General features: G+C 44.5%; 1 long non-coding RNA gene across 1 annotated transcript; it reads left to right on the forward strand.

The window, feature by feature from the left end:
- The first annotated feature begins 23108 nt into the window (after positions 1-23108).
- On the forward strand, positions 23109-40253 carry LOC142870503 (uncharacterized). Its single transcript, XR_012918858.1, has 2 exons — positions 23109-23281; positions 39985-40253. It is a non-coding gene; the product is annotated as an uncharacterized LOC142870503 (long non-coding RNA).
- The last annotated feature ends 20695 nt before the right edge of the window (positions 40254-60948 follow it).

Below are 60948 nucleotides of genomic sequence, written 5' to 3' on the forward strand. Positions count from 1 at the left end.
GGAAAGGCTGTGCAAGATGCCGTTCCTGTCAGTAGGTGGCGTTTGCTTGGAGGAACAGGCTATGCTGTTGATTTTGTGTCCTGTTATCAGCTCTTATTCTGGGCGGAGCTGGGTTGGGTAAGCCTGCCCTCAGGCAGTTAGCAGGGGTCAAAGTTCTGTTCTCTGCTTCCAGGAAAATCTGTCAGGGTGGGGCTGGAATACTCCCGCTCAGCCAGAAAGTCTGGGTGTGGGGGTGGGGCTGTCTGAAACCCGCAGTCTGGAGCGGGCCTCGCTTATTTCCACCCTCCCCAACTCCACAGCTACTCCTGGGCCTCTGCCAGCAGGCCAGACCACAAGCCACCAGGCCTCCCCGGACTGTGATGCCGGCTGGGAAGTTCTCTGAACAGGAACTCCACCTAGGCTGGGCGCACGGCCTCCTCCTGGGAGGAAGGTTGCCCTCTAGGATGCTGATCCACCCCTGGAGGCACACACACCTCAGTAGGCTGTTCACGTATAACCCTTCTGTGCCCCGGGCAATGCTAGCCCTCAGTGCAGGGGATCTGGTCTGCAGGTCCGACCTCTGGGTCCCAGAGTTCAAACTGTATCCCCACCAGGGAGAGGAGTTCCGGTCCCAATTCACCCACAGGGAGCCCAAGCTGGGTCTATGTCTCTCAGCCTCTGAGTCGGCACCGTTCTCCTGGGAACACGGTGCCAGCAGCACCTGGGAGAGCTGGCGGGTAGGGAGCTCACAGTCTGAGTTCCCCTGAGTCAGCTGTAGGGTCCCAAAAGGGAAGGTCCCGTTCCCTGGGGATGCCTCTGGCTGGTGGCTGTATTGTCTCTCTGGGCAGCCGTGGGTAGGGTCGGCAGAGGGGAGGAGGAGGCAATATGGCGCCTGCCGCGCGGCTCGAGTCTGTGCACACGGAGGTGCCCGGAGGAAGTTGGGAACCTGGTGCCACGTCTGCTACAGTCTCACTGCTGGCTGGCGGCGGCCGTCTCTGGGCTGGTGTCCGCAGGTCTCTCCACCCCCTGGGGAGCCCACCAGCAGTCCCAAATGCAGGGGAGGGGAAACAGCAAATCCACCTACCCTTGCCGCTGGTCTCTGGGCTGCTCCGGTGGTCTCAGCCTCTAGTTCTCCTCCGCAGCCTCCTCCCGTGGAGTCTCCTGGGGTCTCAGGTACCCCTCCTTCCGGCCCTGGTCTGCTGTATGCTCATCTTCTTGCTTCTTTTTTCTAATTTCTTCTAGAATCTGTCTTTTCTGCAGAGACACTCTGTCTGGCAGTGTTTCTTGTCCGCCATTTTGCTCCTGGAATTCATTCTTTTCTCTATGAAGACCTCGGTTTGGTAGGATTTTGTTGACAATTTGTGCATCTATATTCTTAAGGGATATTGGTCTGTAGTTTTCTCTTTTTGTTGCATCCTTTCCTGCTTTTGGTATCAGGGTGATGTTGGCTTCATAAAATGTGTTGGGGTGGATTCCTTCCTTCTCAATGTTGTGGAATAATTTCTGCAGGATAAGCACCAGTTCTTCTTTGTATGTCTGATAAAATTCGGGTGTGAAACCATCTGGTCTGGAACTTTTCTTTTTCGGAAGGTTTTTTGTTGCTGCTTCAATTTTAGTACTTGGTATTGGCCTGTTCAGGAATTCTATTTCTTCCTGATTGAGCCTAGGGAGGTTGTGTGCTGCTAAGAGTTAATTCATTTCCTCCACATTTTCAAGTTTATATGCATAGAGGTTTTTATAGTATTCATAGATGATATTTTGTATTTCTGTAGTATCAATTGTAATTTTTCCTTTTTTTTTTTTTTTTTTTTTTTTTTTTGACAGAATCTCACTGTGTTGCCTGGGCTAGAGTGCCGTGGCATCAGCCTAGCTCACAGCAACCTCAAATTCCTGGGCTCAAGCAATCCTCCTGCCTCAGCCTCCCAAGCAGTTGGGACTACAGGCATGTGCCACCATGCCCGGCTACTTTTTTGTATATATTTTTAGTTGGCCAATTAATTTCTTTCTATTTTTAGTAGAGATGGAGTCTTGCTCTTGTTCAGGCTGGTTTTGAACTCTTGACCTTTAGCGATCCTTCTGCCTCAGCCTCCCAGAGTGCTAGGATTACAGGCGTGAGCCACCATGCCCGGCTGTAATTTCTCCTTTTTGATTCCTGATTGAGCTTATTAAAGTTCTTTCTTTTCTGCTTCTCATGAATCTAGCTACAGGCATGTCAATTTTGGTTATTTTTTCAAATAACCAACTTTTTGTTTTATTAATCTTCCATATAGTTTTTTTGTTATAAATTTCATTTAGTTCTACTTTAATCTTTGTTATTTCTTTTCTTCTGCTAGGTTTGGGATTGGTTTGCTCTTCCTTTTCCAGTTCTTTGAGACAATTTATTAGATTGTTGATTTGTGATCTTTCTGTCTTTTGGATGTAGGCAGTTATTAATATAAATTTTCCTCTCAGGACTGCTTTAGCTGTGTCCCACAGATTTTGATAACTTTGTCTTCTTTATCATTTAGTTCAGAGTATCTTTTGATTTCCATCTTAATTTCCTCCTTAATCCAAAAATCATTCAGCAGAAGGTTGTTCAGTTTCCATGACTTTGTGTGGAGTTGATTTTTAATTAGAGTTTGGAGTTGATTTTTAATTTTATACCACAATGGTCTGAGAAGATGCATGATATAATTTATATTTTTTTAGATTTGTTGAGACATGTTTTGTGGCCTAGAATAGGGTCAATCTTAGAGAACGTCCCATGAGCTGATAAGAAAAACGTATATTCAGTGGTTTTTGGGTAGAACGTTCTGTAAATGTCAGTCAGGTCCATTTGTTCTAGAGTTCTGTTTAAGTCCATTGTTTCTTTATTTTCTTTTTGGAGGATATGTCCTTTTCTGTCAGAGGGGTGTTGAAATTCCTGGCTACTACGGTACTGCTGTTAATCACTTTGTTTAGATCGAGTAGGATTTGCTTTATGAATCTGGGAGCACCTGAGTTATGTGCATAAATATTTAGAATTTTTATGTCTTCTTGTTCAATTATACCCTTCACCGTTACATAGTGACCATCTTTGTCTTTCATTACTTTTGTTGATTTGAAGCCTAAGTTATCTGAAATCAGAACTGCCATGCCAGCTTTCTTTTGGTTTCCATTTGCATGGAATATTGTTTTCCATCCCTTCACCTTGAGTCTGAATGCATCCTTGTGGGATAGATGTGTTTCCCGAAGACAGCAGATACTTAGCTTGTGTGTGTTTATCCATTTGCCCAGCCTGTGTCTCTTTAGTGGGGAGTTCAAATCATTCACATTCATTGAAGGAATTGACAAGTGGGGAAGATTTCTGTTCATCGCGTTGCATTGAACTTTGTTGCTTTGTTTTCTCTCTTGGGCCATTGTGGTATCTGGCCTTTGGCTATTAGCTTTTGGATGATTTTACACTGGTGGGTGTCTGTCGTGCTGATCCATGTGTCACGCTGTTCTGCAAACTTCCAGGAGGGCAGGTCTTGTCTTGATGAATTCCCTCAGTCTTTGCTTGTCTGAGAAGGTCTTTATTTCTCCTTGTATAAGAAATATAGTTTTGCAGGGTACAAGATTCTAGGCTGAAGGACACGGAAAATGAATAAAAATGGTCCCATGACCTGTGCCTGATAGGATCTGGAGAGTTATACAAATGGGAGGAAGTTTATAATAAAGACAGAAGTGAGGAAGATAAGGAGGCCAGAAGGGTCAGGGTATGTTCAGGTGGCCTGGAACATAGAAGAGTGAGTAAAGGACCTTGAGTGCAGGGAGAAAGAGAATTTGAATTTCAGGACGGCTCTGCAATGTTGGGTCAATCTCAAAAGTAGAGACATTTTCATACTTTTGTCCTACTGGTGAAAATACCTGGTTTTGGTTGGTCACTGCACGCTAACTTTCCTCTGCAGGTCGCTTTCCCTCACTTGTCCAAGGAAAACCGAAATTTTCTGTCTCCTCCTTTTCTCACAGAAAGGCCTTCTATATTAGGCATTAAATATATAAATGAATAATTACTGATAACTATGCAAGACATGGATATTAAAATATAGTCACTTTGAAAGTCTGGATGAAAAGTAAATATAGATTCTTGGAGGATTGTTTGCTGTAATGGACTCTGAAATTGCATTCTTTCTGGTGGGATTTTTTTCTCCTCTGTTTTGTTTGTTTTGTTTTGTTGCTTTTCCTGGCTGAGGCTGAGCACTTTCTAGGATCGGACTGTAGGTGGAGCAGTTTTACTTTGTCCCATGCAGTAGCCATAAAAGCAGAAGCATCCACATTTTATGTCTAGACAGAGGACGTGCATGGAATCATAATATCTTCAGGCTGAGGGATCCCGAAAGGTCATCTACTCCCTCCCTTGTCTTTAGAAAATCTTGCTCCTAAACCAGTCTGCTGGTGATGCATCCTCCCTGCTCTGTTCCTTTTCACTGGGTTTAAAGCTCTGCTGTTTCATTCCTGGCCATTTATTTTAGGCTCAACAACAGCAAAGCCACAAAATAATAAACTCCAAATACAATCCAATATGTGCATGTACACACATCTCTTTCCTGTGGGACAAAATACCACTTTTGGTGCTGCAGGGCATCAGAATAGTTCTCTTACATTCTGATAGTTTCATAAATGTCTCATATAACATTCTTTTTGTCATAGGTTAAGATTTTTTCCCAATATTTGAGGTCCTGACACAGGGGGGAGAAAAATACCAGGGAAATATCTTTATAATAAACAGCAGGATTAGAAATCAGTAGGGCAAGATTTGGAACGATGCAACACCTCTATAGGCCTTGGGAAGACACATCATTATTTGTATCTTACCCAGAAGGCAATATATGAAAAAAATTTTTCCCAGTTATGTGAAACTAGTATGCTCCTGAAAATTTTTCTCTGAAGTTAGTCTGCAATCTAATTCTGTTTTTCCATTAGAAATCACAGTTTGGTTTTTGTTTTCTCTCTCTCCTTTGGTAAAACCTAGCTCTAAGAGATAATGATGCTACATTTAGGGGTATAATAAACATTTTTAGATGTTTAAAGGAAAATGTTTCCATGATCATCTGTTAATCATAATATCTACTTAAAGCAGGTTTCAGAGTATATGTGCAAACTACTCAGCAGGTCTGAAAAAAAAATAGCCAGGCGTTGTTTGAATCAGATGTTGAACACCTTTTCAATTAAATTCACATCCAGTGCCTTACAGCAGGAGAGCAACACAGCTGTCTTTGGGTGTTACAGCCTTTTCCTCCACAATCATATAAAAGGGCCTAATTGTTATAAATGAGCATGTTGGTTTGGAAGCAGCAGTTAATTAGCAAAGGGGAGAATACTCAAGGACCACCTTCCCATAGGGGCAAGAAAATTCTCAAACATGAATGTTCAGATGACATCATTATCATTCAGGTAAATTTGTTCATTCAACAAATAATTTTGATGAGCTAGTGTATATCAGGCATTCAGCTAGGAAGATAGGATAAAGCAGTCAACAGTTACACAGGAATATCAATAAAGTATAGTGAAAACTTTGATAGGAAATGCACAGTGGTCCTGCAAGATCACAAGTCCGGAGGACCTACCACAGCCAGGGGAAAAGTCTCCCAAAGGGATGCAGTCCTTAGCCAGAGGTCTGGAGGTGACAAGCAGGAGGGCCAGTAGAAAAGTGTTCCGAGTAGCAAGAACTGGTTGGAGGAAGGTTAAGACTGAAAGCAACACGGACCACTCAAGACACTGAAGGAGGTTCGGCATAGCTGGAATGTAGAATTCTGGAAGAAGGGTGGAGAGAGGTGGAGGCTGGAGAACAAGGCAAGGCCTGGCCTGGAGGGCTTTGATGGTCCTGCAAAGAGGTTTGGCTTTGTCCTAAGAACAATGAGAGACACCGAATAGGGCCTTCAGTGAGGTGATTGAATGAGATTTGTGTATGAGAACTATCACGCTGACTGCTGTGTGCATGGGTGGCTGGCAGGTAGATATAGATTTGGGAGTCAGCAGCGTATAGATGTGAACAAAAGCCATGAGGGGTATGGCCCAGAGAGTGTGTGTCCAGTGAGAAAAGGGCCAAGGACAGAATCCTAAGGAATATGTAAGAGTCGAGCAGCAGTAAAGGAATCAATAAAGAAACAGACGCAGTCAGAGAAACCAGGCTGAGTAGGGGAATGTGGCTTTGCAGGAACCAAGGTAAGGGACTGCTTCCAAAAAGAGGAAACTGCTAGTGGTGACACATGCCGCCAAGAAGCTGAGCAAACTAAGGCCTGAGGAGCATCTAATGCATTTAACACCGGGAGGCCGTGAGTGAGCTGGGTAAAACCAGCTTCAGAAGAGCGAGTGGTGGCGCAGAGGCCAGACTGCAGAGTGAATGCAATGGCTGCTGGGTGGGGGGGGGGCGGCAGAGACGGCTCCTGCAGAAGCCCAGCTCCAAATGTGGGCAGAGAGAACTGGCACTGCATAACAGAGGATTGGGCCAAAGAAGGGGGTGTTTTATAAAAATGGGAAATTCAGAGGATATTTATTAAAAGTACTGAAGGCTGTGACAAATGAGTGCGAGAGGCTGGAGGACGTCCAGATGGAGGTTCTCGGAGGCCGGGGGTGGCTTGGATTCAGAGCACAAGCCAAGCGCAAGCGTGAGCTTTGAATGGGAGAAGGGATGGGATCCTGCTGTCAGGGGAGGCAAGGAGGAAAGAATGGTGTGGACCCCAGAACATTAGTGGGTTCATGGCAATGGTTTGAGAGCGTTCCTGTCTGCTGACTCTCATTTTCTCTCTGAGCGTAAAAGGTACCGGGGGCACTTTTTCCTACGTAGTCATTGCGAAAGTCTAAAATCCTTGTCAAAGAGGAAGTTTTTAAAAAGTTATTTATGAATTTGAGAGAGGGATAGATAATTCTTAAAATGTTGTATTTTAAAAAACAAATTTAGGCCAGGTGCGGTGGCTCACACCTGTCATCCTAGCACTTTGGGAGGCTGAGGTGGGAGGATCGCTTGTGGCCAGGAGTTTGAGACTGGCCTGAGCAAGAGTGAGATCTGGTTTCTACAGAAAAAAATAGAAAAATTAGCTGGGTGTAGACACGCACCTGTAGTCCTAGCTACTCTGGAGGCTGAGGCAAGAGGCTCAGTTGAGCCCAGGAGTTTGAGGCTTCAGTGAGCTGTGATGATGCCACCGCACTGTAGCCTGGGTGACAGAGGGAGACTCTGTCTCAAAAAAACCCAACCCCCCCAAAAACAAACAAACAAACAAACAAAAAATGTAAGCAAAAGTAATTCATGGCCAAAAGAGGGTATGAAAGTAAGACATTCATTGTGAAAATTGTGCCTACAACCTATAACAATTGGTGGTGCGTGCACCGAAGATATGAATTCAAACAAAAACTGTACATCTTACTCTGATAAACATTTATGACCAAATCTAATGGTTAGGTGAATTAAAACAATTCACCTCACATATCCAGATTTAATGATTTTTATCTGAGCAGTTGAATGAATACATAACCACTAATGGCAGTAGGATTATATTAGAACCAGATAGCCTAATAAAGTTTATAGATCTGGATGATAATTAACACAATAACCTGAACTTAATTAGACACTCATATTAAGTGCTGGCAATAAGCAAATGCTTTCTTTGATATCCACTTTAAGTGCATACTAAATATCACAGCATGCTCCAGTAAGAATATACACACATAGAGTCAATGGCGTTTGACGAAATTAGTCAGAATAAATAAATCATACTCATATTCATACCACCCCAGGGGGATGGGGGAGGGCACAGGGAAGCCTTTTGTTTTCTTATCCTAACATCATCATGCAGAATCCAATGTTCCAAACCATAAAGAGTTAATCCTCTCGCTGAAGCTACCTTTTTTATGGTATTGTTTTTGACAGGAGGAAGCACTTATCTTCTAGAAAAGGACCTATAAAGCATTAGGAGGGCTCCTCCACAGCAGGAACCAATGTTCTCCTTGTTATAACTCAACCTACAATTTTCTCTCTTTCCAATGCAGGTACATAGGCTGAAAAATGGGAATGTACCACCCAGGATTCTACAGAAAACCCTCCAAATAATCACTATAGCGCTCCTTCAGCTCTGAGCTCCTTGGGGACATTCCCTGCAAAATTTCCATAAAATTAATTGTCCTCTACAGCAAAGTTGAATGTTAACTTGAAATTCACAAGTGTATAAGTGTACAGAAGCTCCCCCACTCCATTCTTTTTTTTTTAAATAGTATTCGATTTTGTTTGTTTGTTTATTTTAAACTGCTTTGTTAGGGTATCACTGATATACAAAAAGCTGCACATATGTCCAGTGTGATGAGTTTGGACATAGGCATATACCTGTGAAACCATCAGGTAATGGACATATCCATCACCTCCAAGTTTCCTTCCTTGTATCTCTTTGCCTTGTTTTTCTTTTTTTGTGGTAATTCTAAATAAAGGACAGGACTTCAGATTTGGTACGGCAGTCCTGGAACCCTACTCACATGAGTTCTATTCCAGGGGATGTGCCAGGGACTAGTGACATCAGTTCCCTGTCCCTTTGTCACATTGGAGCAAGTTGTTCACAACAGCAGGGAGGAAACACAGATCTACTCTTTTCCCGGAGGTCACCACCCTGGTTCCTCAGGAATTGTGGGTGCCTTGAATCTCACAGGCCAATATTGGCTGTCCCATGGCCTTTGTTACCTTGGCCAACCCCCTCAGCCTGCCTGGCCCTATTGCAGACCAAGACCCCAAGGCTGCACAGCTGATTACTGGATATTGTTGAAGGGGCCAGGAGGGACCACCGGGGAAGCCACACTCGTGCATGTCCTTCCTCCCTCCCTCATTCTCTTGTGAAAGCCTAGATGCTTCATTCTTCTTGACCTTCATGTATTTAATTATTCAGAAATGTCAGGCTTGTCCTTGTATGGTGCATGTTAGGGATGTTCTGTGTGTGTTTGATGATGTATTCCAAGGAAAGATAAAGATTCCTGGGGAGCCCTCTCTTTTCTTTCCTTCTTTCCTACATGCCCATTCCTGGCTCTGTATGGTGTAGCCTCAGACAGCGCTATTCACCAGGGGGCTGTTTATTGTAACGAGGTTTAAGTACGTGAGTTTGGGCATTCAATAGACAAACTTGGCTTTGATCCTGCCTGTTGCCGCTTGCTAAGTTTGAAGATTTGGGAAAGATATTTAACTACCATGGACCTCATCTTCATCATTAATAAACTGAGAACATAATGCCAACTATTATTGTAGCACTACCATAGTGCCTGGCAGACAGTGGGTTCTCAATCTAGCTGTTAGAGAGAATCTGAGATTTGATCTTCACCTTTTACAGTTTTATAAGGAAGTGGGCCAGGATTTTTTACCCCTGTGCTGTATAAGACATGGCTTTTGTAGATATTAAGGGTCCAAGGTGAAAGGCACTTTTATTTCTCTTTTAAACAGTAAGAAGAACGCTGTCCCTAACTACCCAAATGGAGATGAGCCTTAAATCAAACTGTATTTACTTGAGTTAATACATTTTGACAATCTTGTTCTGAATCTTGAATAACCCGAGGCCAAATGCCACCCGTATTTAGTGAAGTAAGGTGCGTGAATGTCCTACTTAGATGTAGACATAGCTAAGAAAGGTTGAGTGCTCTAGGCATTTGTATTTCCCGCAAGTGTGCCATAAATTAAAAGGAAATATCAAACTTTCACTCCTCTTGTTTCACCAATGCTTAAGCCACTACTAGGTGACAGCCACTGAGCCGGACGCTGAGACTGTCGTGAGAAATGAGACAAGCCTGGGCTCTGCCTTCGTAGAGCTTAGAGTCTAGTAAGGAGAACCCATTGCTGAGAAACAAACAAATCAAGTAAACTGACACGGACCACGAAACAAACTGCGCCCCACAAGCAGAATAGCGGTGGGGAGACCTGCTTTAGACAGTGTGGTCAGTCAAGGCCTCTCTTCTCAAGGGGTAATTTAGAAGATTAGAAGATGACAACCAAGGGCAGGGGGAGAGAGAAATTGCTGCATTAAAAGGAAACTACTGGTGGGAGAGATTGAGGCTGGGAAGCTCTGCGAGCTGAGCGGATGAAGGAGGATCAGAGCAATGAGAACTTGGGAGTGGGCGAGCCTTTCCTGGGAAACAAGATCCTGTTTCTCCTATTTCTGCCTCCCAGGGTATGGCAGGAGCCCATTCAAAAATACGCTCTCAGAAAGCCCCTACATGCATATTTAACAATTTAGAAATTGATGTGTTATGAAAGCAAATTGGGAGTTTCAATAGAGTGTATCCATTTGGGAAGGTCATTTCAGGTTTGGCAACCTGAATTGGTAACCGGAATTGCTCTTTTCTTTTTAAATGGTCCATTGCCATCTTTTAGTAAAGAAAACGGCTACATCTCAGATCCCTTTGTGTTAGGAGCCATCTGGAGGCCCCTTTAATGTGTAGCAGGGTTTCTCTTTTATGATGAATTGTAATACAGTCATAGTCGCTGACATTTTCCCTTGCTCCATTGTCTTTAGTGTTTTGGAAAGCAGTAATTCTAAGTTCTTGACAATTTTTTAAAAAGTGTCCACAGGCTAAATGAAAATGTTTTTGGAGCACTTTGATAACACTGTCAACTTCATTGTTCAGCTCATATCAAGCTTCTTATTGGGCTAGGTCAGTTTGACCTGCTCTGGCTTTTGTTTTTTTTTTCCTGAGAGTTTTTTATTATAATTTTATTACTGTACATTTGGGATCTAAAATTTCCATTTAATTCTTCTGTCCGTCTTCTTGTTCTTTGCTGGGAATTGTTTTTATTATTATTTTTTATTTCAGCATATTATGGGGGTACAAACATTAACGTTACATACATTGTGCTTATCTCCCCTCCCCCCTGGAGTCAGAGCTTCAAGCGTGTCCATCCCCCAGACAGTGTGCATCACACTATGTATTGCTCTGGCTTTTTTTGCAGATTAAAATCACATACCCACTCCTCCCTCCCACCTACACTTCTGGAGAGAGAGAGAGACTCACAAACTGTAGAAACTGAACAACACTGCCTGGAAAGTTCCATGCCCTTTCCCTGGCACCCTGCCCTGTTCTAATCAGTAGTCCCACCGTGGTGGTGAGGGGCAGCCTGCTGCTTCTGACCCCAGAAAGGAGCTGCGGTGCCCAGCACTGACCCAGGAAGAACAGCCTCGGTGCTCAGGGGCAGCGGGCCTGCTCCTGCTGCAGACTGCTCCTTCCGTTTATTCCTCTCCGAGCCCTCCATCCCCACTCACATCGACTTAGACGCACCTCACTGACTTTAGCAACAAATGAATAGATCTTTTGAGAGGAGCGAACTCTTTGTCACCGTCCTTCATGGGTCTTTAAAGCATGCTAATAGTAATGATAATGAAAGCAATAACTTCCTCCATCATTTACTGCTAATGAGTTAATATACATAAGGCACTTCTTAATGCCTGGTATATATTAAATGGGCAATACATATTAAATATTAGCTAGTATTATTATCATTGTTATCATGTAGTAAGCACATACTAAGTCCCATTTAATCACTGCAAGAACCCCACAGGGTAGCAGATTTTTTATACCCATTTGAAAGGGAAGAAATAAAGACTCCAAGAACTCAAGTGTCCAAATTCATACACCTGATACATTTTGGAGCTGAGATTCAACTCCAATCTCCACAGCCTAAGTGTCTATCCCCTAAGTTGACTTTGCTTATCTTCAGGTAGGAATGGTTTGGGGATAGTTGTCGTAAAAGTGTGGGATATCATCAAGCTGAGAGATTCTCTGGGATTTGAAAATTCTGTAATGAAGACTTAGATGACTCATGCATGTGGGTGGGGTAGGGGGAGGAACAGAAGAAACGAAGAAGAGGAGAAACATTTATTGAGTATATACATTAATTATTTATATATATTATATATGTGTATATAAACATGCATATAAAGTCCTTAGGAGTTTTTCTTCTTCTTCTTCTTTTTTTTTTTTTTTATCATTTCTTTTTCTCAGAAATTAATTTGCACAAAGTCACCCAGTTAGCCAGTCGTCAATTCAAAATTCAAACCCGGGTTGGTCTGGCCTCAGAGCCCAGTCTCCTGCCTACGACTTCCAGGTTGTGTATTTATGCTACAATTCCATAACCCTCCTACACTGCAAGTGCTTTAATAATAATTTCATATTTTCTACCAAGATACTCAAATGGTGCCTCAAAGGAGCCCGGGAAGATAGCTTCCATAGAGAACAGTCAGAGAAACAGCAGACGGTTGTGTTTGGGGGCTGGGTTTTCAATGCACAACTGCCCAGAGGTGTGAAGATGGATGTGCTGACCTCTTGAGTTCTTCCCAGTAACAGAGCTCCAGGATTTATTTGCCAATGAAAATGTCAGGCTTTTTCTTCCATAAAATGATGTGTGATGGTCTGAGTACATTCCCTACTTCCACCCCCAACTCCTTTCATCTGATTAAAATGCAAAGATTAAATCAGCAGGAAGAATTTCTCCAGGAATAATGAGGTTTCCCTGAGACAAGGAAACAGGGCCTATGGGGCAAGGGAAAAAGGAAACACAGTCTGGGAAGGTCGAGTTGATCAAGTATAAAGTGACAGGACAAAGGACAGGTGCAGTTGAGCTGTGAAAGCCATCACTTTGCATCAATCAACAGGCATGAAGTGAAACCAGGTCTCTGCTTTTAAAAAATATGTACTCTCATTAAGCAAAATGAATGCCTATGAAATGATTTGGGAACCGTGCATTTTTAACCAGGAGGGAAGAGGCCAGCCGCGAATCAGAATTCATTCCACAAATATGCATTGAGTTCTTACTCTGTGCCAGACACTGCTCTGGGTACGAGGGATACAGAAATGAGCAAAACAGATCGAAATCTCTGCCCTGCTGGGGCAGGCAGAAAACACACTGGCAAGTAAGACACATAGGAGTCTAGTCAGCATCAAGTGCTGTGTGGAAAACAAGCAGGGACATGGGCAGGAAAATTCACTGGCAGGGTAGGAAGCTGTAGCGTTTGACAGGACCATCAGAGAAGCCTCACCATGAAGGAAACACCTGAGTAAAAGGGCTGAGGGCAGAAGAGGGTGAGCCATAACGACACCTGGTGGAAGAGAATTCCAGGCGAGGGAACTCAGTACAAGCTCCCTAGGTGGGCGTGGGCCTGGATCCTTAAGAAAGGGTGAGGATGGCTCACGCCTGTAACTCTAGCACTCTGAGAGGCCAAGGCAGGAGGATCGCTTGAGGCCAGGAGTTCAAGACCAGTCTGAGCAAGAGTGAGACCCCCATTTTGACAAAAAATTTAAAAAATTAGCTGGGAGTGGTGGCATGCGCCTGTAGTCTCACCTACTTGGGAGGTTGAGGCCAGAGGATTGTTTGAGCCCAGGAGCTTGAGGTTGCTGTGAGCTATGATGATGCCACTGCACTCTACCCAGGGTGACAGAGCAAGACCCTGTCTCAAAAAAAACCCAAATCCCATAAAACCAATATATATATATATATATATATATATATATAAACAGAACAAGAAACAGAAAAAGAAAGGGGGAGGGTGCGGCTGTAGCTGAGCACAGGGTGGAGGCAGAGGTGAGAGAGCCCAGACCATACAGACCACTGAAAGGATTTCACAGGATTTTGGCTTCCACAGGGAATGAGACAGGACCCATTGCAGGTTGCTGAGCAGAGGAGAGACGTGATCTGACTTTGACACAGTGCTGCAGGATCAGGGTGCAGGGAACAGGCTGTCCCCTGGGGAGGGCAAAGCAGGGAGGCCACTGTTAGGATCATTTCATAAAACCTCGAGTTCCTGGCCCTTCCACTTTCCCCCAGCCTGCAGGATCCTCCCGCCCGTTTTCTGCTTCTCTAATCAGGCCAGCTCAAGCACCGATCACTGTTTTTTCAGCTGGCATCTCCTCTCTCATCCTGCCTGGTGCTCATGTCACACCTTCACTCTTCCCTAGCCCCAGAAGGGGCCCAGCCTCCTATTTCATCAAGAAAACTGAGGTCACCGGCGTGAACTTGTTCTACTCCCTCCCTTTCCTCCTAGCTCCGTCAAAAAAAAGAACATCAACAACCAAGCAACTCCTGTCTCATTTGTAAACACACTTCCCTCTTCTTCAGGGTCTCAGGGAATAGGGCACCTCTTCTCCTATTCAAGAAACCGCCCCATCTCACTCTCTCTCCCTCTCTCTCACACACACCCTCCTGCCGGCCCCCATACCAGCCTTCGTTCATTATCTCCTTTCCCCTTTGAGACTTGCTCCATCCATAATCTCCTTTCTTTTATAAATGCGCTCTCATGCTTTCTATTAGCTCATTGCCCTCAGCCTATAAATATATCAAGACTCACATACCGAGGAGCAAGTCTCTCTTGACCTCTCCTTTACTTTGCAGCCAAGCATCTTGAAAATAGCACCTGTACTTGTAGTCTTTACTTCCTCACTTGTAAACCCACGGCCACCTGGCCTCTGACCCTGCCACTCAACTCAAACTGCTTTCAAAAGCATCACTTCCGAATTTTCAAAGCCAATGGACACTCCCAGTCACACTGTAACTAGGACTTCAATTTGACACTTTAAAAACATTTTTTTTTGGATACAGAGACTTGCTCTGGCTCCCAGGCTTCAATGCTGTGGTGCAATCACAGCCCACTGCAACCTCCAACTCCTGGGCTCAAGTGATCCTCCTGCCTCGGCCTCTTGAGTAGCTGGGACTACAGGTGCACCCCACCATGCCCAGCTAATCTTTTTCTATTTTTTTTTAGAGACTGGGTCTCACTCTTGCTCAGGCTGATCTCGAACTCCTCCCAAGGTCCTAGGATTACAGGCACAAGCCACCATGCCTGGCCTCATTGACACATCTTTAACCAGTATTTTTCTAAATTCTCTGCTTCCTTGACATCTCTCATGCTTCTTATTCCATATCTCTGATCATTGCCTTTTGTCCAGTTTCACAGGGTCTTTCCCCTCTGCCAACTTCTTAAATGTTTGCATTCCCCCAAGGGTTTCCTTCTGGTCCACTGATTTACTTTCCTACACTGTCCGACACAGTCACAATTTTAATGCTGACCTCCCAATGCTGATGGCTGTCAAACCTAAATTTCCAAGACTGACATTGCTGCTGCGCTTTAGACTCCTACCCAACTGCAGTCTGCCAGACACCTACTCTGGAGATCCACACATGGAAATCAACACAGCCAAACTAAATGCATCATTGCTATGCATATCCCTGTTGGGTCCTTTTCCTTTGTTTCCTCTCTCTGCAACTCGCATTATAATCCACTTAGTTACCAAAGTCAGAAAACTGAGACTCATCCCAGATTATTCTCTCTAACGCACACCACCGCAACTAGTCAATCGTCAAACCTTCTTTATGTGGTCTCCTAACCACAGACTTGATCAAGCTGCCCTCTGTGCTTCCTCCTTGCAATAGCTTGAGCCTCAACCTCCCTGATGCACACTACTGCAGTCACTTTTATCTTGGTCTCCTTGCCTTTCCTCTTATGTCTGCCCCATGCCCCACCCCAATACCTGTGCTCTACACTGTTGCTAAAGAAATAATCTAGAATCCAATTCTGAGTGGGTTACCCCCAAGCTTAAAATCCCATTCAGAGGGATCCCATATGGGTCTTCCTTGACCGGGCTGTTCCAAACCCTGCAGGCCACATCTCCTGCCCTCCCCACCTTATATTCCCTTTGTGTTGGGGTTCTAGGAGGTCCACTACACAGCACCTCTCTTCCCTGTTGGGGTTTTGAAGCAATTGAGTAACAAGACAAGGAGACCTCACGTGAGAGAGCAGTATGCCCCCTTTATTACTGATGAAGTCAACACTGCAGAGCAGAACATGACTTCTCTCTGCAGAAAGGGTGCTTCCTCACTGCGAACCCGGGAATGAGATAAGCATGTGTTCCCTGTCAACAGCTTGCTCCTATCAGGAAGAGAAGAGAGCCGAATCAGGCACCCTCCCAGTACCTTTCTGGCATTTACTAATCAGAATCACCCTGCCCTCCGCACCCCTGGAGGAGAGGTAAAGAAAGGGCCAGCGTGGATAGGGGGGCTCCCGCCATTTGGGAATGAGCCGCAGGAGCGGGAGAGGGCATCCAGTGAGACACCCTTCATGCAATCCCAATCCCTTTCTCATGTTGTTTTGACTCTCTTTTCCCCCATTTCTGCACCTGAGTAACTCCAAGACTCAGTTCGGATTTGACCTCCTTGAGTTCCCAGCATGTAACCCTTCTCTGTGCTCACGTTTCCATCAGAGCATTTACCTTAGTGTAGCTAATGTCTGTTAACTTGCATATTTTCTTTAAGCATCATATCATTCTCTTTTTATTCCCAGAGCCCAGACAGGACTGGCGTAGAGGAGCTACTTCACAAATGCGCAGTGGACTGAGCAGAGATCACCCAGATGAGACTCTTCCTTTGATAAGCGACCTTTAAAAGCCACCTATTCTTGGAGTCAGGCAAATTTGGTTTCTAATTCCAGGTCTACCACTTATTAACTGTGGGACCTTGCTCAAATTACTTTGTCCAGGCCGGGCGCGGTGGCTCACGCCTGTAATCCTAGCACTCTGGGAGGCTGAGGCAGGTGGATTGCTCGAGGTCAGGAGTTCGAAACCAGCCTGAGCAAGAGCGAGACACCGTCTCTACTAGAAAATAGAAAGAAATTAGAAAGAAATAGAAAGAAAGAAATAGAAAGAAATTAATTGGCCAACTAATATATATAGAAAAAATTAGCTGGGTATGGTGGCACTTGCCTGTAGTCCCAGCTACTCGGGAGGCTGAGGCAGAAGTATCGCTTGAGCCCAGGAGTTTGAGGTTGCTGTGAGCTAGGCTGACACCACGGCACTCACTCTAGCCTGGGCAACAAAGCGAGACTCTGTCTTAAAAAATAAAAAATAAAAAAATAAGTAAAAAAAATTATTTTGTCTTTTCTAAATCCCACTTTTCTAATCTGTAACTTGAGGAAAATACGTCCTTCCTTAGGTGATTGTTATGATAATGAAATAAGATATGATAAATAAATAACCTAGCTCACTTGTGCTTGGCACAGCACACACACACACTAAATAAATGGTAGCTATTTTTATTTTATTGCTATTCTTATTAGTAAATTACATTTTATTTGAAATAAAAGTTTAGTTGAAATAATACAGCAATAAACAATAAGATAATTCCTACCCTAAAGGAACTTGGGAGGGAAAGAACTTAAAAGGGAGGATTTTGCATTTCCAAGATTCTACACAGGATTTATATATCTCTGGATGAAACTTTATCTATTAAAAGATGATCTTTATCATCTGAGAGACTCTAGGCTCTGTGTGGGTGGAGCTGTGTATCTATTTATTGATTCATAGCAAGTCTTTATTTTACCCATTATCATTAGATATCTCCCCTGTATAGACTAGGGCCTGCCAGACACTAGAAACTCAAGAAACATATTTAACGAATAAGTAAATATATGAGAAACAGGCCATCAGTCATGACTCCTACAATGAGCAGATGAGATGTGGATCATTACCTGCACAGTTCAGTTCACAGTTTCACCTCATTTCCTATAACTCCTCACCCCCAGCCCTGCCTGTTTGTTCTGCTCCATACGGTCCCCTTGCTGCTGCTCAGTTATGGTGGCATGCCCCCTCCCAGAGCTCAGGGTCTCTGGACTCAGCCGTGCTGGACTCCTGTGCCTGGAACCTTCTTCTTTCAAGTATAGCCATGGATTTCTACCTCACCTCCATCAAGCCTGTGCTCACATGTCACCTTTGAGGTGAGGCCATTCCCACCCACCCACCCTCCACTCCTACACACCCTATGGGGTGTGCGCAGAAGCGATGAGCACAACTTCAAATCCATCTCTAATTTGAAAGGTAAGCAGCTGTTCAGTCGGGGTGTAAGAAGCTTCAATCACCCTCCACCCTATCAACAAATAAAGAGCTGAACAAGCTGAAAGAGCAACATCAGAAAAGCTGCCCCCAAATTGGAGAGACGTGAATACACAGAATCGCAACTTACCAAAGCAGACCCATAAGCAGAAACCTCTGCAGGAACCATTGCTGGGGTAGGAAAACCTAAACGGGAAATGGCAAACCGCTGGAGGCTCAGTGTGGACAAGCCTGAGAGACAAAGACCCAGGAGGACTCAGTCACAGGGGAGTCCCCACACTTTTCAAAAACTAAAGAAGAAACAAAGACTTTCTAAAACAAACAACAATTGAGGGAACTGGTCAGGAGACTTGCCTTGAAAAAAAATGTTAAAAGAAGTTAGTTCTTCAGAGGGAAGGAAAATGATACAGTCAGAAACTCAGATCTACATAAAGAAAGGAAGAGCATCAGAGAATGAATAAATGAAGGCAAAATAAAAACTTTTATTTTTCTTATCCTTAATTGACCTAAGAGATAATTTGTTAAAAAACAAACAACAAGCAAAAATGTATTCAATTATGTATGCTTATGTGTAAGTGAAAGGAATGACAATGAGAGAAAGGAATTAAAAATACTTTGTTATTATAAAGTACCTGTACTACCCATGAAGTGATATAATATTATTTGAAAGTAGACATGGATTAGTTGTAAATGTATGTTACAAAACCTGGGACAACCACTAAAAAAATGTAAAAAAAATAATGTATGTATATATAAATGATACATTAAGGAAAGAAAATGGAATCATAAAATACTCAAAACCACAAAAGGCAGAAAATATGGGAAAACAAAATTAAGAACAAAGAAAAAGAGAAACAGATAGAAAATAGTAACAACTTAAAAATGGTAAATATCATAAATTACATATGTATATTTTAGCTCAATACAAAATTTTAAAAAATAAAATGGTAACAAACATGGTAGATATTAATTTGACTATATCGAAAACCACCTTAGACATCAATGGGACCATTAATGTTATACCAATTAAAAGACAGAGATTTAATACACCAATAAAAAGATAGATATTATCAGAGTGGATCACAAAAATAAGACCTAACTATATATTGTCTAAAAGAAACCCACTCTAACTACAAAGACACACATAGATGAAAAAGCAAAGACATGGAGAAAAATATAGCTCTTTTACACTAATAAAAGAAAGTAGGAGTAACTATGTTAATTCTAGAAGGAGCAGACTTCAGAGCAAGGAAAGTTATCAGGGATAAAGAAAGCATTACATAATGATAAAGTGGTCGGTACTTCAATAACACAATAATCCTTAATGTGTATGTGCCTAACAAAAAAGTATCAAAATGCATGAGGCAAAAACTGGTGGAACTAGAAGGAGAAATATTATAGTTGGAGACTTCAACCTCCCCCTATTAGAAATGGACAGATTCAGCAGGACGAAAATCAGTAAAGACAAAGTGACTAGCACCATCGATCAACTAGATATAATTGACATCCTTCATGTACTTCATCCAACAACAGCAAAATACACATTCTTCTCAAGCTTGCATGGAACATTTACCAAGACAGACCACATTCTGGGCCATAAAACACACCTCAACAAATTTAGGAAATAGAAATCCTACAATGCCTGACTCAGATCACAATAAAATTAAACTAGAAATCAATAAGAAAAAGATAGCTGGAAAATCCCCAGATACTTGAATACCAAACAACACACTTCTAGACTGCATTTGGGTCAAGGATAAAATCTCAAGAGAAATTTTAAAAAATATGTTTAACTAACTGAAAATGAAAATACAATGTATCAAAATGTGTGGGAAGCTGTAAAAGTAGTGTTTAGGGGGAAATTTATAGCATTGACTCCATATGTTAAAAAGAAGAAAGATCTAAAATTAATAATCTAAGCTTCCACCTTAAGAAACTAGAAAAAGAAGACCAAAGTAAATTCAAAGTAAACAGAAGAAAAGCATAATAAAAATTAGGGCAGAAATCAATGAAATAGGAAACAGGAAATCAATATAGAATATCAACAAAACTGAAAGATGATCCTTTGAAAAGATCGATAAAAATCAATAAGGCTCTAGCCAGGTTAACTAAGAACAATAAAGTGAGAAGATACAAATTACTAATATCAGAAATAAAAGAGGAAACACCACTACAACAAGAACTTGGAGCAACAAGAACTCTCATTTTTGCTAATGGGGAGGCAAAATGGTACAGCCACTTTGGAAGATAGTTTGCCAGTTTCTTACAAAACTACACATACTCATACCATATGATCCAGCAATCATGCTCCTTGGTTATTTACCTAAATGAATTGAATACTTACGTCTACACAAAAACCCTGCACATAGATGTTTATAGCAGTTTGATTCATAATTGCCAAAACCTAGAAGCAACAGAGATGTCCTTTTGTAAACGATTGGATAAATAAACTGTGGTATATCCAACAATGAAATGTTTAGTGCTAAAGAGAAATGAGCTATCAAGCCATAAAAAGACATAGAGGAAGCTTCAACGCACATTACTAAGTGAAAGAAGCTCATCTCAAAGGGATGCCTACTGCATGAAAATCATATGACATTTGGGACAAGGCAAAACTGTGGAGACAGTAAGAGATCGGTGGTTGCCAGGGTTAGCGGGAAGGGACAGATGAATAGGCAGAGCACAGAGGATTTGGGGGACAGTGAAGCTATTCTGTACAGTACTACAACGGTGGGTACATGTCATCATACGTTTGTCAAAACCTATAGAATGTATAACAAGAGCGAACCCAAATATAAACTATGAACTTTGGGTAATACTGACCTGTCAATGTAGGCCTAAAGCTGTACTAAAAAATAAAGTTCATTAATTAAAAAAGAAGATGAGCAGCTTGCCTTGGATTTCCTCCCTCTCACCTTCCCACAAGCTGAAAGTCACACATGCTCTCAGACCACACTGGACCACGCAGTGACATCACCCTATTGGACGACAGGATGACACTGCTTGGGAACCTGGCTCCGCAAAGGACTTCACAGGGCACACAGACCCTTGTTCAGCCACCAGCCGAGGCCACTCACGTTGGGAGCACATTGAAGAAAGAAAGGGCCTACGCTTTTTGTTACAGCAGCTTAGCCCTTACCCAGCCCTTGAGTAAATGAAGAATGGGTGAATTTATACCACGCTTTAGCTCAAAGGGGCATTTAAGGTGAATTGCAGTAGTTTGTGAGGCAGATGACAACACAAGGCCACATGAAGAAGAACCAGGTAAATAAAACATATACACCAGGACCAGGGTGGGTATGCAAAGGCATTTGGGGTCAGATAGTTTACCGAGGTTAAGCAATGAGTTTAATTCAGAAAAGCCTGGAAATTAAGGCAAAGTGAGAAACACATGTTCTAACTTATGTCTGATGAGAAGAATTATACACCTTCTTCTATACGATTTCAGATATGTATTTCCTGGGATTATGTATTTATAGCCATAGGATCCTGCAAGCACTGGTGAAAGGGTGCGGGGGAGGTGGAAGGAAGAAAATTTTTTTCAAATGGTAAAAAAAAGCATCAGGTAGATTAGAAACCTCTCCAGGACAGAGGCTGTGGTTTCTCCCTTTTTTGGACGCCCCTCCCCGCCCTCTCCTATTTCCACCCCCACCCCCACCCCTCCCACGCTTCCCCTTAGTACCTGGTCTCACCTGGTGCATTGCAACTCTGCCATTCCTCCCTGGGGCTGGGATTTCCGCTGCTCCTCCCTGGAGACAGGAGACAGGCCAGCACTTGGGAGAATACGAATTGAAGCCTGTGAGGAAATTCTGTTAATCATCGAATTGTAACTTCTCGGTAGAGGAAGTCACTTGATCTTTTCAGCCAACTCTGGGAAAAGCAACACATCTATTTAATGCACTGACCTTAGATCACCTCTCCATTCAGTACAATCGTTCCGCACCTCCCCAAAGAGATTTGCTTGCTTGGAGAAAATCAGCAGATTGCTGGGAGCTCTGTGAGTTTTTCTTTCTCCTCTACAACCTGCCTGGCTCTTCAAGTTGAAATAAAAATTACAGCCCTGGGAGGAAAGGAGGACACATAAATAAGCTGGCTGCAGCTGATGAAAGAGATTCTATAAATACGGTGACATTTTATTTGCCAAGTCACCACAGTAAGACAAAGGTTTCAAAGTATTTACCTGTTAATAATTTTAATAAAATGTTTCTAATATGTGAGCATTATAAAATTTTTGGAAAGTACGAACACAAGAAAGAGAAAAACCTTATCACCACCCTACGAAAACCACTGTTAATATTGCAGGGTTGAGGGAGGATGGCTCAAGGTCAGGAGTTTGAGACCAGCCTGAGCAAGAGCGAGACTCCGTCTCTACTAAAAATAGAAAGAAATTAATTGGCCAACTAAAAATATATAGAAAAAATTAGCCGGGCATGGTGGCACATGTCTGTAGTCCCAGCTACTCAGGAGGCTGAGGCAGAAGGATTGCTTGAGTCCAGGAGTTTGAGGTTGCTGTGAGCTAGGCTGACTCCACGGCACTCTAGCCAGGGCAACAGAGTGAGACTCTATCTAAAAAAACATAATAATATTTCAAGGTTGAGTCTTCCCCACCGCTCTCATGGTCCCTAGATCTCTTGCTGTCTCTCCCTCCCCCTTTCTCTTTCTCCCCCTAGCTTGCAGAACTGGAATCATAAAGTACATAATGTTCTGTAACTTGGTTTTTTTGTTGTTGTTGTTATTGTTTAATCATTTATAAGAAATACAGCTTCCGTTTGGAAACACACACAACCAGGAGAGGATGATTCAGCTCAAAGCTCTTAACACAGGGCATGTTTACGTATAACTGCGATCCTTCCATTCACAGACATTTACTGGGTGCCTGTTGGGTGCTAGGCTCTGTGTTCCGCCCTCGTGTGATGAGAAAGAGCTGGTCTGATGGAGCTGACAGCCTAACAGGGAGGATGGATGCTACATGATGCCGAGCACGGGAAGAAACCTCTGGCGCCGGATTAGTGCTGCCTTGGAACCAGCAACTTGAGGGCTGCTGGCTGAAGGTCCCCCAAACCGAGCTTTACTCTGATTGGGTGTGCTGGCAAGACACACACACACAGTGTGCACAGCCATCTGCCTGCTGGGTGGATCATGGTTAGCCAAGGGTTCATTTGATGGATGACAGCTGTGGTGAAGTTGCAGAATGACCTTCAACCCCCCTTGATTTCTGATGGGAGACCTGATTCCAACAAATAGTCCCTCCCTCAGCCCATGTCACAAATGCCCTGTCATAAGGAGATGGTCACTGCCTCCAGGCACCGGCCCGAAGAGAAGAAGATGAACATTTTTCAGGCTGCCCTGCTGTAGCCCCTGCAGCAGGGGCCAGAGGAGACCGCGAGAGAGAATTCTAACCACCAGCCCCGCTGATGCCCACCTGTGATCGCTGATGGCGGAGAACACACCAGACCTACAGCATCTTCTCGTGAGTCCACCTTGCTCCATCCCCCCCTTCTGCCTGGAGAGGGGCTCAGCACACTACCGTACACAACTTCAACAGTCAAAGCTTCACAAGACAATTTTTATCTTAAAAGAGAGGAGAAGATTCTGGGCCTCGTGAAGATTAAATACAAAATGTAACGTTCTGACACTCAGAATGGAAAGGGTCATTATAGAGATATACCTGGGGCTGGACTTAACAAAACCCGCTTTGAAATTTTGTGAGTTAGATACTGAGTCTCTCTTTTGTCTAAAGCTGCTTCTTTGCGGGATTAACCAGGTGGCTCATAAGCAACAGGTGCCCACACGCTTCCTGCAATCAGTATCAGTCATCTGAACCGAGTCTGGCTGCTGACTGTTCTCAAGCTTGCGGTCCACCATAGCAGCTGCTCCTTTTCACCTATGCACCCAGCTCTCTTCCTTCATTTGTGCGGTTGAGTTTCTCTACCTGCATTTGTCCCAGCTGAACAGCAAAGTGGTGGTTTCTGACTTACTCACTTCTCCAGTCTAACGCACCAGTTGAACCACAGGGAAAGCCCAAACGGCAGCTGCTCTAGATTTATGGTTGTGTGGGGGTGCTATCCCTCAAAATAATGAGAGCTCGTGTCCGCGGGGGCTCTGTAGTCAGAGCAGTCATTTCAAAGCTGGATATCAGCAGAAAAACTAATGAGACCATTTAAAGTGTGTGTTAATGTGGTATGTGTGTAAAATTAACAACCCTTTGATAGTGGAGCCACAAACACCCTCCTGAGGTCAATCTGGAAGTCACGGAGAAGACTGCCTCTGTGGGGCAGTGTGCCAGATGTGAGCGGGAAGGCACGGGAACCTGGGGACGACCCAGCTGCATCTTAAAATTAATATCATGTTAAATTAGCCGCCATGTAAATGCCATTTGTAACAGCTGCCTGGCCTGTTTGTGGGAGCAATGGCAGTTGGGAACACAGGGGTCCCCACCTCGGGACCATTCTCCCCTCTTTGGTTAATACGTGTCAAACACTAATGGCAAAACCACCACCTTAATAATAATTGGAGCCACCATTGATTGAGTGCTTAGTGTATACCAAGCTCTGTGCTAAACCCTTTGCACACATCACCTTGTCTAGTCCTGGCATCTCGGTGAGGTTGGGTATTGCTAGTGTCCTTTTTAACAGATATGGAAACTGATGCTCTGGATGTGACTCACACAGTCCCACACAGGCAAGTGGGCGAGCTGGGATTTATTGCCTGGGTCTGCCTGGCTCAAACAGATGTTCTCCTGCGGAGCATACTTCCTTCTTGCAAAGACTCGGTGGTGGGATTCCTTCACAAAGGCGTGTGTTGGTGGGTGGGAAGTTCTCTGGCATATTGCAACCAAAATCAAAGCTCAGGAATCTTTCCAACCAACAGATCGGTGTCTGTTCTTCTGATGGTCTGGGTTAGAGGTATCTGCATTTTGGTTTGAAGGCCTCTTCCTAATCCCACCATCAGCAGCAGAACCATAAGGAAAAACATTAGGGGCAGGCTGTTGTTGGAAAGCAGCCAAAGAGTAGAAAAAAAGTCTTACAGAAATGAACCCTCCCCACAGGACATCTGGGCATCTGTTCACTGCCCGGCACTTTCTGGACTAGTCTGGACCAGAGAAGAGGCGTCTGTGACCTCATCCGAATGGCCCGGTGTCCTGAGCAACAGGAAACCGCCCAAATTGGCCACGCCTCCCACCTTACCCAAATGTACCCTAACTCCACCACCCCTCGCTTTGTTCCCCTCTCCGGGGACCCCTGAGGGGACAGCAGGGGCTGCCTCGCTACAGCGTGTTTCCCAGGGCACCTTGGGCTGAAGTCCCGATGCACATACCGAGTCGTGCTGCACAAGTCACGCTGCAGCCAGCCTCTGCCAAGAGAAGTGAAGGCCTTTCAGAAACCATCAGAAATACAGCCAAGAAATCCATCCCTTCCCTTTGAGAGGGGAAGAAAGAAAGGCAGTCAGTTGACAGGGAAGGAGAGCTCCTGGCAAGAGGCACAACCCAAGTCCCAGTCCCAGGGTAGAAGGGAGAGAGAAAGAATTAAGAAAGAAATAGTCAGCAACTTATGCTCCTTTCTATTTTCACAAACAAGATCCCCTGGCTGACCTTTCGGGCCAGCTGGGAAATTATAGCACGCAGGGAGCATGCAAATAGGGCTGTATCTCTCCCCTGCTCGGTCCTGGCCTGCTCCAAGGCCCCGCGTAGCCCCCTGGGGCCGCCTCCATTACACCAGAAAATCCAAACGACACGGCCTGAATGGGGGGCAAAGATGGGGCCAGGAAGGATTCAATATCAGGGCGGCTCTAAGGCCCTGTGCTGAAGTCTGTTCCGGGGCATGAGTCTTGGTTGCTAAGGTGACAGGCCCGAGCTCGCCTGCTGAGGCGGGAGAATGGCCACTGCCCAGCAGCCGGGAAGGGCCTGCCCCGCCGGCCCGGGACCGCAGGCCATTCATCATCTTCTCACCCTCTAAAAAAGCCTATAAAGGGCAAATAGCCCTCCAGACCGTCAGATAAATGTCTGCTCGCCTTGGGATTGTCCTTCTTTTCCAACAACCTGGAAACATCTCTGCATCTCCAATATCCTCAAAATCCAATGCCATTCAATGCCCTCTGCCATCTGGCCTAAACTTAGTTTCACCATGCGCCCTACGGATCGGCCGAGCCGAACAGTTTTGCTATTCTCTGACCACGTCTCTGTTTGTGCTGTTCGCTTTGCCAGGCTTGCTCACCTCCTCACCTCCTCTTAGCCAATGAAACCCACCCATCTTTCCAAGGCCGGCTCAGATGCCACGTTGCTCACCATGCTGTCTCTCATCCTTCCAGCCACCGCCACCTGTGAAACACGGGCAGTGCCGCCTCTGCGCGCCTCCACCACGCTGGTATAGGTGGTAGACAGCTGGGGGCTTCTCTCCCGTCGCCACGTTGCAGGGGCGTCGCAGGGAGGAAGCGGCACTGGGGAGGGAGTCAGGCCCTGGTGTCCCACAGCACGTCCACAGGGACCTTCCCAAAACTTGTGTCCCACGAATTCTGCAACATGGCTGCGCTAAAGATGGCGGACATGACATGAGACCCGTGAAGGGGCTTTTTCAACAATCGAGGCAAAGATCGAGTGTCACGCAGCTAAAACAGAGTCAGGGGAATGGGAAGAAGAAAACAAACACGAGTGACCCTGTAAAGGGAGAAGCAACAAGACATGAGCCCGTCAGGGTCCTTTGTTATTTTGTATTTCTCCGTTATCTATCTATCCCCACCTCTTTTTTTTTTAGTTTTCTTTTTCTTTTTGAAGGGTAGGGAGTGAGGAGGGAAGTGGGGTTCTGTTTCCTTTTTTTTTAGACAGCGTCTCACTCTGTTGCCCTGGCTAGAGTGCAGTGGCACCATCACAGCTCACAGCAACCTCCAACTTCTGGGCTCAAGTGATCCTCCTGCCTCAGCCTCCCAAGTAGCTAGGACTACCTGATGGGCCACTACACCTGGCTAGTTTTTCTATTTTTAGTAGAGACGAGGTCTCACTTTTGCTCAGGCTGGTCTTGAACTCCTGGCCTCAAGCTATCCTCCCACCTTGGCCTCCCAGAGTGCTAGGATTACAGGACACACCTGGCCCTCACTTCTTGTCTTACAGAACTTTGATTGATCATCCTTTGAAGAACCGCCTTTACCATTCGTAGGCCATGTGGCTCGAGTGGTGCATGTCTAATGACAACAGCACATTCCCCTAAGGATGGATTTGGGTAGGCATGTGACCTAAGCCTGGCCAGAAAAGCCTTATCTGGGACTTTTGCTAGCACTATCAGGAAAAAGACTTTTTTTTTCCTTTTTGGCTGGTGTGGCCAAGCTAGAGAGCCTTGCATAAATGAAAACAAATGGAAAAAACAAAGCAAAAGTCAGAGACAGAGCCCTGTTAACATCTACAAGCCTACTGTGCTAGAAATTAGTGAACGTCCCTCATGTGAACCAATCCGATATCTTCTTAAATGAACTGCGCTGGATTTCCATGATGTTCAACCGAGAGTCATGACTAACATAAGGACTGGCCAATATAGGGAATAAGCAAAATTAAAGAGTCAAAAATGTCCTAATGTTGGGGGATCTGGGAGCAAGGTGATTACCACCATCAATTGTCCAAAAAACAAAAGACAAAGAGATAATAAAAACACTAATATTTAGAAAGCAAAATACTTTATAGTTTTTTTTTTTTTTCTTCCAAGACACAGTCTTGCTCTGTCACCTGGGCTAGAATGCAGTGGCACAATCATAGCTCACTGCAACCTCAAACTCCTGGGCTCAAGCAGTCCTCCTGCCATGGCCTCCGAAAGTGCTGAGATTACAGGCACCAGCCACTGTGTCCGACCTAATATTTAAAAAGCAATATACTTTGTATCAACCAAAACTCATGTAAAGTATTCACGCAAGATTGGTAAATTCAAGCAAAAATGAGAATGTAGGGAAAATTATGTAATTTTAACGACCAATAGAAAGAGAAATTAATTCAGTTGCTATGGTACTTCAGCTTTCTCCCTCAAGTGATATCTTCAAACTGAAAAGAATAGTATAAATAACATAAAAAGGGAAATGAAGGTGACAATATGTGACGATCTAGTAAAAAAGAATTTGCTCACTGAAAATGTGCTCACATCTCCAGGCCTATTTGGACAACATCCTCAAGCACTGGAGGAACTTGCAGGTGGGGACTCAGTACCACTCCAGGTAATCTTTATAAAATCATGGAAAAGAGGAAAGACACCCAAAGAAAATATCCCAACTCTCAGCAAGGTAAAGCGGGGCGACTTTTGAAAACCTCACGCTGAAAATCTGAACATCAATCCTCAGCAAAACTCCAGAGCTGATTATTAAACAAGTGGATGTGAAAATCTTAAAAATGAATGCAGCGGTCACCAGAAATTAGTGTGATTTCGTGTAAAAACAAGGCATACAAAACAAACATCATTTCCCCAAGTCTTTACAGAGCCCATGGGGCCCTTCATGGTCTGGCGCTTGCCTACCTCTCCTTCCTGGTCCCCTCTTACCCCTCCTACCGGGTCCTCATCTCCACCCCCACCTGCTGTGTACACTTAACACACTTGCTCTGCTAAAGCCACACCCACCTTCATGCTGCTCCTGAAATGCTCCAAATTCATCCCTACCATAGGGATTTGCTCTCACTACTCCTGCAACCTGGAGGCCTCTTCCATCCTATTTTAGCATAGGAAGCCACTTCTCATCTATTAGATCTCATCTCAACATTACCTTCTCAAAAAAGACCATTACTATTCAGCCTTTAAAAAGAAGGAAATCCTGCAATATGCAACAACCTGGATGGACCTCAAGGACACTGTGCTAAGTGAAATAAACCAGTCACAAGGACAAATGCTGCCTGATTCCACTGATAGGAGGTATCTGAAACAGCCAAGTTCATAGAATTGAAGAGTGGAATGGTGGTTGCCAGGGGCTGGGAGGAGGAGGAAATGGGGAGTTAACTACCCAACAGGCACCAAGTTTCTGTTCAGCAAGTTGAGCAAGTTCTAGGGATCTGTTTATAGCATTGTACCTAAGGTCAACAATAGCGTATATTGCACATCTGATTTGTTAGGAAGGTAAATCTCCCGTTAAGTGTTCTTACCACAATAAAAATAAAAATAAAATAAAATAATGGAAAGGCTTTCTTAAAATAACCCCCATTCAGTCACTCTTGATCCCATGCTCTTATTTTATTTTCTTCATAAACCATATCCCCATCTAAAATGATCTTATTGGTTTGTTTAATTTTGTTTGTATTCTCTCTCCCCACCCCTCAGAACTGTGCTCTCTTATATAGTAGCCACTAGCCACATGTGGCTATTGAGTACTTGAAATGTGACTAGTCCTAATTGAGATGCACTGTAAATGAAGATACACAGTTAATTTTGAAGGATAGGTATGAAAGAAATGCAAAATACCTCATTATATTAAGATTAATTTCACCTGTTGCCTTTTTCTTTTTGTAATGTGACTACTCAAAAAAATAGAATTATATATGTGGCTTCCATTGTGTTTCTACTGGACAGCAATACCATGGAAAAAAGGCTTCCTAAGAACACAGCCTGTGTGTTTCATATATGTGAAACACCATACCTGTGTTGTTTCATATATGTATTCACGTTTAGAACTACCGTGGGTACATATTAAGTATTCAGTTAAAAGGCGACTGATTGAGTTAATGAACTGCCTTTCTTAAAAAAAAAAAAAAAAAAAAAAAAAGAGTGTCACTACATTGATACATCTTAGAAATGCTATATCTTTTCTTTCATCCATCCAGGCATTTGACAAAAGCTGTCATTTTTTCATAGCAAATCCAAAGTTAATCGAAGAGTTATGCTCCAGGAAGTTGATATGAGGTCAAGGGATAAGTAAGCTACTTTCAGAAAGAGGAAAAACAAGTTCAAAGTATTGGGTTTCACTGAATCTAAGTCATCATCTATTACAAATGCACTACTATTTTATACACAATTAAGAAAAAAAGCTACCAAATAAACTAAGATAGACCATTGATTGTAAGCTATCATCCAATTTCAGGGATATTACAATGTGGGGAAAATGTGTGTCTTAGAATGTGTTAATCCTCCGAACTCTCCAGCCAGACCCCATTTGGACCACAAATGTGGAGGTTGAAATTTTTTTTATTTTTTTTATTTTTTTATTTTTTTTTATTTTTCATGGATCTTAAACACATATTTTATTTATTTATTTATTTATTTTTTTATTTTTTTATTTTTCATGGATCTTAAACACATAATCTCTCATCTTCTTTATTCCATCCTTCACTTCATCCTGGTGGGAAGAGAGTCTTTTGGAAGACCTGGTAAAAAAGCCAATGTTTTTATCATAGTAATTCTTTGAAAATATGATATGAGAGATGGTCCAAAGGTGGTCCTGGGGTTGTTCCATTCTAAAGCATCTGGAACACTTAAATGCACTCCTAGGACAACAGAGGGAATTTCATCCTTTGTTCCGGGGAGGCTCCAGGAAATACTGGGCACAGAGTGGAGAGGTCAGGACACCAGAGAGAGAAGGGACTCCATGAGGCCTTCAAGGAATGAGATGAATGACAACATTTTCAGAAAACAACAGTGCTCTGGCGCATCTTTTGGGCTCTGTATGGTTGTGGCGAAATGTTAGTAAATTGTTTTCTTTCTTGTCATGGGTTATGCCTTCACTCTTCCATCGACTGCTGGGCACAGGAACCATTTTTGCTGCTACAGATTAAAAGAGATGTTGACAAATGGGAAAGCATCCAGACCAATAATTCTCTAGCAATGGCTGTGGGCACGCTGGGGTAGGGGCGGGGGCCACCTGAGTGGGCAGGCCTGGGAGCTCCGTTCCAGCTCCTCTTTTATGAGCTCTCTCTATTCAGCTTCCACACGGGTCTTCTAAGAGCACCGTGACGCCTGGACTATTTTTAGATTTTTAAGACACTTTACTCATAGGTCTATTTTCCCATCTTTAGAGTTAGCTATTAGAAGTTGGCAGGCTATAGTTAGAACTAACACTTATGATCAGACCTCATCCTCATCAGTGGACAATAACCTACATTTGAGGATTCTTTGAATTCAGAGCTCCTAGTCGCTGCCCTTCCTTGAAGGTCCTACTTCCATGTAAGATTTGGTTCTCTATCTATATGCTACTTGGCTAAAATAATTTTGAAAACCACTAATTTGAAACAGTGGTTCTAAAACATGGTCAAACAATGTTATAACTTGATAATACAACATCATTGATATTACAACACAGATTCTTGGGTCTCATCCCAGACCTAGGAAGTCAGACTCTCAGGCCGTTGTCCAATAATAAAGCTGATTGCCTGGAAAACAGATGACCTCTCACTAGAATTGTCCTAGTAGTGGCTAGATGATCAGATTTCAGCAAAGTCAATGGAAGTTCCTTTCCTGGGAGTAACTTTGAATTAGAAAAACTCTCTAATGTTACTTTCAAAGCTATGAGTCTCTGATTTTATGATTCGAATAGAAATAAGGATTTCTCGCCCAAATTCTCTGCCTTTAGCACTAGTGAACTGTACCAATAGGGGTCAAGACACTCAATGGAGTGTTAAGTATCCCAGGAGCATTTCTGGTACTTTAACAGGAATAAGATTTCTTCATGAAAATGGTGCATTGGTTCTGGTATATTTCCCAGACAGAAGAAATTAATATACCCAATTAAAGAATGGAGAGAAACAATGCAAGGATAATGCCAATTCATCTTCCAGTTGAGAAGATAATAAGTGCTTACATTCGAATATGGAATAGCTACTGATACATTACAAACCGAATAATGAAACTTAATTAGCAAGAGCCAACTCAGCAGGAGTTATAATGCTTTCCAGCATCCTTCCTCCCTCTCTCATGTTTTCTTCCTCCTCACGCTACACCAGGGATAGGTAACATAAACTCTAAGACTGAAACATGTCAGTCCATGCATCTCTGCCTCTCTCAACTATAGGATCTAATTATATAGGTTTGGTCCTGCCCTCTGTCTGAGCTATCCCTGATCAAGTTGTACACGCTTGTGTTCCTTCATCCAGCGAATATTCAGAAAGCCTTTGGTTTAAAACATGTCTCATATTATGTGATGGGAATAGAAATGTGAAGGACATGATTCCTCCTCCTTTCAGTAGAGAGGCAAATGAGGAATTCTAGCGATCAAGCTTCCATAAATCCAGTGTCTAATTATGATTCTTCCTTTGCATCAGCCTTGCCTTAATCCTAGCCACAAGCATTTTCTGGGATGTCTGCCTCCATCTCCCAGGCTGGGATAGAAGACCTGCCTCAAGCCTTGTCTCTTTTGGTCAAAATCCTACTAAAAGATCCCACTTCATTCTCTTGGGACCACACCATATACTAGGATCCAACAGAAAGGCCTTTTGCCATCTCCTCCTCCCCACTGCATGGAGGCCGCCTGTCTGATTTTGATGTAAGCAAGGTGTCCTGACACTGATCTCAGGGTATAAATAAGAGTAACCATAATAACTCATTTTTGGTATTTTTGACTGGCATGGGTATGGATTTCAGTACATTTTATGGAGTTTTGAACATTTTCAATTTTCACTCTTGGATTTCCTACACACTAATGATTGCTGGACCTGGAGGCTACCTAAGAAACTGACCAGATGCTGTTCTTGAAATTGCTTCTCTTCCTTTTGAACAAGACTTTTTCCCAGGCTCACATGCCTGGTTATTTCCTCTGTTAAGATAAAAATTTGCAATCTTGGCTCCACATGAAAATCGTCTTCTAACAGCCAATTAATTGACCCAATTTGCTGAGCTCACCAGGTACCTTAACACACCCACTGCATCAGACCCCATGGGACACTTGCACTGACTCAAGTCAAGCCCAAATGCGCCAAACCTCCATGGGTACTGTTATGGTTTGAATTATGCCCCCAACCCCACAAAGATATGCTGAAGTCCTAACCCTCAGGATCTCAGAATGTGACTTTGTTTGAAAATAGAGTCATTGTTAAGATGAAGTCGTCTTGGAGTGGGGTGGGCCCCTAACCCAATACAACTGGTGTTCTTACAAGAGGGGGGAAATTTGGACACAAACATGTCCAGATGGAAGACGATGTGAAGACACAGGGGTAGAACACCATGTGACAACCAAGGCAGAGACCAGAGTTATGCAGCTGCAAACCACGGAGAACATGGGGCTACCAGAAGCTAAGAAGAGACAAGAAAGGATTCTCCCCTGTAGCTTTCAGAGGGAGCATGACTCTGCCAACACCTTGATTTTGGCTTTCCAGCTTCCAGAACTGTAATACAATACATTTCTACTGTCTGAAGCCACCCAGTTTGTGGTCCTTTGTTATGGCAGCTTTAGAATACAGGTGCCACCTTGCCCTTCTTGCTATTTCTGGGGGACCTGAAGGAAGGAGACTGCAGCCCTGCTCTGTCCTGAAACTTTATAGCAGACTTTAGTCCTTTTGACCCGACATCTGGGTTACTTACGCCCAGAGCCACCTGACTCTCATTCCTGCTCGCTGCCTTTCCCAGGGCCAGCTGCTAAGATCCTTGCAGGCTTCTCAGTTTATCTATTTGATTTGTGACAACAGCAAAGACTTTCAGTCTTCCTGGCTCACATCTTCCTGGGGACATAAAGAAAAGTAACTGCTTTTGTGTACAAGATTTGTTCTTCTAGCATCCTCAAGGTTGTAGGCTGCATGACGAAGGGGAAAGAAAACCCAGTTAGATGATACGCCATCAATCATATTCCAAGATAATAGATGTTCACTATCAAAAGTACATTTGCTTTTAAGCTGTTTATCTACCAGTGGTGCTGGTCATACCCCCTTCCCCACCTTGTGAAAACAGATAAAGAGATAAACTGTTGCTTCAGGACTGAGCAAAATTAATTTATCTACTGGGGAAATGGACCTACCACCATGGCTTCAATGACCACGTTATATGATGTTCTAACTTATAAAACTCAGAAAAGTTAGAATTCTCTGTTTCAAGTTTAGAAACTATCTCAAGCTGGCTTAAGAAAAAAAGAAATGTATTATTTTAAAAAGTGTGTGTCCAAGAGCCAAGGGCCAGAAGAAGGGGGCTGGAAGAAGAGACAGGAAAGCCCTCTGTATCTGCTCTCCACCTTTGTCTCTGCTCCTCTCTCTGCAAAGGATTTGTATTTTCTTCCTATATCAAGACCAGCTTTCTTTGGTGTAGCCATCTACTTGGTGGGAAGGGCTCTCATGCTAATATGTAACAGGTCTAGCCATTAAACTTGTCTCAAGGGGGCCAATTCCGAATTCCTAGGAAGGGCTCTGATTGGCTGAGCTTCAGGCAAGCGCCCAGCTCTGCAATGATAGGTCCAGCAGGGCAGGGTGAGGCGAGGAGTGTACAGCATCACTGTTGCAGCAAGTGTACAGCTAGTGTTACAGCTCTTGACCGGGGAAAGAACCAAGCGGCACACGAAGAGTTGGAGAACAGCCTTAATTCCTCCCCAGCAGGCTCAGCACACCTAGTGTTACAGCTCTCTTCCTGTCTTCCCATCTTCTGACCCTTCTGCCCTCTTCCTTGGTCTCCTCCTGCTTTTATACCCTTGGTAGGGCTCAAAAAGCGTCCAATCAACTACGAGCTTTAACATCCAATCAACAACAAGCTTTAACATCCAATCAAAAACAGTGGGATTCAAAAATTGCCCAATCAGTATCTCGCAAGCAGCGTGGCCGTAATCTAGGCGGCAGCACGTGGGCCCAGATGCTTCTGGCACTCGGGGCCCCACCCCAGCAGCGTGCCCTCCAACTGGCCACACACAGCGCTGGCCCCCGGAGATGCAGAGCGGCAGGGAGGCGGCAAGCGGCCCCGTCCTGGCGCCCAACATTTTCTGTATCCTCACGAGACCAGATCGGGGCTGCCAAGAGCCGCTCCATGGCTGTAAATGGCAGTGTCAAGGAAAGGGGCTAGTGAGGCAAACAACCCTACAGGTGTCTTCTACCAAGACACTCTAATAAGCTTCTCTAATGAGCCATGGGGACACAATAGTAATGTCAAGAGAAGAATGGGAAGAGACCAGATAATCAGCTCATTCCTGGTTCTCTACAGGACTCGCATATGGCCTTAGGGGACAAATACTCGTGACTGACAGCGTGCAGTACTTGGAATTGGCCCTCTCTTGGCTGCTTTCTCCCTTTGGGATAAGTTCTCTGGCATGAGACCCTTCGATCCTTTAAGCAAATAGGCTGCTATTAACACCAATAAGCCACTGTGCAAAGAGAGTGAAGATCACGTAGACCACCCAGTGTAGGCCCTGTAACTGGAGTTGAGGAAGGAGTTGGGTTGAGCAGTTCTTCTCACTCAGAGGATAATTTTTTAAAGAGGATGGGTTAATTGCCAAACGCCTCTTCCCCACTCCCTTCTAGAGATAAAGGGTTGGGTTTAAAAAAAGGGGTGGGGGGATTGCATAGAATGATCTGGGTTCAAATCCTGACCCCACATTAACATTAAGATGTGGGCAGGTTACTTGACCTTTCTAAAGCACAGTTTCCCCATCTGTGATGTGGTCATAATAGCAGGTCCTTACGGAGCTGTCAAGAATTAAATGAGACAATGCATGACAAGTGCTCGGCGCAGTGCTGAACACTCATCAGCTGCTGCGAGTGTTACAGCCAGATTTGACACAGCACCTCTTACCGGCCTCCCTGGAGCCCTGGCACTCTTTTCTTCTATGATTTCATTTTCTGTAGTAGAGAAGATACACCACAACAGAAACTCTCAAGTCTCAGGTACAGCTCTGTTTTAACAGATGTTCCCCGTCCCCAGCATTAGTATTAGGGGGAAAACCACCAGCCTATAAGTCAGCCCTCCCCATAAAACTATAAACACCATGGAGTCCTACAGCCTGTGACTTGGGCCTCTCCACAGCTGAGTGGGGTCTGTAGGACTGGGAAAGAAGTTTAGGATGCTTTGGAAAGAAAACAGAGGAAAGCAAAATATTATTAGCACTCTAGTAAATCAATCACAGATGGCCTTCAAAAATTAACCCAAAAGCAGAATGCTCATTTTCAGAAAGTGCCTGCCTTCTTGAAATGAACTGGAAAAGTCCCAATAACATCTCCCATGTAAAAGTGAGTCTATAGTCACTGCTTCCATGGGAAGTGTTGGGGGAAAATAGTCTTTGTTCTTTCAGTCTTTGCTGTTCCCATTTCCTCTGTCAATAGAGAGGGGAACAGCACACAATAACTTCGTCAGCTGTGTGGACCAGCGGTTCCATCTCCCACCCTGCAAAGGGGGCTGGTCCACTCAGAGGCAAGCTTCTCGGCAAGGTGCAGAGCCTCGGCAGGGCTGTGTCTCCCTGGCTCCAGGACGTGACTATCACCCAAGGGCGCCTGCCTGCCTTCCCTGTCCTGCCTCCTGCAACCAGTGGCCCTTTTCCACTGAAGAGTTGTTTATTGTGTAATTAATGAAAGGTAATGGCCCTTGCAGATACTTTACCAGGGAGCCCAAAATTTAAATTCATGCTGCTGATTAAGATAGACTCTTCTCCCCCACTCTTAATTACCCAGCTCTGTAAAACAGCTTTAAAGCTCATGGAGCCTCAGAGGGTATCCTGAGTTATTAATCTCAGCCTCTCACTCTTCTCTCAATGAACATTCCTGCAAAAACAATACAAAACAAACAAAACACGAAAGGGCCTAAGAGGGTAGGAGAGGCATTAATTTTTCCCTTTAGGCCTATTACCTACTTTCCCCCAGGGGACAAAACCCAGCCAAGAGCTCCTGGCTGGCTGACCGGAGCCCAAGCATTGCTTCTGCTCAGAACTTCCAATACATGGTTAAAAATCATAGCTATTGCTTCATGGCAATAAATATTTCAAAAGCACTTGCTTTGTGGCCTGCCAGATGGCTGCATTTCACACTTCCAACTGTGTCAGACTCCAAAAAATTCAGCGACTCAAATTTTGTGGTGGGGTTTATGATCCTGGAATAGGGGTTGGGATGGTGGAATGGTAATATAGAAAGGGTTTTTCTAAATTAAAAAAAAAATTTTAATGGAGTGAGTCCCGCTTGCTTTGCTTGAGTGGCACAGCCCAGTCCTGGGAATATTGTTCACAGGTCATTCAACAGCAAAAATTCCAGTTACCCAACATAGTCAGTGAAAGTTCTTCTCATGTTTTATTCATGCTGCCCACACTTCCTCCACCCCCACCTCAAATCCTGCATCAGCTTAGTCACCCTTAGCTTCTTCTTGTTCCCTGCGTGGACAGACCCAGTGAACATACCTTCAAGATGGGCCAACAAACTTAGAATTCCTTGCATGTTAGACACAGATGTAAAAAGAAGCCAAGTAGGGCTGAGAGGCAGGCTGCTCTGAATCCTTCTGGAGTCAGAGTCTTGATTTCTTGTAGGTCCATCGATCAGGATAGTAGGTCATTTCAGTCTCTTGTCACCTCGTGTTTTTTATTAGTAGCAGTATCGACATCATATATTCATTGAATATATGCTAAGCTAAATATATGAAAAATTAGAAAATAAGAATAGGGAAGCCAAAATTCAAAACCTACATACACACACAAACCACCCTCAATCTTATAATACAGGTAAAATTACTACTAACATTTTAGCATATATTCTTCTAGACATTCTCTTTATGTAACTATGTAGACACAAATATGCATTCATAATATGCTTTGTGATGCCAGGTTCATACTCTATCTACTATTTTTAAACTTGCTTTTTTTTTATTTAACAATGTGCTGTGGGATGTCTTTCTAAGACCACACAAAACCTTCTGCACACACACACAAAGTATCAGGATCACTTGCAAACAGGGAGAGTTTCTTCCCCAAAAGAGGCCCACAGAGGTCAAAAAAGTTTGACGTAATAAGTGAGTTTCACTAACAAGAGCAAGAGGGTGATTTTTTTTTTCTTCTCATGACTGCTGTGGGTGCTCACAATCTCAGCTCCGGTCTGCTCTGGTTATGAGGGTGGGCCAGGAAGCGGGGACTGTGACCCCATTAGGGGCAGCACGAGAAGAGGCTGAGCTCTGCCTCTGTTCATGTGTCTGCAGGAGGGCAGGGAAGATTGACAGTGAAGCTCTGGGAGTGATTCCAAAGCAGAGGTCCTTGTTCTCACCTATCCTTAGATAAGGCCTAATGTCCAGCATCAAAACATAAATCAGTGGAGCTGCAGACGCTGCCTCCCTTCCCACTCAGCATGAGAAATGTCATGTCCTTGGCAGCCCCGGCTGCCTCTCTCTCGGTCCGTGAAGCCAGCTGAGAGAGTTCTAGCAGCTGAGAGCCTCCCGTAGCCCTGCCAACCCGCCTCTCCCCAAACCCGAGGGAGCTGCCACCATGCTTGTGTTCTTTGCCAACAAGCCTGGCAAGGAAGCTGCTGCTCTCCAGAAACCACTGCCTCTAAACAGCCTTCTCTAGGGCAGCTCCTCACCTGGCAGGCAGCCTGAACCACAAGGGTCCCTCCTCGTCCTCAGTGCTCCAGAAAGTCCCCTAAATCTCTAGCAATCAGCAGTAGCCTTTGCACAGAAACTGTAAGGTACATGAGCGACGCAAGCCTCCTAACACAACTGCTGCACGTATCATAGGCTCTGCTCAAGCAGTACTCCTGCCTTGGCCTCCCAAATTGTTGGGATTATAGGTGTGAGCCACCGCACCTGGGCCCCATTCTCACTTTTAATCATTATCTCTTTTGTCCTTTTTATGCCCCTACATACTGTCACCACCTCACTCTACGTGCCAGCTTTGCCAACCTTCTTGTCATTTCTTTACTTTGCCTTGCTGGCCACACATGCTTTCCTCTTGTCATTGCTTCTTGTCTGCTGGTGAACTCAGGCCCATCCTTCATAACCCAGCTCAAGAGATGCTGACTTCTTCAGGTAGGGTTGGCCATTCTCTCTTCTGTGCCCCACTATGTCCTATACACACGTTTATTATAGTATACACAGTTGCTTATTTACATGGCGGTCTCAACCACTGGACTAAAAGCTTATTTGGGGTCAAGGCTTATGTGTTACTTTGACTTTGAGCTCACAGCACGTAGCTCAGGGCCTGGTATATAGCAGGCACACAGTAATGTTTGATAAAATGAATAACTGAACAAATGAAGAAATCAAAGCCAGCTCATGAGTGTACCCTAGCGATGGCATGGCTCCGAGAGGTGATGTTGACGCTCACAGGAATAAACATGTCTGGGACAAGCAGGCCGCTAGTTACCTGCTTCTCCCTCTCCTTCCCCACCCCTAGCTCCATCTTGCCATGCGCTGTCCCAAACTGGACGGCCTTGGAGGGGATAACTGATGAAGCAAAATCAGAGTTTATCTCCCTGTGAAATTGTCAAATATATATTTGGTCTTCATCCTTGTTTCCTGGCATACAACTCCTAAAGTCCTTAGACTCTCCAAAGCAATTTTTTTTTGCATGCTAATGAGTGGACTGAGAGCTGGCAGCCCCTAAGTGTGTTCAGGACGGAGACTGGTCACAGGAAAGACCACGGCCTGATTAGAGGGTTGGGACTTTCCGTCCCATCTCCCAGCCTCTGGGGAGGGGACAGACGCTGAAGGTTAAATTGATCACCGATGGTCAAAAATATAATAAATCATGCCTATGTAATGAAGCCTCCATAAAAACCCAAAAGAGCAGGGTTCGGAGAACTTCTGGATAGCTGAACACATGGAGGATTCTGGAGGGCAGTGCCCCCAGGGAGGGCATAGACGCTCCACGCTCTTCCCACACGCCTTGTCCTATGCATTTCCTCCTTCTCCTCATCTGTTTTATTTGTCGTATCTTTTATAATAAACCAGTAAACATGTAAGTAAAGTTCTATGAGCTGCCCCAAGAAGGGGATAGCGAGAACCCCAATTTATAGCCCGGGAGTCAGAAGTACAGGTGACAACCTGTTACTTGCGATTGGTGTCTGAAGTGGCTCTAGCCTTGTGCAGCTGAGCCCTCGCCTGTGGGATGTGATGCTATCTCTAGGCAGATAGTGTCAGAACTGAATTGAATTACAGGACACTCAACTGGTGTCAGCTGCAGAAATGATTGCCTGTTTGGGTGTGTGGGGAAAACCCCCATACATCTGGTGTCAGAAGTGTTCTGTGTTAGGAGAATGCGGTAGAATAAACCCACTTTGTTTTTCCTATATCCTCAGACTCGTAGATACTCAAAACATTTTATAAAAAGTCACTTATTTGGCTTTTTCTCATTCAACAGCATTCTCAGTGGGCAAGAATGGCGCAGAGATAGTCTGCATTCACTGACTACTGGCTCCGTGAAGATCAGGACCCCATATGTCTTCTTCATGCTGATGGCCGCAGGCACTTAGAAGACACCTACTAAATATTTACTACGTGGCTGAATGACTGACTGGTCACATATCAGAGGCAGAGCAACAACAAACAACGTCAGCGCCTTGACTGCACCAATATGTCATCTTCCCCTGTCCAGACATATAATCCTCTTTTCTAAAACCTGTTGACAACTATGGACTCCTCTTCGCATATCATTGCCGTTCCTCAAGCACAGTTAGAGCTGAGTCCTCAGCCTCTGACTTCGGCCTAATCAGCCCAACCGGAATCTCGGGGGCCCGGCTGCACCGCCATGTGTGAGTCGCCTCCCTTTGCCTTTTTGGGTGGCGACACCTGAAGATTGATCTAGGGAGGCAGTTGGCATTCAGGACGGTCTGACACTCTCTCAAAAGAGAGTGAATGGGACAGAATCTGTCCCTAGCAGACCACAAGAGACTCACCCTGCCAGGGGAGTGTCAGAGAGCACTAGCCCAGCCAGGGACCCTAACTGGGTGCAGTGGAGAGCGTCCGTTTTGAGATGAACAGTATATTTATGTTATTCACTGGCCCTGAAGGAGCTGTGCAAAGTTAGAGGAGGCGGGGAGGGAAAGAGAGTGTTTTATATTACAGCAAATGCAAGTAAATGAGATAGTTGGGACAGGGAAGCATTATAAGAAACTAACTTCACAGGGTCACTAGATTGAGAATTAATAAAAAGCTAAACTCACTAAGAAGATGGTCTTTTTCCCTTCTCGGTTACTCACGGATGGCGGCTGTGGCTTTGGAGAAAACCGGGAGGAAAATAGAGCAGTGAAGTGAGCCAAGCTTTAGTCACCCCCTGAGCTCCCTTGGCCAACACCCCCTCAGGACCACCATGCAGGGGGATGACAGGGGCACCAGGGACCCCAAGAAGGAAGGAGAGGAACTAGATGGTCAGGAGGGCAGTGGACGGGGACATAGGGCTGAGAGTCCAGGGGTGACATGTTGGGGAGGACACCAAGCCAGACCTACAGTGACTGTGAAGGGGGCTGGGAGAAGAGGGCTCCCAAGAGATGGCCCTGGAGAAATTCCCAGCAAGAGAGGCTATCCAGATTGAAACAGCCTCCAATTTGGAGGGAGGGAGAAAAGGAAAAAACTTTGCCATTCACTGATCTTTACAGCTGAGTGGGGCTCTCCCACTTTGTAGCTTTCACACTGAATGAGACCGTTACCTCTCTAAACCTGGGCTTCCTCATCCCTGAAATGTCAATCACAGTGCCTTCCTCGTAGAGTGGTTGCGGGGGTTAAGTGAAATGATTCAGGAAAAGCACCGAGCACCATGACTGGCAAATAGTGTATTCTTCATATTACTCTTCTCTTCATTTGCAATACCAAGTAGGTACTGGCACTCACTGAGCAGGCTCAATACATTAGCAGAGGCCATAGTCAAATACAAAGAACAACTATTCTTTGTTCAATGAACATTTTTGAGCACTCTCCAGGCACTACTGCCAGGAACTTGGACAAACAGGATGGCAGAACAGTTGGTCACAAACCCAGTCCTACCCTCCCATGGGAATCACCTTCAGGGGCATGCTTGGCCATCTGATCCCAAAAACAGCTCTGAAGAACTGGCAGAGACCCACCAGTTCTCAGGGAGCTGAGTTCAGTTTTCCAGGCACATGCCACAGAGAGGTAAAACCACAGGAGGGTGTGTCAGAGGGAGAGCTGACCATGCATCTTAAAGATGCATTTTTTTTTTTTTTTTTTTTGAGACAGAATCTCACTCTGTCACCCTGGATAGAGGGTGTCAGTAGTGTCATCGTAGCTCACTGCAATCTCAAACCTCCACTGCAGGAGGGTTCAAGCGATCCTCCTGCCTCAGCCTCCCTAGTAGCTGGGACTACAGGCACGCACCATGATGCCCCGCTGATTTTTCTATTTTTTGTACAGATGGGGTCTTGCTCTCGCTCTTGCTCCAGCTAATCTTGAACTCTTGAGCTCAAGTGATCTTCTCGCCTTGGCCTCCTAGAGTGCTAGTATTACAGGTGTGAGCCACTGTGCCTGGCCAAAGATGCATTTTTGTGTCAGATTCTAGTGAGTGTCTGGGTTGTATTTACATTCCACTGACATAATGATCGAGATGGTGCTCATCTACTAAGGGAAGCTAACAAGCTTTCAGAACACACAGACCTTTAGTAAGATTGCTTTGAAAACAGGAAAGACAGACATCTAGGCTGCCTCCCTTTGAGGACATCGAGGTCTGTGCCCAGGGGACCACCCAGCCCCATAACCACGTACGGGGCAGTATGGCACACAAATGGGGCTGGGCTGGGAGAGGCACACGGTGGGGTGTGAGGTGGGTGGTGCTAAGTTGTAGGGCAGTTCCCAGGTAAGGAACCGAATACGGTTTGGGGTCCATGTGCAGCTGGCAAATCCCTTTCTCTCAAATCTGCACCGTCTGCCTTAACACGGGCTTCTGTGGACCTCAACACCATTTCCACGCTTGGCCAACCACAAGAACCATCTGAGGAGCTCGTTGAAGATGGAAGCTTCTGTGTCTCACCCTCAGAGATGCTGATTAAATAGGCCTGTGGGTGTGTATTATTCAAAGGCTCCTTGGGGAATTCTAGTGCACAGCTAAGTTGGGCATCACTGGTAGAGAATGATGCAGACAGCGCATGATCAGGCCTCAGAAGAGGGAGGGAACAGGCCCTCCGGCAAGGGCAGAACCAAGGCCACTTGTCCAGGGCATTAATAGCCCCAACCCTTCATCCCCAGGGAGAGCGAACCCAACTGACTCTTGGTCTTACCATGGACTCCCTTCACAGAGATATTACAGAGGAAATTCAAATATCTGACGCCAGCCCAGGGATTCTAGAATTATGAGACTATGAATATGGAGTGTTATGATGTTAAAGATAGGATCACTCATAGACAAAGCCAAATAATCTGCAATGTTTTATTTTAAAGAAGCTTCCTAGCTGGTAGAAAAGCAGTAGAACTAAGGAGATAGATTCTTTTTCTTTCTATCTCCTCTCACTCAGATATAGGAGGGACACTGAGGACAGCTGCCCAGGGCCCCAGCTGCTCTGTTCTGTCATCCAGCGATGCAGATAGGACAAGCCTCCCGAGAGCTGCCCCCAGCTAATGACTAACGGGGGAGGCAGATAATGAGATAGACCCTTCCTGGGAGACACAGAGAGTCCTGTGACAATGTTGGCTCAAGGACTCCCTGACAGCCTTTCCAAAGCTTCCTTAGACAGCATGGATGTCTAGGATGCTTCCCTCAACCTTCCACCTCTAGTCAGATTTGTGTCATGACCTGCCAGCTCTCTAGTCCTTCCTAGCTTCCTCTCCACTTTCTAGCCAGATGTTTCCCTTAATATAATCAAATGCTTGCATGCCTAACCCCATCTTGGCCCCTGCTTCTTGGAAACCTTGGACTAGCATAAGAATTTTGGAACAGCAGCAGTTCTGAGGCTTCAGTGGTCCTTGGAGACTCTCAAGAGCTGCCAGACCTGTGGCCTTCGAGGATTGGAGACTTAGATTTCCACAGACTTTCAGGCTTTGGAGCCCAGGTAAGGTCCTGAAGAAAGAAGCAGAAACTAGACATTTAGGAATAAATTTCTATGGCCGAATCAAGAGTCAGAGATATGAGATCCTTTGTCTTCCTTCCTATTTGCCCATTACTCTGTGTTAGGAATCATGCCTGTTTTACAGATAATGAGCTGAGACAGAGAAGTTGAATAGCCTGTTCAAGGTCACTCAATTAATAAGCGCCAAAGCCAGGACATTTCCAGCCCCAAGGCCACTTTCTTCCCACTATACTACGACGAGTGTTCACGAGAACATGGTGGTAAGAGCACGAAGCTTGGAACCAGACTGCCTCAGTTTCCTCATCTGTAAAGTAAGAATAGTGTACCTACCTCAGAAGATTGTTATTGAGACCAAATGGGTTCATATTGGTGAATGCTAAGGAAAGACCAGCTGATAGTCGTGGTGGTGTAGCAGTAGTAACAGTAGTAATGGTAGCAGGCTGGGTTTCCTTTATGTGCACTGATTGGGAAGCTGGGGATGGGAGTCAGGAAGCAGTTAGGAGGGTTATGGATTCCAGCGGCAAGCATGTGGGGTAACAAGCAGTTTATTTGACTTAGGTGAAGGGCACCTGGCGAGAGAAGTGAGAAGAGGAAAGATTGTGTTGGGCACCAGGCCAAAAAACTTGAGCTGCCCGTCACTGTCTCTCCTAAGGGCTGGCAGGAGGGCGTGGGGCCGAGTGAGGTGCTGAGCGTGTCCTGGTAGCTCCTGAAGACAGAGGATTCTCCAGTGACAGGATCCCCCTGAGTGAGGAGTCCAGCAAAGGGGCAATAATACCGTGTTCCCCAAAAATAATGCAGGGTCTTATATTTATTTTTCCTCAAGAGGACACCCTAGGGCTTATTTTCAGGGGATGTGTTATTTGTTTTAAGTATGGTGCAGCAATCTACATTTATTCAAATATAGTTAAGTCATCTTCTTCTGGAACATCATCATAACTCTCCAAACCCCGAATTCCATCCTGAATTTCTTGTGATTGTTTCCTTTAGAACCATTGGCCCCAATCTCTCATGTCGAGCAACAGAGCTCTCATGGGGCAGATGAGAAGGGCTGCTCGTCTTCTTTACTGCTAGGCAACAAAATGCATGGGTTGTGCAGATACGCTGTGTAGCCACACCCATCACTAGGTCTTATTTTCAGGGTAGGGCTTATATTGCACAAATGCTTAGAAATCCTGCTAGAGCCTATTTTATGGGTGGGTCTTATTTTCGGAGAAACACGGTAGGAGCTAAGACGCGATCTGGCCCTCCCTGACACAGGAGCGTGGGCAGCAGGGTGGACCTAACGCAGCCTTTCTCTAGGTTTCCTTAGAGCCACCTAAAGCCAAGGAGAACCCTAGAGGAAAACAGACTTTTACAAGTTAGTTAGTTAGCATGTGGTTTTTGCAACAACAATAAATATGATTCATCTGAAAATACCAGGCCTTTCTGGGGGGAAACAGATATAGTGAATTACACTTGTGGGAAACAGGACCTTAAAAAGCGATGGCCTACAAAATTGTTTTTGACAGGGAAGGAAAGAGGGCGGGTTTTAATGCTGAGACACTCGCGCCTTGTCTTAAGAGTTTTGCACCAATGAACTTTCAAGCTACAAAAATCTGCATTGTTGGTGTGTCAACATACTCACAGGTGTTCTCGATGTGTCCTGGAGGTACATGAGTCACAGGTGCCGCTGCCTTCTCACGCAGCGAGACCACCGCTATAACCCAGGCACACTCCGGCGCACGAGCTGAGAACGAGAGACAAGCACCAGACAAGGCCAAGGCCACGGTCACTTGGCTCCACATGGTTCAGTGCAGCAAGCCTTTATCAAGCACTTACTGTGTTCTAGCTCCTGGGCTGGCCTCTGAGAGTATAAAGATAAAAAGACAGACATGGCCTTCACAGAGCTCTTGGGCTGGCGAGGAAAGAGAGACGGCGGGATACTCACACTGTGATGGGATGCATGTGCTAATGGGAGTAATATCCTACGCATGTTCAACACTCTGGCCCTACTAAAACTCTCCTAATTTCTTCCGCAGGTCACCCCTCACCTCACGTTCAGTCATCACACATACTCTTCTCGATGCCTGGAATCTTCTTTCTCCCCATCTCTGCCTGGCTAAACCACCCTTTAGGTCTCAGCTTGAATACTCTTCTGATGCCTGAGGCCGGGTGTCCCTGCCATCTGCTCTAGCAGTTTATACTCTAAGTGCCATGGATGTGGCTCTGTCACATTCATTGTATTCCCAGACCCTAGCTGGCTGCTGGTTGAGCACTGTAGGCTTAAGAAGGAGCTCAATAAATACGTGCGAATGAACGAATGAAGAACTGAACACAATTTGGGATTGTCTCTCAATAGTCAACAGCCCTGTCTATACTATTTCTAGAACCTTGACCAGCCTGAGGTTGACCTGGGCAAGATTTGTATCCCAAGAGAGCAAACCCAGTGGGTAGGGGACAGCAGCTGGAAGTTCCACGGAACACTAAATTTCAACCTGAAAGAGCAATGCCATTGAGTGTACACGTGATTAATCTATGAAAACTGCCGCGGTACAGAGCCCAGCTTCCAGCAGGAGGGCTGGTGGGGATCAGGCACCGCCTCAGGGGGACCTGCCACGACTGTGAAGGTCTGAGATGGGGCGTCCCGTCATGGGCAGCCAGTGCAAGGATATAGACTAGGTAGGGACAGTTAATAGGCTTCACCTCGGCGCCAACTGCATGTATGCAGTCGCTAGGAGGGCTTCTGAGGCAGATGGGGCTATGCGATGAAGAGTTCTGGGATTTAAGAGCGATTGTCTTGCCATGGAAACCAGAGAGATTCTCCAAGTGTGTTTGCTGTCTCTGCCGGTTGGGAGCTGGGAGGACGGTGCCTGCTCAGCTCCCTGCTCTGGCGATCTCTGAACACAGGGCTGAACAGGTGGTTACTTCTCTCCCTCCGTCCCTAGGAGCAGGATGGGTTGAACCTGTTTACAGCACGGGATGGGTCTGGGAAAACAAAGGACCTCAGGTGACAGGGTCTGGATCTCCAGCTGGAGCTTTTCTACAAAGATGCCCGCCCTTGCCCTTCACACCCAACCTCACCCCTACTCCGTAAGACCCAGGGATGTAATGGCACCTGTCTGCTTCGTTGGACAATGTACTCGAAACTCAATGTCCTCATTTGTAAAGTAGGAATAGCAATGCCTTTTTGTTGCCTCACTCTTGTGAAGATCACATTGGTGCTTAAATATTTGGCATAGGGCCTGTCACCCGGTAGGGGCTCTGGACATGGCAGTTTAAAGACTGTGCTGTGTCTCACTAGCTTAAAAATCACTTTGTCTTTGGAATCCTCACTCCTTTCATTCTGGGCCATTCTTCCCCTCCTGGTGTACTCTCCCTTTGCTGCCTCCCGTATGGCCTCTTCCTTCATGTCGCCAAGAGCTACCTCTCCCCGGTCCTTGCCCAGGTCTGCTGTTCCGGCATAACCCCTGTCCCCAAATCACCTCCTGCCCTTCTCCCTCCTCAGAACACTGCACACTTGTTGAACTGGGTCTTAAGTGCTAGAACTCTATGATGTCACACCAAGGCCCACGTGCATTTTAGAAGAGGCCACTTGTTCACTGAAACAAATGTCTGTTCGGTGGAACCGCAGGACTGACGCTCTCTGGCAGTAGAACAGAGGGCAGGAGCAGGCTCAGGAAGAGACGCCTTCAGCCCTTTCCAATTGTGCTGAGTAGATCACACTGGGGTTCTCGAACCTGCTAAGCCATCCTGGGAACTCTTAACAAAATACAGATTCCTTGGCTCCACCCCAGACTTTCTTACTCAGAATCTTCAGGGACGATGAAGAGGAATGAGACCCGGGTGACAACGTCACTTGCTGTAAAAGTTAAGCAGACCAGGCAGGAGCTGCACAGTGTGGGGTTGAGAGGCGCCCTCCCTCCCTACCGAGCGTGGGGCCGCGAAGGACCAGCGATTGGCACCGTGACTTTGAGAGAAGCCTGGTGGCACCAGCCTGGTGTCCTGGCGAACACCTCTCCCTCCGCCTCCTCCTCCATCCCCAGTGCCACTGCCCTGGTGACTCGGAAACCCTCCTCCCGGCTCCCACCCACCACCACAGACTCCATTGCAGCGCCTGCCCCCACAAAACAAATGCAGGCGCCGCGTACTGAATGCATTTTATTAGGTGTCACCTGCATTATATCACTGAATCATTGCAACTAAATGAGGCAGTTACTATTATTATCCTCATTTTACTGATAAAGACACTGAAACCAAAAGGCATTAAGTAAGCTGCTTAAGAGCATGTAGCTCAGTAAGTGGTAGCATGTGAACCTATGGCGGTTCGAGTCCAGATTTCTCACACTTAACCCAGCGCTTTGTTGGCCTTACATCCTTAGCCACCAGGCCTGCACACATGGCCGCATGGCCGCGTTGTCTTTGTAAACTCGAACCACCATTTTGTTGTGTTTTGGAATTTCTGCACGTTCTGCTCTCTGAGGGCTGGAGACGGGTCAGCAGCTTGGAGACGTTCACTGGAGCAATGGAATCATCGCTGCCCTGCTCTGCTGGGAGACTTCAAGACACAGCCCTGGTGGGCCCAGGTTCTGCCTTCCCTGGGCTCTCGACACGAGGCCATTCCCGGGGTCCCTCCGGCCGGCCACTTGCTTTCATAATATGACAGCTGGGGCCCTAATCCTCCAACCCAGCGATCGCATGGCGGGAGGCCGAAACAGCGCGTGCGAGTAGACATTTTGTACTTTGCTTCCCTTGATCTAGCCAAACGGAACTACTAAAAAGATGCCAGAGAGGATAGAGCATATCAGCTACACTCGGATGGGACTTCTCAATCCTGGAAGCATTTTCGAATCACCTGGGCAACTTTAAAACAAATGCCAATGCTGGGCCCTACAACCCAGACTTGCTGACTTCATCGGACAGGAATGGGGCCCAAAGTCCCCGGTGACTCTGAGAACCCAGCTTTAGGATTTTGCTGCTGGCCCAGTGCTAAGAATGTCTTCTAAATTTTGTGCGGTGGTTTTCTGTTCCCCTCGAGAATGTCAGCAGCTTTTTCCCCTACAAAGGGGCAGGTAATTGCTCGTTTTGAAAGAAGGTTGTTTCTCTTTCCCTTGTGAAACAGAGAATCCCTGTGGACTGGTGTCTCATGAGAGCAGAAACCCTCGAGCTGAGACAAAAACTGTCTGCCTCAGCAGTCGTGGCGGAGAGACCTGCGCTGAGGACGTGAAGTGGAACTCCCTTTATTAGCCAGAAGAATGAGTATAGAAATGGCAGCTCCCAGGGCTGCGTCCTGGTAATTGGTCCAATCGGAAGGACTATTTTCGGACATTCGAGAAAGAGAGCCATCTCTAAAACCTCAGCGAAAAGACTTTGCCACTCTCCCTGTAACTCGTCCCTTCGTCTCAGGACACTGGGAGTCCAGCAATGTCTTCTCACATTTAATCCAAACCCTCCGACTGCAATTAAACTTCAGTTTTCTTGCTCGCCCTTGTCTGAAACGAAGGACAGCTGTTCTCACTTGCGCAAAGCTCTTGAGGACGATGGCAGGACGGTGGCGGAGGGTAAATACAGGATCGTCTGCCCTTGGTGTTGAGTAAACACGCAGGTAAAATGCTCTTCCCCAGGATCCTGATGAGCTAAACAGAAGGACGTCTGAGTTGAAGGTCCTGGTGTTAATTCCTGGCACGAATAACGATGATTTGGGGATATCTGTTACTGTTGTTTATCCCCAGTGTCTTCATTTATAAGGTCAAATAAAATTGTGTTGGGGAACGGCCACATCCAATGAACAAATCACCCGCATCTGCATTCACTTTCACTGTTCCTCCTCCCAGCTCCCACCACCAATGGCTTTACCTGAATTTCATGAACCAAAAGGAAGGAAAGCTACAGCCACTGTACGAGCTGGCTCCTTTCTGTAACCTACAGAAACTAGGCCAGTGTGAGCAGCACACAAGGTTGTTGCATTTAAGGTCTGGGAATTTGTTCCAAGGGACAAGTCTGGATTGTTTATGGGTTGTTAAACTGAACGGAGGTAGTCATCTGAGTATCTTAGGGGACCTAGCTCAAGTGTCGCGTTTCTGTTTGTTTGTGACTGTGCAGCCTGCATTCACTGCTTTGCAGTCACTCCCAGGACTTAGAGGAGGAAAAAAAAAAATCCAACCTGCTTGGTGACTAATCAGTTGAAGATAAGTCTGCAATCTGTTGGGCAGAGTGTCTCACTTCTTCCCCCCTGCCTGACTGCCATCCTGTTTAGTTATGTGTGTCTTTTTCCAGTTGTCCCCGTTGGGATGGCTATGTTCTCAATGTTGTCTTCGGCAAATTACCAAAATAGAATTTATGATTCATTGACCCAAATTATGTTCCCACTGACAATATCTGCAGAAATTCTGTTCAACGGTGGCTTGCTGACTTTACAGAAAACATATATCACTCCCTGGAATTCACGCGCCCCAACGAGGCCAACAAAACAGCAAATTAAACCTTATCTCCTCGGAAGTCCTTGATGAAGAACATCCTAGTCTTGGCAGTTCACTGCGTGTTTTCATAAAGCATTGAGAAAGCAAGATTGTTAGGGTTTTTCTGCAAATTGCAGTTAAATTCCAGGGCATATGTGGGAGATCACTGTGTATGAGCAGTGACCTTTTTTTGCCTAAGCCACAGCCCTGAGATTAAGATGCCATGCTTGCTTTATGTTCTTAGCACCTTAAGGCACCACAGACATTTTTCTCAGCAGATAACGTATAGTGCACAGTAACCAGGCTCTATCTTTGATTTCTCTTGCCCATGATCTTAAAGAGGAAGCAAAGTAGTGTGAAAAGCTAAGAAACCAAACACATTTTACTTTCCTTGAGCGATAAACTTGTCCCTTAGCAATATTTGCTTTTGTGAATTTGTCTCAGAATGAAACAAAGTGAGAGTTAAAAACCTAGTTCATCGGTGTTGGGGCTCAGACCAATAAATACTACAAAGATTGGTGTTAATACTTCGACATGAGAGTCTTAGAGGCTGCCTCAGAATCAAAGTCCCTCTAACCTTCTCTCTCTCTGTCTCTCTCTCTCTCTCACACACATACACACACAAACACTCCCCCCCCACACACACCCCTGCACTCCCTCCCCACACACACCCTCACCAAGTGCAGGGAGAGACTCTGTCTCTCTCTCTGGCACTTCCTTATCTGCCTAAGAAAGTTTCTTTCCACAAGAAATGCAATTGTTTTAAGACATTCTCCCTAGGAATCTCATCAAATAACCAGGAAAGATCAACCGCTAGAAAAGAAAAGAGCCTGGGAGTCCTCACCATGCCCAGACAGACTTTTCATCTATTCTTCTGAGGTCAGGGCAGAGAGATTACCTGGGAAACTTCACCTGAATAATAAGACAACCTTTGTTCCTGTACATTTCTGTCCCTCGCCTTCCCAAAGAAAATCACTTACTAACCATTGTCTCCCATTTCCCTCTCCCGGATGAAGACGGCATTTAAACTCAGCCATCTAGCCCTCTTTTGAGTTCTTATTTTGTATGACTCCCACTCGTATGTGTGCATCTAATAAGCATGTTATGCTTTTCTTTTGTTGATCAGATTTTTGTTATAGGAGTGCTGGCCATAACATTTTATGATGCAGAGGAAAGGGATCGCCCCCTTTCTGCCCCTGCATCAGTTTACAGTCTGTTTGCTAGGGGTGGGTGGAATCATTGCAAAGCAAAATAGAAGCACAGAGGACAGAGTGAGCAGATGCCACCTTCCCCCCTCACTGAATGCAGCTATAAACATGGAAAAGAATGCGTGGAGTAGCTATGTGAGGACTCTGAAAAGTAAATGGTAGCAGGTGCATTGGGAAAGAAGACCACAGTTTTAAGTACCCCAGAACCAGCAGTGAGTTGCTGCTCCTCCTTTTCCCCTTGGTATTGCCCAGCCTAGACTCAAGGTAGGCTGAAAACTGGAAGTGAGAACCAGACATGGGCAGAGAGAGTTCCAGGAGAAATCCAGGACTTTTGGCTGGATAGGGCAGAAAGGGGAACTCCTAACACTTAGGGGAAGTGGAGGCAATGGTTCATTTTTTCCCCTTTTTCTCCTCCATTCTGTTATTCCCCAGTCCCCAGACAGTGCTGAGGTGGTTGTGGCAGCAGTAGGGCCCAGAGACACCTGAAACGCAGAGGAAGGGAGCCCTCCTCTCTGGTTGGAGAAGCCCTGGTCCCAAGATGGCGGGTACACCCCTGTTGCATTTCTCTCTCTCTGTCCTCCCGCCACTTGGCCCCAGATGCAGGTACACTCACAGAGGTGTGCAGCAGAGTAGGGTAACCAAAGCCCCAGCTTTCTGACTGAAGGAGAATAGAGTGGAACCCCAGAGAGCTGAAAGGCACTGGGAGATCACAGAGAAAGAGAAATTTGAGGAAGTTGTTTCTAGATTCCTGAGCTCACAAACAAGCTGCACATGCGTGGATCTGTCCCTAAACAGAATACCCAAGCTGAACTATGGGATGGGTTCACTGCTCCATCCAGACTGGCCTCTGGGTGGTGTACATGTGAGGGCAGATCTGAATACCACTGCCAAGGCTTTTGAAAAGGAACTGACATTGGAACCACACATACACAAGTGTGGTTGGAACACATGGCTTGAACCCAACCAGGCTGACTCTCGACTAAACAAAAATATCAACACTCTGCATAGGGTTTCAACAAGACCCGGGCTCATAATGTAATATTGAACATGTCCAGAATATAATTTAAAATTATTTGGCATACAATGAACAAATCTAGACTTGCACAGGAAAAGATAATCAGCAGATATCAACAATAAGATGACATAGATGTTGGAATTATCAAAGACTTTAAAGCAGCTTTTTTTTTCTTTTTTTTGAGACAGGGTCTTCCTCTGTTGCCTGAGCTAAAGTGCTGTGGTGTCATCATAGCCCACAGCAACCTCAAACTCCTGGCCTCAGACGATCCTCCTGCCTCAGCCTCCCAAATAGCTGGGACTATAGGTGCATACCACAGTGCCTGGCTAATTGTTCTATTTTTTGTTGAGACAGGGTTTAAAGCAGCTCTTATAAAAATCCTCCAAGAAGTAAGGTTGAATACTCTTGACCTGAACAGAAAGATGTAACATCTTGGTAAGGAAATAGAAGATATGAAAAAGAACCAAATCCAAAGTTTACAATTAATAATATAATAATTAAAATTTTTTTTAAAACGCATTGGATGGGATCAATAGAATGGAGATGACAGAGGAAAGAATCAACGAACTTGAAAATAGATCAATAGAGAATATCCAATCAAGATGGGTAAAAAATGGATAGAGCCTCAGGGACATATAGGACAATATGAAAAGTCTAACATTTATGTCATTGGAGTCCCAGAAAAAATGTAGAAAGAATGCAGTACAGAAAAAAATTTCAAGAAATAATGGCTGAAATGTCCCATATTTGGTGAAAGACATTAATGAATAGATTCAAGAAGTTCAGCAATTCCAAAGAGCATAAATCTGAAGAAATCTATACCACAACATATTATAATAAAATTGCTAAAAACTAAAGAAAAAAAATCCCCTTGGAAGTAGCAAGAGAGAGGGAGTATAGTGTGGGGAACAACATGAAACAATAAAGAAAGAACAAAAATCAACAAAATTGATAACAGAAAATCAATGGAGAAAAAAATGTTTCTCTGGAAGGGCAATAAAATTGGTAACTTCTAATATCATTGATAAAGAAAAAACAGGAAATATATAAGTTATTAATATCAAGAATTGAAGAGGAAATATTAGTACAGGATCAAAGAGACATTAAAAATAAATAGAAGGAATGCTGTAAACAACACTATGCATGTACATCTAACAAACTGCCAAAGCTCACCAAAAATAAGAAAGACTATTCCAGGACAACTGGTATAGTTTCTTCAACACATCAAGGTCATGACAAAAAGGCTGGGGGAAGAGACCATTCCAGATTCAAAGATACTTAAAAATAACAATTGCTAAAGCAATGGTTGAAACTTGATTTGATGCTGATTTGGGGGGAAAATCAGTTGTAAAATATTTTGAGGGAAAATTGGGGGAAAACTTTGATGATGGCCTACTTATTATATGATGTTAAAGAATTACTGTTAATTTTGTTAGGCATGATAATGTTATTGGGGTAATGGACAAAAATGTCCTTGATTTTTTGAAGATGTATACTAAAGTATTTAATTATGAAATGTTAGGGTGTTTGTAATTAAAAAAAAATTTCAGCAAAAGCAAAGGATTTGAATGAACAGTTCTCCAAAATGACCAACAAGCATATAAAGAGATATTCAATCTCACTACTTCTTAGAGAAATAGATATCAAAAACCATGTGCTATCACCTCACACCCATTAAGGTGGCCACTATAAAAAAAAATCTTGAACTAAATAATACAACATAATAAGGAAAAAACCAAACCAAAACAAAAGTAAGTAAGCGTTGATGAGGATGAAAAGAAATTGGAATCCTTGTGCACTATTGGTGGGAATGTACAATAGCATAGCTGCTATGAAAAATAGTATAAAGGTTCCTCAAAAATTAAAAATAAATTACCATATGATCCAGCAACCTCACTTCTGGGTATATATCCAAAAAAACTGAAAGTAGGGTCTCAAAGAGATATTTGCAAATCCATCTCCATAGCAGCATCATTCACAATAGCCAAGAGGTACAAACAACCCAAATGTCCATCAACAGGTGCATAGATAAACAAAATGTGGGATATGCATGCTATGGAATATTCTTTAGCCTTAAAAAGGAACAAAATCATGCTACAAGATGGACGGACCTTGAGGACATCGTGCTAAATGAAATAAGCCAGACACAAAAAGTCAAATACAGCATGATTCCACTATCCAGAGTAGTCAAATTCAGAAACAGAAAGTAGAATGGTGGTTGCCAGGGACTGTGGGGAGGGGAGAGAAGGAAATTGTCCAATGAGTATGGAGTTTTAGTTGTGAAAGATAAAAGCTTTCTGGAGATCTGTTGCACAACAATGTGAATATACATGACACTATTCAGCTGGGTAAGATGATATATTTTATGGGTTTTTTAAAACACAATTAAAAATTTTTACAACTCAGCAAGTAAAAGAAAGCAAATATGGTGATGTATTAGCAATTATCCCACCTAAGATGATGGATAAAGGGGTGTTCATTATATTAGTGGCTGTTTTCTCTATTTGGTTTTCACAGTAATTTTTAAAATTAAAAGTATAAGCATATAGTATTGTCCAGTATGTCCTGAATGTACCCAGATGTCTTGGGCCAATTATTCCCTTGTTCTGTGTTCACCTGGAAATCTCACCTGGAAAACATGTCTCGTTCTCACAGTGAGAATGCAAATTCAACTCTCAGGTTGCTGATGAGTGATGAGGATATTACTGGAGGGTTTGTATGGAGACAGAGAAGGTAATTATATCGCACCCAAAACTTCCTTAAAATCTCTCCCTGCCTCTGTGTCCCTACGCCTCCTTCTTCCTCCCACCTCCCCAGCCCTTCAAAGCCCCGTTTCCTACGGCAGTTACTAAGTCCTTCTCCCCACGTAGAGGATCTCTCTTCCCTCTAGGCTGCCATTGTCTTTTCTGTCCTCTCTCCCTCTTCCACATCTCCCCAAATCCTGTTCCCATCCATTCCCAACTCAGTAAGACAAAAACCTGAGGTCAGTCTGCTCATGTACCCCCTGTGGAAGCCTGGGTTCATCTAGCCCTAGGTACCAACTGTCAGGAGCTGCAGGGTAAAGTCGAATTTAACCGTGGAGTGATACTTAGACAAAGAGGGTTCAGAGCAGTGTTCTCTTGCTCTCTCTGAAGTGTTTATCTGAAATTCCTTAATCTGTGAAGACATTTTCATGTGAATCTTTTATTCACTTATCCCTTCATAGAACTGGCATACTTTCAAAGCACAAAAGATTACTGCAAGTCACTGTGGGCAAATAGTGGAGTGTAGATTCAGGACTCTAGGAAATACAAGAACATTACCATGCCCGCACATCATAGGAGAGGCTATCTTTTTATATCTAGATATCACTTACTTTCAGGGTGATAATTGATTTAGTGTCATGAGTCTACCACATATTTATTGACAACCATGTACAAAGCACTATTAGGACTTTGAGAAACTGCTTTTGACTTTTAAAAGAGGATTTATTTGCACAGCTACATCCGGAAATAGCAAATTGTTATCGCCTGCTTCTCTACCCTCCTGGTTGGAGCTTGGAAATTAAACCTTCAGTGCATTTACATAGAAGTAGGAAAATTTGTCTTCCCTGTATGAAGGGGTAAGTTAGGTCCAGGAGAGGGTGGCCACCTCTCACCACCCACCTCCACAGCTATTTCCACCTACACTCTGGACACAGGCCCACCCAAGCCTCCCCTGAGCCCCACCTGAGCCCCACCTGACTTTGATTGGGCGAGGAGACCTCGTTTCCCCAGGGAAAGCAGAGCTCCCAGAATTGACCCTGGAATTTAAGACCAGACATTCTCCCTGAGTCTCCTATCTCGTTTCCCCTGCCACTATCCAATGATCTATGTATGCACAACTTCCTTGAGGAAGTAGCTGTTCTTCCTTGGGGAGGGCCACCTCATAGGAGCAATCCCTGCCTGCCTAGGCACTGTGGCCCAGCCTTGGGTGTAGTATCTCTCTTCAGGCCAACTTCCTTACCAGTGGGACCCATCCCAGTGCCAAATCTAACCTCCCACCTACCACTGATTGCTCACCCTGAGGACTTGTGTCTGTGACTATAAGGCAGAAGAGGGAGATTTAGACTGGTCCTCCCGTCAGCATCGCCCTACCACATGTTTCTCTGGGCGCCACCGTTTCAGAGTCCCATGTGGGGCTCCAATCAGAAACCTGACTGGCAAGAAACTGGGATAAGACAGAGCTTCTTCACATTTGAACTCTGGGAAGCCAGAGAACGCCAAGTCTTTTCCATGCTTGAGCATCAGCCTGGTAGAGCTCAGAACATTTGGTGAGTCCCATATATAGATTCTGTAAGAGCTGAGCTTCCTGGTTTCTAAATGCAGTAATGTTTATCCACACTGTTGCCTTGGTAGAGTTCCCAGTCCTGATGATGCTTCCGAGTCACCTAGGGAGCTTATTATAGACTCCGGAGAGGCTGAGTCCGTGGCTTTGATAAGTTGGGGCCCAGGAATTTGTTTTTAAACAATGCAACTGCGGTGATTCTGAGGCAGCAGGTGCATGAGCTAGCATTTGGAAACAGTTCATGTGTGCCGTAGCCCTGGGTAAATTAAGAGCCCAGTTGATTTGGCCTCCCTGGGGCTTAGACGGTGATTGTCATTTAGGCTATTCTGAGTTGCTCTGGGACCCCTGAGAATCCGGTTTTCACAGTCACAGCATAGTTTTTTCAGAACACCAATTCTGCACAACTCCACCTCACCCTCCAGAACAGAAAGTGCCAAGAGGAGCAGGCAGAGCTGGCTGACGTAGTAAAGCTGTAAACACGAAGAGACACTTGGACAAACTGGCATTTCCCCTGAGCGGTTCTCCACAGCCCTTTAAAAGTGCAGCAAGGATGATCACATTTTTAATGATATCATTCTGCTTCTTTCCCATCTCCTGTTATCCCAAATGGCTTCTGTAGAGGACACTTAGTACAGGAAGTTCCAAAAATGCTGGGTACAGGCCAAAATCATCTTCATGGAATTTTCTGTTTGTTTGTGATGTTGCAAGGTTAGAAACTAAGACAAAGACTCCAATCAGAAGACAATAGAGCTGTCATTGTCATCAAGCCACTCATAAGGCCAAATTTTGGAATTCATCACAGTGCTACCGCAAATCCTGTCTAGATTTAATTGTACAATCACAAAAGAATGAAAACAAATTAAATGGCTGTCAATGGAGTACAGATTAATTGCATTATGATGCAACCATACAATGGAAAATTATGCAGCCCTAAAAAAGAATGAGAAAGTTTTTATGCTGTGATTTGAAAAGATCTTTATAGATAAAATGTTAATTAAAAAAATAAAAGCAAAATGCAGAATCAAGGAGAGAACATGTGTATTTATTTATATCTAACTACATGCACATTTCTGGAAAGATACATTAAAAAATAACATTATTTGCCTCTGAGGAGAAGTAAGTGGCTGGGAGAGAGGGTATGAGGGAAGATTTAATCTTTTAAATTTTAGCTAATGGATTACCTATTCAAATCATTAAATTAAAAATATATGTGCACGTGAACAAACTCAAGTATCTATGTCGATTGTGGGAACACAGGTAATCTGAATGGAGCTAAACTTAAAAGTATTTCTATTTAGTTCTAGTTTGCTTCTCTAATCATGTTTGGCTCACCCTAATTTTAGACCAAGTCTGAATTATATGAACACAGACCAGCTGGACAGCAGGAAGAAGCAGCTAAGAAGTCAGCCTGGGAAAGAACATTCACTTTGGGTGACTGATGTGCAGATAGTGAAGAGTGGCCGTGGTTTGCAGCCCACGCACCTCCTGAAAGTGACAGCATTAGAGTTAAGACACATTATAGGGGTGCCCTCGCATTTGCATACTCTCTAACAAAGAGTCTGATTCAATGCAAAATTATGGCAGTTGATTGCAAGAATGGCCCTAATTATTCCCCTCCTTGTGGCCTCCTTCTAATTTGATTTATAGCTCTTCTTATTTCTACCTCCCTTCGTATTGGGAGGTAGGGTCTACTCCCCTGCCCCTTGACTCTGGGCTGGCCTTTTGACTTGCCTTGGCTAATGCAATAAAGCAAAAGTAATGGGGTACCATATCCAAGCCTGGGCATCAAAAAGTCTTGAACACTTCATTTCCTCTCTTGAAACCTTGTCTTGGACGTGAGTCCAAATCTGGGCTAGGATATCCCCTGTTAGGATGAGAGACCACATGGACCCAGGCTAGAGCTCTGGGCATGTGAGAGAGCCCCACCAAGATCTGCAAAGCCAACCTACAGCTGAGTGCCAACTGAGTGCAGAGACTTGAGAGTGTCTGTCTGGGATCAGAGCTACCTAGCTGACTCATACAGGCATGACTTAAATAAAAGCTTAACTGTTTTAAGCCACTAGGTTTCATGGTTGTTTCTTACATAGCATGATTGTGGCAATAAATGACTGGCATAGAGCTCCTTTGCTATCCTCGCTTCTTTCCTTCCTGCCTTGGTACTATACAGTTGCCTTCTTACTGACTTGCCACCTCAAAATGCTGCTCTGGCATATTGACAGAGATAAAGGGACATTAAAAACAGCAGGTACAAGAAGATCACTCTGAACTTCCTTCTATTTCTTAAAAGCAGGAGATGATATTCCCATGTGAAAGATATCCTCCCTGCAGCAGAAGGAAAGTATCATTCTTATTATCAAAGACAGAAAGTTGAGGTGGGGGGAAATCTATACAAATCTTTTTAGACTAAATTTATCTTCCTAGCCTCTTCTCCACCCAATTAACTACCCTAGCCCAAGTCCCTTTGCCTTGTCACATTTTCATAATTTATTATTCTTTGTCTAATCCAATATGTAAGCTCATCTCTGTCTTCATTTCCTTAGGAAAGCTCCTATTCCATGGAAACCTTGTATTAAATACATTTGTATGCTTTTCTCCTGTTGATCTATCTTATGTCAATTTAATACTCAGGCCCAGCCAAAAAACCCTAAGAGGGCAGAGGTAAAGTGTTGCCTACCCAGCACCCATCATGTGTGAGATCATTAATATACAGTCCCTGACTCAAGGAATGGACGATCACATGGAGAAGCAGACAGACAGAAATGAATTGTGCACTGACCATCATGTCCGTATAGAAGAGGAGCACTCAGCCCAACCTGGAGGTTCAGTAAAGTTTACTGACAGTGATTTCTGAGCTGTCTTAAATGATGAATGCAAGTTTGTCAGGCAAAAGAATGTGCAAGGGATTTCCAGGCGATGGGTACAAAATAGGGAAAGGCATGCAGGTCTATGTGCCAAAGACCAGCAAGCAGGGAAATGTTCTGCCCTATTTCCTCCCATTTCTGACCACTTCTGGTCCCTAATCTCCATAGCTACCCTCCTGCTTCTTTTTCTTCCAGGTTGCCCCCAGTGATACAGTTTATAGCATAGTCTCTCATAACCTTGCTACGCAAAGTGTGGCCAACAGACCGGCAGCCTTAGCATCACTTGGGAACTTGGTAGAAATACACATCCTTGCGTCCTACCCTAGACCTGCATCAGAGTCTTCATTTCAGGCAAGATCCCCGGGTGGTTCATATGCATATTAAAGTTTGAGAAATGCTTCATTATACCACTGGTTTGTGTGGGAGGACTAACAACTTGCCTTATTATCTAATCAGGCTATATGAACCTTTTAATAGTAACATTTGCAGAATGCGATTCTACCAGCAGAAGGTATATTGTTTGTACCAACTACACTTTTAGACTGCCTTCTGATACAGCTATTTTTTTTGGCAACATATCTTATCTCCCTAATTAGATTGTGATCAAGGACTATGTTTCCTTGATTCATTACTCTTGAGCATCTAAGGGCAGAAGAAAAATGCTGAGATGGCAGAGAGAATCTTTCCTTTAGGAGTCTGCAATCTAGTAAGAGCATAAAGTTCACTGAGCTTCAAATCTTCTTCTGCTTCTTGCCAAGGGCTATCTTGCATAAGTTTCTCAATGTCACTGAACCTCGGTTTTCTAGTCTACAAAATGGGAATAACATCTAAGTTGCAGGTACGTTGTAAAGATTGGAGATGATATGTATACAATGCTCAGGATGGCTCCTGGGAGAGCTACGTTCACAAGAAGTAGCTATGATGGTAAATAATCATAGGAAGCATAAAAGAGGAATAAACACACTCTGATATTGCAGAAAAGAGAGAGGTTACATTTAATTAAGGGAATCAGACCAGGTCTTAAGAAAAAGCAGGTATTAGCAATGGAAGCTTAGCATTAGACAGGCAGAAATGATGGAGAGTTTTGTAAGTGAAGGAAATTAAAGAAATAAACCCATTCTCAGAGAGGAGATTGCATAAGGGAATATTTGGGAGACCAAGAACTCATCTGATTTTCTTCCCCTGATTCATAAATTTATGGGTAGGAACAGTCTTTTCAAAGGTAAAACAATGAGATCACTTTTTCAAAAACATTTATGCATTTTATACATTTAACAAGTTGCTTTTACAGTAAAGATTAAAATGACAGGAAATAAGATCTCCAAGGAAATCCGGGCCATATGTTGCTTCCAATTGTGGTTGTACATGCAGATTCAGCCATTGTGTTGGCTGCCTGCTGCCCAGACATATCAGGGTGAGCTCAGGACAGAGCCCTGCTTCAGCACGAATGCCTCTGCCTTCTCTTGCTAACACACATTCCCTCCGCCGC

This window comes from Microcebus murinus, chromosome 4 (assembly GCF_040939455.1).
Source record: "Microcebus murinus isolate Inina chromosome 4, M.murinus_Inina_mat1.0, whole genome shotgun sequence".
NCBI classification, from domain to species: Eukaryota; Metazoa; Chordata; class Mammalia; order Primates; family Cheirogaleidae; genus Microcebus; species Microcebus murinus.